This window comes from Quercus suber, unplaced genomic scaffold (assembly GCF_002906115.3).
Source record: "Quercus suber isolate HL8 unplaced genomic scaffold, Cork oak 2.0 scaffold_418, whole genome shotgun sequence".
Taxonomy (NCBI): Eukaryota; Viridiplantae; Streptophyta; class Magnoliopsida; order Fagales; family Fagaceae; genus Quercus; species Quercus suber.
In genome coordinates, this window is record NW_027069869.1 from 30,452 (window position 1) to 102,540 (window position 72,089).

A 72,089-nucleotide genomic window follows, 5' to 3' on the forward strand; every position below is an offset into this window, starting at 1 on the left:
TCATGAGAACAAAATATTCTGATACAAATGTGTGCCAGTGCACCGTTCTAGGGGTTATGCATCGGATATATATATATATATATTAGAGTAATTAATAAAGAAAATATTGTTATTACTTTTTACGATAATAGGTAAATTATATAGATTAATGAATATAATGTTTTAATTATATATAAAAAAAATAGTGTTTTAAAATATTCAAAATAAGTGGTCAGATTTTTTTTTTAAAATTTTTATTAAAGAACAAATTGGTTATTCAGCAAATAAAAATACTTTCCTTTCAAATCATTTTCCCCATTCACAAGCTCCCAGCTAGGTGGCCACCTCCACTCCTCAACTTTTCCATTGCATTTATTCTCTCATATATTTATTTATTACTGTACTTCTTTACATTTTAGTAAGTTTACAATGCTCCTTTCTTCTCAATCCTTTAGACTCTCAACTTCTTCTTCATCTTCTTTCTTCTCAATTCTTATTTCTTTAGAGGTTAAGGATGATATTTTTGGGATAACCGATTTTTTTTAGATCAAAGAATACCAATGTTTACAAGGATATTCCTGATTTTTTGTTCTTTGGTCACAAGGACGTTTCAAATTTTTTGGAGTTTCGTCTCAAACTATTTTTTTTTTCTACTGCCCTTCTTTTTCAAAATTTTGGGGCCCCCTTCCACTTGGGGGCCTTAGGCAATGGCCTAATTGGCCTAGTGGAAGGGTGGGCCCGAAAATGTATGAGCTTGAAATAAAAAGGAATTCTAGGACTGTTCTATGAAAGCAAGCATCATGAGCTGCATTATTAAAAAAGACCAACAAGGGGATGACCATTGGCTTCGAAATCCATCCATAGTCAGTCGCAGAACAACACAACTTGTATCACATATTTATCTGCAAATAAAGGCATCATGCTCACTAGACTAGAATCTAATCTTTCTAAGCCATGGTCCAAGTCCATGGATCTCAAGTGGTTTGGAAGGTAGGAGAGTGATTTTTGGTGAATGGTAGAACTTCAATGCAAACTATCATCCATTAAGGGCACTTTTGGTACACTGTAATGATTATTACATGAGAATAAGAATAAGTATTACAAGGAATACATCAAATTGGAATGTAATAAGTATTACTATTCATTAGTTTGGTGACCATTTAATAATAGAATCTGAATATGCATCCACAATTTAGTAAAGTATAAAAAGAAGGAGTAATTAAATCATTTTTAAGTCAAATTTCTTAAAATACATTTATTTTAAGGGTGTTCAAAATAGAGCTAATAATTAACAATAAGGAAAATTTATTTTCTTTCCTTTTGAAGATGTGGCAACTAATAGCTTTTTACAAAATTTCTTTAAAAAGTTATTATATAAGGTGAAGGAATAGATATTCAGTACTTTTGATAAGGAATAGTTATTCCTTATTTTGAAAAATAGTTATTCATAAGGAATTACTATTCATTGTAATAAAAATATAACCAAATAACCGAATAGTTATGCCATAGGAATATCTATTAAATTACAGTGTCTATTACAGTCTACCAAACGTGCCCTAAATTGATTCCCCCACTTATTTTTTAACTTTCCAGGAAATAATCTTCCTTTTATAGCCAAAGCCAAATGCTTCTTTGAAGTTATAATTGTCCAGCTAATCTAATTCTACTGTAACCCTCTATCTAGGGGTGGAGCTTGTTATAGGGTGGGGGGGCCATGGCCCCACACAAATTTTGATTTTTTTTTTAATATATATAATTATTTTAATGTTTTTGAAATTTAGTATACAAAAATTAAAGTTGGCCTTTCCAAATATTTGAATTCAATGATGCTCTTAAAAAAATGATTAGTCTAATAGTTATAGAGATATAACTTTATTTTTCACAATTCTTGTTTTTTATCGTAAAATATGCTTTTATATCTATTAAATATTTGATAAAGTTTAGTACCAAACATATTTGAATCTATCTTTTTCAACCCGTTATGTGGCAATTGACAAGTTACTGACTCATTAAAAAAAATCTTGTTACTAAAATTACAAATGAAATATCTCTTTAGTTGCCACATAATGGGTTAAAACAAGATAAATTCAAATTTGTTTAGAGCTTAACTTATCCCTTCAAGTTTTGAATCAATCATATTTTTGAAAATTTCTTTAGTTCAACTGAAAGATTTTTACACAATTTGATTATTTGTATTGAAAATAAAACTTTTTAATAATTTCACTATAAAAATAGTAAAAATGAATTTTATTTTATGAAAGATCGCCATTAAACATTATTTTGATTGAAAATACTTTTTTTTTTTGGTGGTGTGTGCATATATGTAACTTATCAAATAAAAAAGTATGTATATATATGTGTATATATAATAAAAAAGCGTGTGTGTATATATGTGTATGAAAGTTATCTTGATAAATATATTAGTGCTACAACGTGACCTTCTCAAACAAAAATTCCTGGCTCGGTCCTGCCAGTACCCAATGCAAGGCTTGCTGAACCCCTACAGATTCATGGCAGAAAGTCATGGTTTATCTAGTAAACCAAAGGCATCTATGTTCGCAGAACCATACCATGCCCATTATAAAAAGAGAATCAAAGCAGAAGGGCACTAAGAGAATATTACTCTATCTTGCCTCCTTCACATCTTCTAAAATATTACTCACATAGGATGAATAATTAAGGTTGAGGTGAGCGACAGTGGTGAATTGAAGAACTCGACACCATGTTCTGTGAAGAAGAAGACGATGCAAGTCACTTAAGTAACTCTGGACACGAAGAACTTTGGGCAATTTTCATGTAAGGGTTGTCCATGGATAATCACGATAAATTACACAATACTCAAAGAGTGGTGCACAAATCTTTCCTTCTATTTTATTCAAACATGTGCTTTCACGGTTCTTCTTTTGTTGCCGAAGAGCTATAAATTTAGTGGATATCCTATGTGAGTAATCAATTCTGGGTTTTAGTTTCATTTATTGGTGCTACTTACGCAGACTGGTGGTTTGTCAACTATCTTCATAATATTCTTTTGAGTTCAACACTTATTCAACATATGTTGGAAATAACATTTGAAAATTGCTCAAACTAATTAACAGATGCAAAGCAGGTTAGAGATATAAGATGAGAGTGTTGAGAGATATAAACTTATCAATTTGAGCCGAGGTACGGAACTTAATCCGTTGTCCTAAAGAAGCGATTTCGCTCCCACTGAAATTACTCTGCAGTGCAAATGGCTTAGACCATCACCCTCCAGGATACAACAGCCATTTTTGTTAATGTGCACTCACAAACAAAACTTCAAACTTGTCATTGGATACCCAATATAAAGATTTAAGAAAGATAGAGGAATTAGATGAACTCTAATTTTTTTTTTCTGCTACTCACCTGGGTTTGAAGAGGAATGGTCTTTTTGGTTATATAGAAGAACAAATGGAACACTTTCAGCAAAAGAGTTGACAAAACCCAGCACAAAATTTGGGAATCTGCCGTGATATAAGCACTCCATAATTATCCCTTTGATTTCCTTCAACATCTGCTGGTATTATAGGGATATTTGCTAGGGATTTAAATTGGTTCAGGCGAGATAGGTGAAAGTGAGAAAGGAAAGTACTGACATTGTGGAGGGGCTGCTTTTGTTTGTAAATAGAAAAGGAGAAGCCCGTGGCTTATGGAGTACAGCTGATGGTGAGGTTGGTGGGTTTAATTCTCACCAACCACATCCACTAATTTTGGTCAATATCTGTGGCACCCACCTTTTACTAAAATTAGTTTCCTTCTAAATTTTTAAAACATACCCAACACATGGGATCTCATTTTCTTGATGCATTGAGAAAGCTTTCTTATTCTCCTTCTCTTGTAAGTTGCATGAATTTCAGAGGGAAGACGACAAGGGATGCTACAAAATTCATAATCTATGGAATTAAATCAGACTAATTGTTCATTAATCGCAACCGCAACCTGTATTACCATTTTACTACCTTGTTAATGGTATCATCCTCCCAAATTTGGTATTATGAATGAAGCTTTTAGTGACCGAATCACATTAATTTCTTCAAGTATTCATTTTCATCAACTTTTTCTTTCCCATGATGTTTCATAATTGTGTCAAAGCAATGATGTTGAGTTTGAATTTTATCTCTATTTTACCTCCCATTTAAAAATTAAAAATTTCACAAATTAGATCTCACTTATTCGTGAGGAGAGTTTAGGTGAGGGCTATTAGAATAATAGTTAAGTGACTATTTTTCCTGAATAATAGTCAAGTGACTATTTTTCTCAAAAGCATTGGGCTCCTAATTTTTAGAGTAATTTGGAACTCAAATAAATTTGTGATTCACTCTAGTCGCTTACATATTTCTTTTATATTGACTTGGTAGCACAATTTATCAAATCTTTATTCAAGGAACCAACTTAGTTATAATTTTGTGCTCATATTGAGCACTTGTATCAATATTTTCAAATTGGTCCTGGATCAACAAGCATTGAGGTGACATCCTCTACCATCACTTTTCCAAGATGTGTGTATGCATCTCCGTCCTTGTAAAGTAGATCCATAACTCATGCAAGATTAACAACACGTGTAAGGAGATGCATTGACACTTCAATTGGTCTAATGCACTCTTTGTTTATATCCTTCCATGCGTTCATGATGTGCTTCTGAAATTCATCATGTACCTCTTGCTTTGAGACGCCATTTTAATTACTTCATATAACATTCAATGCCTGTGACAACGTGCTCTCTCTTTTGCTCAAAATGTAAAAATTAAATTCCGAAATATATAATGAGTCTCATTTATTATAAGCCCATAAATCATGGAAATGGATCAATGCCTTGTTAATCCATTGAAAATGAATTTCTTTCAAAATACATATTAAATATTACAAATTTAAATGTGTATCTAGTATTTTTTTTCATTTAAAATCAAATTCAAGAGATAAATCTAGTATCATATTCCTTGTAGTGTTGGACTAATCTTTCTTATACCTCATTAGAAACAATGTCATCTGATAGGCCAAGAATGTATTGACCCCTTTGGTAAATTAATTAATTAATTAGTCAAGTTAATTAATTAGATCAAATTACATGCAATAAGCGTGATAGCACAAATAAATCACCAACTAAGTTAAATGCAGCGAAAAATAAATTTGACACAGATGATTTGTTTATGAATGGGGAAAACCACCGAGGCAAAACCCCACTGGATGAATTTAAGATCACCACTCCTGAGAATCTACTATTATCAAAACAAGTGGTTACAAGTAAAAGGAATCCCAATACCTAATACCAACCTACAGTTGAACCCTTACCTCAATACCTAATTGGACTTGTAATATAGCGGCAATCTCTCCGTTCAATACACAAATCCCAGTACGTGACTAACCAATGATGCACAGATCTCAGTACGTGACTAACACACTAACTTGAGGAAGATGTTGGCTGCAAAGTTCTTTAGTTCATCTAAGAATGAAGATCAAGAAGCTCTTTGGTCATAAAACCCTTGGCGCAAGGACGCGGTAGCTTCTAGAGAGAATATGATGAACTAGGGCAAATTGTCTCCAATCATAATATGCATGTAACAACAAGTGCAATAACCTTTGCATCACTTTGCATCTCATGTGACGGCCCTTAAAATAATCCTTATATATGTCTAGGGTTGTGAGAAAAGAAACCCTACACAAATACACATGGATATGAGTGAAATCAAATCTAGAAGTTCTAACTTCGTAATTCCCGAAAAATACAGCTTCTATCGAGCTACTGTCGAGCTCTATCATTAAACCTTGATGGATATGAATCTGTCGAGCTTTAATAAACAACACTTCTTCACTTGTTTCTTGGACAGATTTGCATGGTTTCAATATTAAACTTGAACACTTGTTCCTTGAAATACTAAAACCATCCTAGATCTACCTAATTACAAGCAAAGTACATTTTGTCAAATGATTAGCCAATTTACATAACACATGTCTCTAACAAGTTCCACATATGTCCTAACAATCTCCCCATTTGGCAATCCGTAACAAAAGCACAACAAACAAATGAGTTATGAGAGAAGTCTTAAATCACTAAACTCATAACCACTTGTTAAATACAATAAAATCTAACCCTAACATAAACTCTTGAAAAACTTTGCAAGAAGAGAGATTATGGCATGATAGATTTTCAGAACTTGTCTTTCTAAAATACTTTAAACAAAACTCATCAAGGCATCTAAGTGTGAAACAAAAATAAAGATTGCATACATAAAGAAACATGTGTACAAAGAAAGAAAATAAACAACACATGGAGAGATAGGTGAAAAAAACAACATACATCATCATCATCATATATATATATATATATGAAAATAAATACAATGTATGTCATAAATAAATGGTCACAAGACCGGTGTACAAGAGGATAATGTAACTAAAGAGAAAGAAAAGAAAAGTACATAAAATCCTCACTACATCCCTCAAAATATAGACACTCCCCCTAACAAAAATGTCCTATGCTAACTCTCCCCCTAAATACAAGACTACTCTCATCAACCCAAAACTACTCCCCCCCCCCCCACCCCCCCCCCCCCTTTTGTCAGAATGACAAAGGGTAAGTGATTGAGAGGTCGTCATCTCATCATCGCTAGAAGAGCTAGCATCCTCATCCTCATCATCATCATCAGCACCAACATTGCCATCCTCATCTGCTGAAGCCTCTGAAGAAGGAGATGGAGAAGCGGCGAAACCACCAAGGGAAGCCTGTTGTCATGCAATACGACCAACACGAGTGTTCACCAACACAACTCAGCATTGAGAGTGTCAAGGCAAGCATCCATGTCCTAAAACTACGCCATGATGGTCTCGAGAGTCACACTACCACCGAAAGAAGAAGGGGCAGAGGTGGAAGGAATAGTAGGGGCTGGAGGATCAGTCGTCTCCATCCGTGGCCGCTTCGGTTGAAGCTGGGCATCACTTCGTCGAACAGACTCTGTGCTGATGGCACCCATAATAGTGTAGTAGGGAAATCAAGAATAAGGACAGAAAAACGGCGAAGGATCCACATGATAGCTGAAGGAAAAATGAGCTTATCACTGGTCGTCGTATCCCTATAGACATCCATGATGGAAGTAATGAAGTGAATGGGGAAGTCAATAGAAAGATCCTCTAAAAGGGATAACAAAAATCAAGCACAAAGCTCTGTGATGGAGTTATAGTGGGACAGTGGAGTAAGAACAAATGTCATCACTATATTAAGGAATCTTAGACCTTTTGCAAAGCCCGAGCATGGGGTGTTTTGACGCTCACCCCATATGGAAGGTGTCTCACAGAAGTGAGATAGAAGCTCGTCTTTGGAGACAGTCCTTAGACGCTAACAACCAGGGTAATTAGGATGCGATACCCTCGGGACATGTAGTATCTCGGATATAAGATCCTAAGTGGCTATGCTACATGTACCTTTAAGTATCGTAGCAAACTAAGGTACAGCGGTATCAATACCGTGCATATTGGAGTAAAAATCCTGTATGAATAGGATGGGACACCTCAAGGGTATCTTACAAAGAGATTCCCATCCCCAAGTGTGAATAACATCGGGTAGAGGAGTTCTGGAAAAGTTCAACAGAATCACATGAAGCTTCGAATGAATGCCACGTTTAGAAAATTTCTCAGAGAAGTCCTGATAGGCCTTCTTTTCACGGAACCAAACATGAAGAAGAGGAACAGGAAGATCAGAAGAAGATGAAGACCCAAAACGAAAAGGGTTTCGAGTCGTATTAGATTTACGCTTGGGTGCCAGGTTATACCCTATCTTCTTTCATATTACCAAAATTGTTTATAAATAAATACACATATTACTATTTCAAATATAATATATCTTAAACAATGATTAAAAATAATGACCTTTTTTTTAATTTAACAATAATAATAACTTAGTTTTGTTACTCAAACCACTATCAAAAGTCAAAACTAATATAAGTTAAAATAATATAACAATAGTGGAAGATTTATAGACCTATACGTGTCTATCAAAATTGTAGTATGTAGATAGTACTATTATCATTTATAAAAACTAAAACTAAAAATTAAATTAAATTAAATAATATTATAATATTTGCAAGTTGTAAACCACAACAAAACTAATAGAAGGTTGTGGAAGATTCAAAATCAAAAACATAAACTCATAGACTATTTTTTAGACTAACACACATATATCTCAAACATAAACATAGAGAAAAAGATAGCTCTATAGTTTGCAAAGTAAGGTTGGATCTTAGAAGCCTAAGTGGAGTATGGCTTCGGCTTAGGCAGTGATTGGGAGTGGAAAACTGGCAAGTTGTAGAGGCAAATGAACAATTCCAAGTTAGAGATAGTGGCAATGGCAAAGATGTGGGTTTTTTTTTTTTTTTTTTTAAGTAAATGGGTGATATTTGAATTTACAAAGGATTTTTCTTTCTAGGGGATAATATTTGCTGATTTGGAATTTGTTGAAATTTTTGTTGATGTTTGTATAATTTTGGACGGGGTTTGGACAATGAATGGGTTGGATATTTTTTGGTAAAGGGTTATGAATTAATTTAAAAATAATTAAAAATTGTAGCTCCTAACTCAATTTGCAATGAAATTTCCCAACGTTAACCTTAATTTAGATGTTTATAGATTTTAATCTTCCTTTCCAACTACATATTCACTGGAATCACTATTAATTGCAATGAATCACTTCAAATACTTTGAAATTTGTTTTGCAATCAGGTTATTTCATTCTAATTCACTGCTCAAAATCCAAAGTCAAAATTTCATTTTTCTTCTAAGCCTTCTCTAGAAACAAATAAATAAAAATTAAATTTTAAGAGAGGCAAAAGCTTATACCTATAAGTCAGAGAAATTCCTCAAACCAATCAGAATGAGCAATTGAAATTCCTCAAAGAAAACCCAAAAAAAAAAAAAGACTGAACTTCTCATCTACTGCTCCTCCAATCACAATCTTTACCTCCTTCTCATCTCACTTTTTTTTCTCTCTCTTAAAAAAACTTTATTTTGTTGTTGATAGTTTCTGGTTGTTTGCGTGAGAGAAACCAAATTCAAGCCAGTAAAGATAAGCTTCAAACTTGAGATACGGAATCATGGATGGAAATAAAGTAGAAACTAAAGGATATGGGAAAATAGTTCAACTTTCCTGCTCCCCAATTTTTTTCTCAAACAAAACTTCCCGCTACTAATATCCTGTCCCATGAAATAGAGTTTGTGCGAGAGAAGAAATAAAATAAAACACTAAATAATAGTAGTAATATTAATAATAATACAATAACAATAACTAATAAGTAGTACTTTTAAGTAGTACTTTTTATTTTTTTTGAAATGAAAACCATAATCATTCATTCATGAAATAACAATTGTCCAGATACAAAGCTTCCAGAATGGGTGGTGGATATTCTTCCAACCAAACAACCTCATCATCTACCTGCCTTGCATACTTTGCTAATGCATGCGCAACGGAATTGGCACTCTGCTTAACACAACTAAAAGAAAAAGTTTGTAGATTCAAAGCCATATAGCCTATGTCCTCATAAATATGTCCTAGCCTAGAATAATTGACCTTTGATGACATCATGGTCTTCATCACATTGGCATTGTCCCCTTCTATTATTAGCTCTCTAAACCCCCCATGCAGTATAGCATTTCATTGGTTCCATATAGCCCAACACTGAACCAGAAATAGTTCTATTTCCTCCCCTAGAATTCTATCCAGCAAATCATTGAGCAGTTGCACCATATCAACTTAACTTGTCGCCCGTTTCTGCACTCCGATGTTACTGCTTGCCCAAATGTCTTACACAACCCCACATTCCCATAATATATACAGTACTGATTTAGCCCCCTGTTTACGCAATCCGCATATATTATCATCAGTGATCTTTCGGCGAGCCAAATTTTCTCCTGTTGGCTATATGTCATGGCAAACCCTCCATGCAAATATTTTTATTTTGTTTGGCAATCGGCAATTCCACAGTTTGTTCCATATCCAATCCCTGTCATTCCTCACTGAGCTCCCCTCCAAACCACTTACCACCTGTGATAACAATCTAGCCATATGATATCCAGATTTCACCATGTACACTCTTTTCTTATTTGGAAGCCACATTATCAAATCTGGTGCTTGTCTTCTACTCAAGGGGACCTGAATAATAGCCTCCAAATCCTCCCTATGAAATTTTGCACCAAGCACTCCACGGTCCCAGTCAAGCATTGGACAATTATTTAAGCCATCTCCAACTCTCCGACAACACCCTTTTTTCATAATAGGCGGGGATGCCATAAAACTTTTCCACACATAGGAGCTATTTGGCACATCAGTGGCATCCAAAAAATTACTTCTTGGAAAATACCTCGCTTTGAAACACCTATATAGCAATGACTCAATGTCTTGTAGCAATCTCCATCCTTACTTTGCCAACATTGCTAAATTAAAACATCGTATATCTCGAAAGCCCATAGCTCCTTCCTTCTTTAGTTTGGATAGCACTCGCCAACTCTTCCAATGTATCTTCCTTTCATTACCAACTTGTCCCCACCAAAATCTAGCACACATAGCATTCAAGTCATTGCATAATTTTACCGGTAACTGAAATACTCCCATCGTATAAGTGGGAATAAATTGAGCCACCGCTTTTATAAGGACTTCCTTCCCAGCTCTAGACAGTAGTTGGCCTTTCCATCCCAGTATTTTTTTCCAAACTTTATCCTTTAGATATGAAAAAGTTTGGTATTTAGATCTGCCAACAAGGGTAGGTAACCCCAAATAAGTCTCAAACCTATCAACCTCCCTAACTCCTAGAGCTATTCTAATTCTTGCCCTCTAATCACCATCTGTATTGGTACTAAAGTAGACTGATGATTTCTCAAAATTGATGCATTGCCCCCAATGCAGCTGCATATGTCTGTAATACCTCAATAATGGCCTGTACCTCCTCCTGAGTTACCCAACAAAATAATAATCAGTCATATGTGAATAATAAGTGAGATAGATTAGGTGCTCTTCTGCATATGCTTACTCCATGAATCTGTCTATCTTGCTCTGCCTTGGCTAATAATGATAAGAAACCTTCTACACACAACAAGAACAAATAAGGTGATAAAGGTTCTCCTTGTCGGATCCCCCTAGAAGGTTTAATATTACCATAGGCTTTTCCATTAATGCGTACAGAAAATGTAGGAGATGCCACATAGGTCATAACTCTATCAATCCAAGCTTCAGGCAATCCCAATCCAGACATAATACCCTTTAAAAAAGGCCACTCCCACGGTCATATGCATTACTAATACCCAATTTCTGAGCCAAAGAACCCCGTCTACCCGATCTTCTACCATGCATGGTATGCAGAGTCATATGCTACTAAAACATTATCAATAATCAAACGACCATGGACAAAGACACTTTGAGCAGGAGAAATCAACAAAGGCAAAATGAGCTTCAATCTATTGGCTAACACTTTAGAAATAATTTTATATACGACATTACAGAGACTGATAGGTCTATAATCAGATATCCTCTCTGGTGACTTAATTTTCGGAATAAGCACAATATGAGTATAATTAATTTCAGGTAGCATATTACCAGAATTCAAGAAATCTAACACAGCATTAGTCACATCATCTCCTACTATATGCCAAAACTTTTGATAAAATAAAACATTCTTATTGTCAGGTCCTAGAGCCTTTGTTGGTCCTATCTGGAACAACGCTGCTTTGACTTCTTCTGCACTATATTCACTGGACAACATTTCTAGCATATCCGGGGTCACTTTATGCGAAACTATGTTAAGACACTCATCCATTCGATCACATCCACCAGAACTAAAAATAGAGTCAAAATAATTTGTCGCCACCCCAGCAATATCATCAATTCTCTCAACCCAATTCTTCTGTTGATCCCAGATACCTTGAATAAAATTCCTTCTTCTTCTTTGGGATGCCTTGGAATGGAAAAACCTAGTGTTTTTATCACCATGTTTTAGCCAAGAAACTCTAGACCATTGATGCCAATAGATCTCTTGCTTGGTAAGAAGTTCATCCAATCTCTTGCTTACCTCTGTAAACTCGACTTTACACCACCCAATAACTTGTTAATGAATTTATATTTTGAAAATTCCACCATTGGATTATATGTTCTATATGTTCTAAACATGCATGCCAATTTTCATACCAATCAGATGTTGTTTTACTATTCGATCCATAAACTCATATTTTATGCAATATTGTAAACTACAAAAACTTGAATTTATACAATTGATAGATAACATGGCTATTGATCTTTGATCACTTTGAAACTTTGCAAGTATGGAGAATATACAAAGATAATGTAATCCAACGGTTGATTTGTCAAAATTCGCATTTAATTAAAAAATATTGAATAGTGTAACATTACTTAGAGTTACACCTTATGTAACTTAAACCCAACCCATATATATATATATATATATATAATGTATTCCTATTATCTTAATTGATAAAATTATATGTAACTCTAAGCAATGTTACACTATCCAATAACTTGTTAATGAATTTATATTTTGAAAATCCCACCGTTGGATTATATTTTCTATATGTTCTAAACATGCATGCCAATTTTCATACCAATCGGATGTTTTTTACTATTCGATCCATAAACTCATATTTTATGCAATATTGTAAACTACAAAAACTCAAATTTATACAATTGATAGTAGATAACATGGCTATTGATCTTTGAAACTTTGTATGGAGATTATACAAAGATATAATTGGTGTAACATTACTAAGAGTTACACCAGGTGTAACTTGAACTCAACCCTATATATATCTCTATATAGAGATGAGTTCAAGTTACACCTAGTGTAACTCTTTAAGAGTTACACATTTTTTATACTGTAGATTTCCAATAGATCCAACGGTTGAAAAAGTAGCATTAAATGATTAAGAATTTCCACCTTATTTACTTAATTAATAAGAAATTTTCTCTATCTTTATTTATTATTTTCCATAGACTTCCTTAGGCGTTGTTTAACTATGTACCTTTCTTCCTTAAATAAAATAAAAAATAAAAAAAATAAAAATAAAAATAAAAACGTTGTACCTCCGAGTCACTCCAGCCTCTTTCTTCTTCTTCTTGCTTGGGATGGAATTAGGCCAAATCTATTTTAATTAGCAGAATATTGTAAACATTATACGTATTTCATTTATAATTAGAAGGCGTTGTAATGAAAATATCCCTTGCTTGTAACTCTTGTATCGAGGAGTATGTTGAGGTAAAAAAAAATCATGAAACTAGGGCTCAAAGAAATAACACAATGGGCCAACCCCATGACAAGTAATTATAAAAGGGATGAATTCACCACAAAGAAAAAGGATAGTAAGCCCAAAAGATTTGAAGCCCACGAAAGGAAAAGCTTAGCTTGCCAAGATCAAGGGATCGAAGGGAGTCCAGCAGAAAAGGCTAGGCCGAAATCCCCAGAAGCTGCCAAAGGCTCGGGATCCCTAGGATGCACAACACAGCTGAGGTAGGATTGAGACAGCTCAAGAGAAGTACCAAAAAAGCGTAAGGAACGAAGGACAGATATGTCCTTCTCAAGCACCCAATGACACAGTAAGGAACCAGAAGGCGTGAAGTAGCCATTCGTGAACAAAAGGGGTGGTACTTCAAGGAATCCAGAAGGAAGAACTATAAGAGAAAGTGGCTGGAGAAACCTTCAACCCAAAAGGAAAGGATTCCGACCACTTGGGAAAAATGACAAGAAAAGGGATAGCCAAAAGCTGAAAAAGTGAAGAGCCAAAATGTGTGAGGTCAGCTACCTAAAGGCACCTCGGAATGGAAAGTCAGCGAAGGACTTTTCAGGGTGACAATACCAAAAGGAGAAAATTATGAGGAATAAGGAACGGACCAGCCCTCTGAGTAACTGGGATAGCAAGAGCTTTAATACCTTGGCGAGCAAAAGAGAGAAATTAGTGGTACGCTAGAATCCTACCATGACACTATAAAAGGGGAAGGCAGCTAGCATTGAAGGGGAAATTCGACAGTAGTGAATCATAACAAAATCATTGAGAAAACTCTGCCAAAACTTAGAAAAAGTATTAAAAGGAAAGAGAATACTCCCTGGTATTCCAACACAGCCACTATAGAACACACTCAGATTCAAAGAGATTCAAACTTGGCAAGTCTTGGAGGCTTGAATAGCCATCTAAGTCTGTGATTTTTGAGCTTATTTGGACCTTGTAACACGTCTTAGTGAGCACATTGTAATCCATAATTAAGAAAATAATCAAATATTTCATATTGACTTGAGGATCCCTAACAGTCATTGTGTGCTTTTCCTTATTACATTATTTTCCTTTTGCTATTTTTCTTGCCGTTCAATACATATATTTTTGCTTTGCTTGTGTATACGTGTTGTAGAATCCTTGCTCTGTGCACAACTTGGTTTGTAAACAGCCTATTTAGCCGCGGTGAACCAAGCCCAGTCCACAAAACCATAAGTATTTGGCTTGGGATCCTTGGGCTTGCATGCTAAGAAAAAAGGCACCCACACTGAGTATATATATGGTTCAAATATTTCTTAACCACAAAAAAGAATTCAACACGGTGACAATAAAACAGGCCAAATTTATCATGTTAGATGTTAACCACCTGAATCAAGCAAGCTCATTCATTACCAGTCTGACTATAACATGCTTTTCATAACTGTATGAACATCAATCTGCCAACTTTTTCAAATAACCAAATAGATACTTCTTTGTAGATTCTGGTCATCATTTATTTTCAACATTATAATAAAACATACATACATATATATATATATATATATGTTCACTTCTTTATTTTATTTTGTGATCTCATATCTGCCCTATCTTCAATAGATTTGAGTTTTGTCATGTGTTTTTGCTATAATGTGTTGAAACTAGAAACCACAAGGCTCTTGCTCATTTTGTGAATTGTTTAGGGGTAGTTCTGACAGACTAAGTGTACTTATAAAATCACAAATTATAGTATATCTTTATATCTTTGAATTGTTTTAGTCTTTGTTTTTTGCCTAGATTCATATATATCCAAAAATTTTAGGAAGAAAGAGACAGTTAAACACCCAATGAGGTTTATGGAAAGTAATAAATGAGGATAGAGAAAAGTAATATTCATTTAATGCTATTTTTTCAACCGTTGGATTTATTAAAAATCTACGGTACAAAAAATGTGTAACTCTTAAGGAGTTACACCTTACACCTTTTTTAAACCTTTGAATTTAAATAAATCCAATAGTCAAAAAAAGACTCATTAATGCTAATATTCTAATTGATCTAATTTATTATCCCTTATTTAATACATTTCATACCTATTTCTAAATCCAAAAAAATCTATACGTCTGACTCTTTCACTCTCTCTCTCTCTCTTTCTCTTTGCACGTTTCTCTCTCTACATCCTCCACAACCCTTCCACCTCCATGGCCAGGTCGTTGGAAGCAACCAAAAAAAAAAAAAATAAAAGCCACAGCCGCCGGACTTTGTTGAATAACACAACAATTGCTTTTAATTGTTCTCTATCTCCATGTTTCTAGACTTTGTCGTAGGTATTGAAAGACTTTCAAAGTACTTTTACTTTCATTGACAGAAGCAACTTTCATTGCAGATACAGGTAAAGATCTAACATGGACACAATGTGAGCCATGAGAAAAATGCTACAAGTAAAACCTTCCACTCTTTGATCCTCAGCAAGCTTCAACATATGGTAACGTGCCCTGCAATTCAAGTCCTTGCAAGGCATTAGACACTGCCTCTTGTGGCACTAATAAAAACACCTGCCAGTATGGTTATTTATATGGAGACCAATCATTCACTAATGGTGATCTTGGTGTTGAAACCTTAACCATTGGCTCAACTACGAGCCATCAAGACATAATACCAAAGATTGTATTTGGGTGTGGGCACAATAATGATGGTACATTTGGTGAGGCAAGATCAGGCATAATTGGCTTAGGAGGTGGCCTTTTTTCTCTAGTCTCTCAACTAAACAAGTCTATTGGAGGAAAATTTTCTTATTATTTAGTTCCCACAAAAAATTCAAATGTTACAAGCAAGCTTAATTTTGAAAGCAATGGCTTGGTTTCTATTACAAGCTCAAAGAGAATGCTGTGACAAAGCAGCACATCACAATTCAAATTTTTAACTACTACTTTACATGGTTACTTTCAAGAGTTTTAGTCAAACTAATGAATTAAAGTCACTATAAAAGTTGACACCTGCTTCTTTAGCAATTGAAAGTCCAGCACAACTGCCTCCATGCCCAAGAACATTGAGAATATGCTCTTGTGCAAGATTAGGGACGAATTGATTAGGAGAGAGAATGAAAGTTTTTTTTTTTTTTTTTGAGGGGGGAGAATGAAAGTTAAAAAGAAAATAATATAATATTTTCTCAAATTAATTAGGTTAGCTAATATGGAAAGTAATTAATTTTAAAGATGACATTGATTATAGTTATTTTCTAACCATTAGATTTCTTAGAAATCTACGATTTAAAAAATGTGTAATTTTTTACATCAATGTAATTTGAACTCACCTCATATTATGTATATATATATATATATATTCAAGAAAATAAGATTTATTTGTTAGAAAATTAGATATTGATCGAGATGGTTAGAAAAATAATTCACTAATTTTTCTATTATCAATCGATAGTTGATTGCTGAATTTTATAACTTACTGAGAATGGGTTTAAAAAAAATAAATCCATAATTTGGAGGAAAAGTGAAAGGCTGGTTTGGGCTAGGTTTTGTAGGATAGCCCAAAAAGGTAATCGGGGTCTATGAGCCCAAACCCGCTCCAACGATGCAGCTAGTTCATGAGTTGACTCAGTTGAGTTGAGTTGAGTCACGTTAACCGGTCCGAGTCGTTGTTCTAAAACCCCTCAAACCTAAAACCTTTGAAAGTCCTCAGAAACCTGGCTTGTCTGTCATAGTGTCATTGTTCTGCTTCTAATTCCAAAACCAAAGCCCCAAAGCAAAACCATTTCTTCTTCTTCTTCTTCAACTATTATAGGGATATGTCTGTTTCCTTCTCTTCCCTTCAGCTCTTCCATCAAAAACCTCTCTTTTCTGTAAGTAGTCTCTCTTTCTCTCTGTATGTCTTTCTCTTTTATTATTTTGTGTTTGAAGTAATGGGTTATTGTTGCAGAGCCTTTATTGGAACCAAAGGGCAACTGGGTTGTGGAGAAGTGCAAATTTTGTGAGGAGTATTGCTGTTAAGGCAGGCCCAAAGAGGGTATCTTTGGGTAAAGAATGCAGGGAGGCCTTGCAAGATGGGATTGATAAGCTGGCTGATGCTGTTTCTCTCACCTTAGGACCTAGAGGTATTTGGGTATTCTTCAATTCTGTTTGTTTTGATAGCTTTTTTAGGTTGCTACCATTATATACTGTCTTACTCTCTTTATACTTTAGTTATTGAGAACAAGAGGGATTATTTCATTTTCTATCTATGCTTATATTGATGAAGGGATCAATGATAAGCCTACAGGTTAAAAAATATCTTGTTGGTGATTCTTGCTGTATCATTTGCAATGCATACAGTAGTTTCAATTGGATGATTGTTATTTGGTAATAGTTTGCAAAGTTTAATTTGTTTTGTTTATGTGATGGTAGTAGTAATGTGAAATGTGCTGGAGGCTACACATTAAATTAATTTCATCTATTTCAGTGAAGTGAGCCAGCTAGAGATTTGACTTTGTCTTATCAAGTGGTGAAATTTTTCAGTGCATGGTGTAGTTGAGCCACCCAACAAAATTAGGCTAATGGAAGATTGCAGTGCCATTTTGCAAGACTTCAATTTGCAAGTTCACTGCAAATTTTATTTATTTCGCATTTGCATGAGATTGTGGTTTAGCTTACACTTCTAATGTGTAAATTCAATTTAGTCCGAGAAGTTGTACTAAATTTTATTAAATTATCATTTTAATTTTTCTCTCCTCTTTTTTTTTTTCTCCTAGGCAGGATTTTTTTTGGGGGGGGGGGGTGGTTAAAGATGTGAGTTATTCCAAGACTATATGGAGCTTGAGAAAAATTCTATACCATTTGGGAAGAGTTCAGAATAGCAATGCTGCTTGAATTTATGTGTATTTGCTATTTTCTATCATAAAAATTTTCTTCACGAACTTTTGGAATCTAGGACGAAATTGTATAATGAGATTCATTCTCACTGAATGGCAGAGTTTATATTGGAGTAGGTGAAATTGAAATACTGAGAATTGTTGCATTTTTTTTTTTTTTGTGGTTTTTTTTTTGGGGGGGGGGGGGGGAGAGGATTGCCATCCCTGTGAAGGTTAGGAAGCAAAATGAAACAGGTTCATCCTAGTTTTTGCACATTGCAGCTGAATATTAATGAAATCAAGTTCATATACTTGAACTGTAGTTATTATGGGACTTGCAACTTGCAAACTGGTGTCTGTCAATGTCAAGACTTAAGGATATTATTTAAGGGCCTTGGTCCATTGATGCCTCAAATAGAGAAGATAATTTGTAAGTGTAATCCTGATTATATTCTTCTCAAGTGAGCTAGATGGTGGATTGAGATTATTTGCAAATGCTTCTAACACCATAATTATAAGGAAGAACCCCATAAAATGCCATAAATTGTGTAACTTGTGTTAATGCCATTGACGGGGACTGATTAAAGCCTAAAATAGTAAGATTGTAGGTATGAGGTCTTGGTTTTTCATGGCTTCAGTGGCATGTCTATTAAAAGTAATAATAATAGCAAAGTAAAAAAGGCTATTGAAGGGGAAGCTAGCTCTGTTCGTCATGAATATGGCATAAGATCAGTTGAAGCCTTGAAGGCTTGTAACTGAAGCCTTGCTTGAAAAGATATTAATTTATTTATGAAGAGATATTTATTTGCTTATTTTCTTAATAAGCTTCAGCCAGCTAGGGTGGCCTCACTTTGGCTATGTAAAATAGTTATACTTGAGAACTTCAATTTTTCAATTTATGGGGTTGGTTCTGTTACGGCATAAGCCTTTATGACTTTTCTGACATTTTAAAAAAGCTATAATATGCTAGATGTAACACATACTGAAATACTCTGAAGAGAATATAAGTATTTTTTAATCAAATTATTAAATTTCATGCTGCTAATTTGATAGAGGTATTGATTTTAAGAGAAAATATGCAGGCTGTAATGTTATTCTTTCTGAGTCTGGATCGCTTAAAGTAATTAATGATGGCGTTACAATTGCTTGATCCATAGAGCTTTCAGATGCAATTGAGAATGCAGGAGCAATGCTAATCCAAGAGGTCATTTATGGTTGCTAGATAATTCTCTCCCCTGTTGTTGTATTGATGTTTTTCGAGACAAAAGCAATCATAGATATGTAAATCTTCATATCCTGCTTGCAGGTTGCAACTAAAATGAATGATTTGGCTGGTGATGGTACAACTACTGCAATTGTTTTGGCTCAAGCAATGATCAAATCTGGGATGCTGGCAGTTGCTTTTGGGGCTAACCGGTTTCTTTGAAGAAAGGAATGGATAAGACTGTGAAAGAATTGGTCAAGGTCTTGAAGAAGAAAAGTGTGCCAATAAGAGGAAGAGATGATATAAAAGGTATTGCTTTCCTTTGCATTTTGCTAATAAAAATCAGAGTCAGAAATATCTAGAGCATGTCTTGTGAATTAGGTTTGTGCCCCTCTTTGCACTTTTTTTAATAAAAAATTATAATTACATGTCAAAAACAAAATCTTGAAAGTGTCTTTTGCCACATTGCAGCTGTGGCCACAATTTCTTCTGGAAATGATGAATTTGTTGTGAACTTAATTGCTGAAGCTATAGAAAAGATTGGTCCTGATGGAGTTATCACTATTGAGTCAACTTTTTTTTTGATAAGTATCTCTATTGAGTCAACTTCATCATTTGAGACCTCTGTAATAATAGAAGAAGGAATGAAGGTAGGTCATTAAGGATGATTTTTAATTGAAAAGATTCACGACCATCTCAAAGAAAGGAAAATTTAATTTGAAAGGAAAGAAAATGGGTCAGGATGTAATTTGAATTGAACCATAATTTTAGAATGAAAATAAACTTTATAAACTGGCTATGACCTAATTACCCCACTGTTTGTTTTTTTTTTTTTTTTTTTGGAAAATAAACGGACTAAAGAAAACCAACATCAAGGTTATAGTCTCAATCTATTGAAAGTTTATTTCTTAAGGCATAGATAGATAAAACTCATAAAAGGTTGTACCCAGTTCAGAAAGTCCCAATTCTATGGAGTCATGACACAAATAGATACAATTGAAAAATTGTAATATTCATTCCTCATCTCACAAGTAGATGCTACTACTTTTAATCATGTTAATTAGTATTTCTTTTCATTTCTACATTTTCTTAGCAACAGAATGTATCATGAACTGAACAAGGACTACGTGCATATAATTGACACCACCCTTTGGCCACCCTCAAAACCAAGAGATAACACAACCCCAAACTTCCACAACAAGCCCTAAACCACTACCTCTGGCTTAGATCTGACAACTACAGCTTTGGACTTGCCACCTCCACAACCCCAAACCACCACCCTTTGGCCACCACATTTTTTCTATTCCAAATCCCTTCTATTTTTTGTCAAATCTTTGCCCATGTGTGCCAGTTTTTGTAGTGGTAAATTGTGGTGGTTCTTGGTTGCCAGAGATGGTGGTGTGTTGGCAGGAATGAGAGAGGAAGAAGCAGATTAATATAAGAGAGAAAAGAAAAGGAAAATAGAATTAAAATGGTTTTTCTATAGTAAATTTTACTTTAATGCACGAAGCACTTGACAAGATTTCCTTCCATTGAGCCATCAGAAGTAAGACGGAAGGACCAATTTGGCAGTTTCCCAAACTTCTGTGGTTAAAACTTGATATTAGAACATCAGAGTTCTGTTTAATTTTGACCTAAAGTTGGAGGGGTCGTTTTGCATTTTTCCCTTTATCTCTGATTCCTAGTGTTATTTATTTATTTATTTAATTCTATTAGATCTTTCTGGACAGATTGACAAGGGTTACATGTCACCCCATTTCATTACAAACCACGACAAATCTATAGTGGAGTTTGACAATGCCAAAGTCCTAGTAACTGATCAGAAGATTTCAACTGTCAAAGAAATTGTTCCTTTGCTATAAAAGACTACTCAACTGAGTGTCCCACTGCTAATCATTGCAGAGGATATCTCCAGGCAAGTACTGGAAACACTAGTGGAGAACAAAATGCAAGGTTTACTAAATGTTGCTGTTGTCAAATGTCCAGGATTTTTAGAAGGAAAGAAAGCTCTTTTGCAAGATATTGCACTTATGACAGGTCAAATTATGTGCTGCATGCCAAACTTTATTTGCTTAATTATTTAATTTTTCCATGACATATGTCAATAATAAGATAATGTTTATTCTGAATCAGTGGTTGTTTTGATGTTAAGAATCTATCCTGACTATGACCTGCTTTTCATTCACTAAATTTATTAATTTGTTACTTTGTGACACAGCTCAACTCATTCCCACTTTTAGCCTTATATTAATATCTTTACATCTCAAAATGATGAGATAGTTCACTTTGCAGCCAGATGTTCACTCACATTTTTTATTTCCTAGTTTGCTGGCCCTCATAGTCATGTAAAGAACCTCAGTACGAGTTATGATAGTGTTTAATTCAAATTGAGCTCTCAAGTATCTAATAATTGATGTAGAAAATTAGTGAATTTCTGGTATTCATATATAAAAAAAAAAAAAAAAAATTGTAAAGTGATTGCTATTCTGATGTTTCTTTTTTTCAGGATCTCAATGTAGGCCCCTTATATGGATGTGTTTTTCCTGTTAAATACACAATTTGGTAGAACTCAAGCTATTTTGTGGCCCTAATTTGTGGGAACTTTTGTGCCAAAATGTTGTGCAAATGCATTTATTTAACCTATTTGTTATCACCTGTTAATCTCTGATTGCTTATTAAGAATGAGAGAATGGAGACAAAATCTTAGTACATTAAGATTTTCAAAACACTTTCCTTACCCTGTATTTTTTGGTGAAAAAGGGAATACAGAGATTTCAGAAAATGTGACTTTCTTTTCCAGCCCTGTTGAGTTCAATAACTTTTATAGGTTTGATCATTTGGTGCATCTTCTAAATAACATTCAAAAGGACAATACATCTGTACATATTACATGTAAACACTACACACGCCCTCTCTGTCACAACATCTTTTTCTTTATGTGACTGTAAGCTGTGGATAGAAACATATCTCAAACGTCACTATCTGCATTTTTCTGAACTTTGGAAATATAAACATCATCATCATTTATGTTTCCGGGGGCCTTATTGCATTTGTCGTATAATTGTATTTCTTTGTGATGAGATTGCTATTTCCGCTTCAGTTTCTCATTGAGATAATTTTAATGTCATTAGGCGCTGATTTTCTCTCTGGAGATTTGGGTCTGATGCTTGAATGTGCAACTTCAGATCAGCTTGGCATTGCACAAAAAGTTACCATAATCAGTAATTCAACAACCATTGTTGCTGACCCTACTACTAAAGCTGAAATACTGGCAAGAATTTTGCAAATCAAGAAGGATCTGGCTGAAACAGATAATGCATCCTTGTCAAGAAAGCTTTCTGAAAGAATTGCTAAACTCTCTGGCGGTGTGGCTGTGATTAAGGTCTGCAATTTAAAAAAGTGCTATTTCTTAGAGATTGTTAATAAAATCTTGTGTAACAGCTTTCTTCTTCATGGATGCTGGCTTCAATCAATATCTGTCTTGTCAAAAGTGAACAAGGCTTTTCCAGCCACAGAGAGAGAGAGAGAGAGAGAGAGAGAGAGAGAGAGAGAGAGAAGAAAAGAAAAAGTGAACGAGGCTTTATCTTTGTTTTTTATTTAAATTTTGAAACTTTAATTTTTTTTTTTTGTTGATAATGACTGATATTCAAAACCTTTGTTCATAATTGTTTTACCTTTCCTTTTATTTATCTTTCTATTATTTTAGGTAGGAGCACACACTGAGGTGGAGCTTGAAGACCGGAAACTCAGAATTGAAGATGCAAAAATTGCCACATTTGCTGCCATGGCTGAAGGAATAGTCCCTGGTGGTGGTGCTACATACATTCATCTCTCGGAACTGATTCCCATCATAAAAAATTCTATGGAAGATCTAGATGAGCAGAGTGGTGCATATATTGTGGCAAAGGTGTGGTATCCTCCCCCCTCCCTCTCTCTCTCTGTGTCAGATTTTTCTTTTGTTTTTAGTCAGAGTGAGATCAGTGTTAATCTAATAATGAGGTGTACTTGAGTGCAAAGGCCTCCTAAGCCTTGCACATTATAGAAGTAAAACGCATTCTGTAAAAATTAAAATAGTAAATTTTAAAAATTAAAAAATATGACAATAGCTCTGCTGTATGGTCCCCCCATGCACGGGTGTAGTAAAAGGATTCACCATGACTTGTGCTGTTTGCTTGAAACGTGCTGACATGAAACTTGCAACAACAGGCTTTACATTTTCAATGATCTTGATGATAACCAAGAACAAAATTCCATACAAAGCCACCATTCCTAGCAAGATAGCAAGATCAACCCACTTAGAGTAGCTCATTTCCACTTGCCATGTATCTCTCAAAATTTCTTCACCTCTTAGATTGATTGGCCCTCCGGCATTGTCTCTGGGAAATGTTAGCCCTTCAAACTCGTTCTTGAACAATTCTTGGTATGCATACTTGTGGAAAAAGCAATGTAGTAAAATGGGTATCTCCAAAATGGTTTGGGAAGATCATTCGGATATCGAAAAAATCCATCACCAAATAGCATGAGCCCTTGAATTCCAGCATGATAAGATTGTAATTAGGAGTGTTAGTTGCTGTGTTAGTTGCTGGTTAGTTACTGTGGGTGTCCTTGGCGGCTGTGCTGATGTCATGAGAGTTAGTTAGATGAGCTGGAGTTAGTTAAGAGATGAGCTGGAGTTAGTTAAGAAGGTGAGCTATATAAAAGAGAGGAAACAGAAGATTGGAGGTAGTTTTGGAATACATAATAAGAATTCTATTCCCATCTCTATGTTCTTCCCAATTCTCATCTATCTCTACTATCTCTCTATTTCCATTCTCTAATATTCTATTCCTTTTCTCTGTTAATGGTTCAATCCATCTTCTTCATTAGTTACTAAGATCTTATCAAATTGGTATCAGAGCTCTTCCTGCTACTATGGCAGAAACACGATCCTCTTCTTTCCTTAACGAGAAAGTCAATGCTTTGTCATCGGCGATCGAGCAACATGATCAAGAATTTCGTATAGTTCATCAGAAATTGGATGCAGTCACAAGTTTGTTGCAGACTCTATCAGAGACTGTGCAAGGAATGACAGAAGCTGGGAATGGTTGGCAACAAAGGCCTGTATCACCTTCGCCAAGAAACTCACCTCCAATGGTGGCCAATCAACAACAAGATTTTGCAATGATTCCTAAAGCTGTGAGACTGGAATTTCCGAGGTTTAAGGGAGAGAATCCATCAGGTTGGGTGTACAAGGCCAACCAATTTTTTCATTTGTATAATACCCCAATCAACCAAAAGATATTATTAGCATCATATCATATGGAGGATGAGGCCCTGATTTGGTTCCAAGATGCAGAGGAAGCGGGTCTATTCACTAGTTGGGAGGCTTTTGTTAGAGCATTATACATAAGGTTTGGGTCTTCTTCCTATGATGATCCTATGGAAACTCTAACCAAATTGAAACAAGTGGGATCTGTATCTGCGTACAAAGGATAGTTTGAAGCTTTGTCTAATCGAATTAAGGAACTATCTGAGAAGCACAGACTCAGCTGTTACTTGAGTGGATTGAGGGACGAAATTAGATTACCAATTAGGATGTTGAATCCTCAGAATTTAAATGCAGCATTTGGCCTTGCCAAAATACAAGAAGAATATCTTCTTACGTGTAAGAAGAATGTCAGGCCATGGGGTGAAGTGTCTAAGCCTTCAATTTTGGGACCCCCACCAATCAAGAATGATTTGAAGACTACTAAACTACCTGTGCAGAGGCTCACTGCTATGCAGGTTGAAGACCGGAAGAAGAAGGGATTATGTTTCTATTGTGAGGATAAATGGCATGTGGGACATCAATGCAAGACACCAAAGATTTTCCTTATGGAAGGGTTTCAACAGAACAACCTGGGAAGTGAGCAAGAGGTTCTGGAAGAAGAAAGAACAATGGTGTATGATGCTCCCATAGAATTGCAGCACCAGACAGTAGGGTGTGCAGAAATCACTCTTTATGCATTACTTGGAAGTCCTTCTCCAGGTACAATGAGAGTATGGGGGAGAGTTAACCATCAGGATGTGCTTATCTTGATTGACAGTGGTAGTACTCATAATTTCTTGGATGTGTCTTCTTGGTCATCCTTGAAGTTGCCATTGTCAACTCAAGAAAGTTTCACAGTAAAGGTAGCTAATGGGGAAGTACTTAGAACACAAGGTGCTTGCCAGGAGGTTAATTTCAGAATCCAAGGTCAGGAATTGCAAGTTGATTTGAATGTTTTATCCTTGAGTGACTGTGATGTGGTTCTTGGTACTCAATGGTTATGTACTCTTGGACCAATTAAATGGGATTTCAAGAAATTGATCATGGAGTTTAGTCTTGGGGGTAGGGAAATTTTGTTTACAGGGTTACAACCATCTGGTCTCACTCTTCAAGAAGCTGACCAATTCTTTAAACCAGTCATCAAGAAAGGACTACTGCTGCAAATCATATCCTGCCCTATTACTTCCACACCAGTGCAGCAACATGTGTCCATTACTCAGTTGCTACACGATTTCAGCAAGGTCTTTGAAGTACCCACTGCATTACCACCTCTCCGAGGACATGAGCATCAGATAGTCTTGAAGGAGGGCACTGACCTTGACTTTTTAAGCCCTTTGTAATTGAGTGTGATGCTTCAGGGCAAGGGCTGGGTGCTGTTTTAATGCAGGATAATAGACCTTTGGCTTATCATAGTGAAGTTCTAAAGGGTAGGAGTCTTCACTTGTCTACTTATGAAAAGGAGTTTTTAGCTCTAGTAAAGGCAGTTAGGAAGTGGAGGCCCTATTTGGTTGGGAAACCTTTCATCATCAAGACTGATCACCAAAGTCTTAAGTATTTACTTAAGCAGAGAATTGGCACCCCAACTCAACAAAAGTGGATTACTAAGTTGTTGGGGTATTCATTTTTGGTAGAATATAAGCAAGGAAGTGAAAATAGAGCTGCTGATGCACTTTCAAGGAGATTGGAGGACTCTAACAGATTGGAGGACTCTAATGCTGCCTCTCTCTTCATGATTTCTTTCCCTTGTTCTTCTTGGTTGGACATTCTTAAGGATAGCTATAATACTGATCTTGAGTACCAGCAATTGTTTAAGGCTTTGGCTGTTGAAGATTCTGCCCTGCTGGTTTTACTCTTCTTAATGGTCTTGTGTTTTATAAAGGTTGCATCTTCCTCAGCCATAGTTCTCCCTTGAAGCCTCTGGTGTTGCAGCATGTTCACAATTCTCCTTGTGGTGGTCACTCTGGTTTTTTGAAGACATTGCATAGGGTGAGGCAAGATTTCTTTTGGAAAGGTATGGTTAAAGATGTCAAGATCCATGTCCAATGTTGTGAGGTTTGCCAAAGAGTGAAGGTGAGCACTTCTAAACCAGCTGGTTTGTTACAGCCACTTCCGGTTCCTGACAGACCCTGGTTGGATATTAGTATGGATTTTATTGAGGGGTTACCTAAGTCTCATGGTTATGAAGTGATCTTTGTGGTAGTTGACAGATTGACTAAATTTGTCCATTTCCTACCTCTCTCTCATCCTTACACAGCTGCAAAGGTGGCTGCAGTCTTTATGAAAGATGTGTTTAAACTCCATGGAATGCCTAAGACTATTGTAAGTGACAGGGGTTCTATTTTCACAGCTCATTTTTGGCAAGAATTATTCAAATTGCAGGGTACTGAGTTGGCTATGTCTTCAGCTTACCATCCCCAATCGGATGGTCAAACTGAAGTGGTGAATAGGAGCCTAGAGCAATACTTAAGGGCCTTTGTTGGTGACAAACCCAGTGCTGGGCTGATTGGCTTCACTTGGCTGAATATTGGTTTAACACCAATTTCCACACTTCAACCAAGCTGACCCCATTTGAAGCTCTGTATGGCATCCCTCCTCCCAGTTTGTTGGATTATATTCCTAGTGCTACCCAAGTGGCTGCTGTGGATCAGTTACTGCAGAACAGACAGGAGCTTATATCGTTGCTTAAACAGAATCTATTCTCTGCTNTTGTTTGTGAGAGACCCTACAGGTACCCCTTCTATCAGAAAACTGAAATTGAAAAAATTGTTACTGATTTACTGGATGCTGGCTATATTAGAATCAGTCATAGTCCCTTTTCCTCACCTGTGTTGTTGGTAAGAAAGGCTGATGGGAGTTGGAGAATGTGTATTGATTATAGGTCTTTAAATAAGGCTACAGTTAAGGATAAGTTTCCTATTCCGGTTGTAGATGAGCTGCTGGATGAATTGAGTGGTGCTATGATCTTTTCTAAGCTAGACCTTAGGTCTGGTTACCATCAAATTAGAATGAAGGAGGGGGATATTCATAAGACTGCCTTTAGAACTCATGAAGGCCATTATGAATTCCTAGTTATGCCATTTGGCTTAACTAATGCACCATCCACCTTTCAATCATTGATGAATAAGGTGTTTAAGCCTTACCTGAGGAAGTTTGTATTAGTATTTTTTGATGATATATTGGTGTATAGTGGTTCTGTTGAGCAGCATGTTTCTCATTTGAAGTTGGTTTTGACTGTGTTGCTTGATAACCATTTGTTTGCTAAGCAAAGCAAGTGTGTGTTTGGTTGTGAAGAGGTGGAGTATTTGGGGCACTTAATATCAGGTCAAGGGGTTCGGACTGACCCTAAGAAGACTGATGCCATGCAAAATTGGCTCATTCCTACATCAGTAAAGGCTTTGAGGGGCTTCTTGGGTTTGACTGGGTATTATAGGAAATTCATTAAGAATTATGGCCTCATTGCAGCCCCTTAACTGCATTACTTAAGAAAGATGCCTTCCAATGGTCTTCTCAAGCTGATTTGGCCTTTACTACTCTTAAGGTGGCTGTAACTACTCCCCCGTTCTGGCATTACTTGACTTTTTAAGCCCTTTGTAATTGAGTGTGATGCTTCAGGGCAAGGGCTGGGTGCTGTTTTAATGCAGGATAATAGACCTTTGGCTTATCATAGTGAAGTTCTAAAGGGTAGGAGTCTTCACTTGTCTACTTATGAAAAGGAGTTTTTAGCTCTAGTAAAGGCAGTTAGGAAGTGGAGGCCCTATTTGGTTGGGAAACCTTTCATCATCAAGACTGATCACCAAAGTCTTAAGTATTTACTTAAGCAGAGAATTGTTGCTTAAACAGAATCTATTCTCTGCTCAAGCTAGGATGAAATCTCAGGCTGATTTGCATAGAACTGATACAAGTTTTAATGTGGGTGATTGGGTTTATTTGAAGCTCCAGCCGTATAGGCAGCACTCATTGAGGTTGAAAGGCTTTAATAAGCTTTCTCCTCGGTTCTATGGACCATTCCAGGTTCTGCAGAAAGTGGGGCAGGTGGCATATTGACTTGCATTGCCTACTGATTGTTCTATCCACCCAGTGTTTCATGTCTCATGCTTGAAACTTAAGTTGGGATCAAATGTGGTTCCAGTCCCAACACTCCCTCCTATTACTTCTGCTGGTGTGCTTGATCCTGAACCGCTTGTCATCCTTCAAAGCAGGACTAAACAGCTCAGGTCTAGAACTATAACTGAGGTCTTGGTTCAGTGGCATGGTCATTCTTCAGAGGATGCTACCTGGGAGTCCTTATACAACTTGCAGCTACAATTTCCTCACCTCGTGGGCAAGATTTTGTGCCCTTTGAGCATGGTGGACCTTGGGGGCAAGGTCTTTTTAAGGGGAAGGGATTGATAAGATTGTAATTAGGAGTGTTAGTTGCTGGTTAGTTACTGTGGGTGTCCTTGGCGGCTGTGCTGATGTCATGAGAGTTAGTTAGATGAGCTGGAGTTAGTTAAGAGATGAGCTGGAGTTAGTTAAGAAGGTGAGCTATATAAAAGAGAGGAAATAGAAGATTGGAGGTAGTTTTGGAATACATAATAAGAATTCTATTCCCATCTCTATGTTCTTCCCAATTCTCATCTATCTCTACTATCTCTCTATTTCCATTCTCTAATATTCTATTCCTTTTCTCTGTTAATGGTTCAATCCATCTTCTTCATTAGTTACTAAGATCTTATCACAGCACCAGTTGTTATACCCATCAAGAAATAAGGCAGCATGCTTGCAACAGCCATCATTAGGCTCTCAACTAACATCATGCAAGCAAATAACACAGCAGCAAAATATAGAAAGTGTTCAGCATCTCTCTGAAGTCCTGGAGGGTAATAAGCCATTGCACCTGGAATCAGTGAAATCACTAGTAAGAACGGAAGAGCCGAGAATGTGTTGCCTATAACAAATGCACCAGTGCCATAATGTCCATTTAACCTTTCTCGTTCAGATATCTGGATAAATGGGAGGGGGAGAAAAACACATGAAATAATTGAGTATGACATTAACAAAGCTTCAAATTTTGGATTAATTGCACTTTCCTCTGCATCTAAATCATGGAATTAGTTCTATTGTCATTCTAATCTATAAAATCGAACAATCAAACTTGATTTATTAGTAATAGGCAAGCTTTGCTCCGTCACTATAATTATACTTAAATGAGAAACAAAACAAACCTTCATGTCCTCCACAAAAGAAGGGAATCCACCGATGGACATGGAAGTTAAGAATGAAGATACAAACATGATCAGTGAACCTCTAGCCTGATATAAATAAATAAATAAATAAAATAAAATAAAATAAAATTGCAATGTTACTTTAGCTTTTGAATCTATCCTAATTTGCATTATAAATCAAATGTATAAGGAATTAATATTTAATATATCTCTCTTCAGAATTACCTGAATTGATTCATAACTATAGCCAACATCACAAAACACAATGGCTAGGCCTATAGCTAATGCAACATAAATAACTAGCCGCAACCAATAATAGCCTAGATCACGGAACATATTCACGAAAGATTTTTTCATAAGAACAAGACACTGAGTAACGAAGCTAGCATGGCTTCTCTTCATCTCTAATGTTCCACAATCCTGAAACCAACATAAATTTTTCACTCATTAATTTTATTTTTTGTTTTTCTGTAATTCATTTAGGAAAGATTATTTATATATGCTGTGTAAATTAAATTGTAAGATTAATTTCTTGCTTAATTAATTACCTGTTTACATATTTCTGCTACTTGTCTTTGAACTTGTTGGTATGTTTCATATGATTTATATGACTTTTTAAGAGACTCTATTGCTTCCTCTGTGGGTATTCCTCCATCTGAACCTTTCTCAAGATCCTACAAAAGATTTATAAAACAAATATTTATATATATATTAGATTTATAAGGAGGTGTTTCTAAGATGAGTAATTGAATAAGACTAAGTTGAAAGGAAAATCACAATTTCTGTAGCAAAATAATATTGTGTGGTGGGCATTCAATTTCTTTTTTGACATTGACATTTTTCTTGTTGGTTCTCAAATGCCTGATAAAGCTAAGCCTGTAATATAGTATATACAAAAACAGTAACATATAATTGCTTAAGCTGGGTCCCACCCCAGGCCCCCCCCCCCCCCCCCCCCCCCAATAAATAGGTTTCTTTTAAAAAGAATATTATAATTGAAGAAAGAAGGGGTTGGCAAGTGTGGTCACTACTCCGACCCACTTAAATTTGAAATTTAACATTGTATGAGACCACTTAAGTAATAGTAAAGCTTGCTACTAGTCGAATCCATAACCTCAAACTTTCAAAGTAATAGAATACAAGCACTAAACCACCTCCTTCGTTGATAAACAGTAGGGTGCACATATATAATGTTCAATATATATATTTCGTCTTCTTCCTTACAAAATTAGGAGACATGCATCTCAAATTGCTTGTAAGATGAACTTGCAGAGGCTTTCAACCACGTTTTGGTCTCCAAAAAAAAAATCAAGAGAAAATAGAACTAGTCTGGTTAAAACTTACAACACAAATAGGTCTTCTTTCTAGTGTAATTCGCGTCTTCTGCCTACTATAGTTTTGGATGCTTGCAGGAAGGATGCTACTTTTGTTTTGCTTTAATAATATTATTGGTTATTAGGAAGCATTAAAAAAAATTATATATAGATATATATATATATATATAAGACACATAAGTTTAAATAGCACTTTACACCTCTTAAGTTCAAGGTTGCTTTTAATTGGTTTATGAGTTTTCAAAACTTCCAATTTATGCTCTCAACTATTACAACGATGTCAACATGCTCCCTCCCATTATAGTTCATCACATTTTCATCATTAAACCATCTGAAAACCACATTCTATTTTTTATTTGTCCAAACAGCTAAATTTTTTACATAGTTGTAAATGAAAATTCTAATAGATATTAACGATATGAGTGCATAAATATTGTTTCAAAGCAAGAGATCGTGTAAATTTGTAAATTTTCCTAGTTAAAATGCGAAATTTAGAAGTAATGCTAAACTTAAAAGGTGTAAATAGTATTTTAGGCAAACAAAAAAAAGATGATATACCTATTAATTTATCAAGGAGGGTAGACTTGCCACAATCAGAAGGACCCATTATGGCCAAGAGCTCCCCTGGTCGTGCATAACCAGTCACACCCTCAAATATTGATTTGCTACCTTACTTTCCATTAACAGTCACCCACAAATCCTCCCATGTCAAGAAAACACCATCCTCATCCTCATCCCCCATACTTCTAACAACAACGTTTACACCTCTGTTGCTTTGCATTGGATTATTTACGATTTCCAATTCTAAAGCTGTGGAACTCAGAGTTTTGGAGTTTTGCTTAGGCTCATGATTTCTAGCATTTGGTTGAAGAAGCGAAGCCATGGCCAATTGTGTGTGCAAAGGAAGGGATAGAGAGGAGGACTGCTTTGAGAGCTTAGTACTTAAAGGCGTTGCCGAGAACTCAGCATTTATGATATGAATATGAGCATGTGGTTCACGAGTTCAACAATTCAAATGTGAAACCACATATTTTTTGGAATCAGTTTTTTTTTTTTTTTTTTGGATATCAGTTACCAATCATATTTTAACACCTATACATATATTTGCAAATGGTTGGTACGAGAGAAGACAGATCTTTTATGACCGTACTATTGCCATAGTTTTTTCCTATAGTTTGTTAAAGTGGTCCATTATAAGACTCATCAATTTTTTCTCCGTCCCTCACGTTAATCAACTCAAACTTATAGCAAAATTTGTGACAACGAAATTATTTTTCTAAACTTTTTCAAGATAAAATAGAGGTTCCTAAGAATAGTACTTACATATAGTAGTGTAATCTAATAAAGAAAATGAGAAATTACATTTTGTCCACCTATAATTTGTCCTAAAAACACTTTATTTACCTGTGATTTAAAAATTAACATTTTACCCACTTCAGGTTAGCACTGTTTGTCTCCTATTACCCACATTTGTTAAAAACAAAAGTAAATTTGTATTTTTATTATCATTTTATATCTTTCTCCTCTCAAAACATTAAAAACTAAAAAATCAAGAGAAAAGAATTTTTAAAACGTGTAACGTTTAAAATTGCGCCACTTGTACACTATCTAATCTATAAAATATATGCAATCTTATCATCTATATTTGAGATTGATTCATTTTATCTTTGTATTAAATATTATAAACCTAAATTTGTATCCGGTGCCAAGTTATTTAAAATTGTACCACTTTACACTATTTAATCTAAACAATAAAATCTATCACCGCGTACCTTTGGTGTGGTGGTCACTCCACAAGTATAAATGCTTATGGGGTGTAAGAGGTAAAAGTCGGGGTTCAAGTCTCTAAAAGAGAGTTTCACACATATATACACTTAGATTAGGTTAGAGTAGAAATTCTATCTTGTATATAAAAAATAAAAATAAAAAAATCTAAACAATAAAATCTTAATTGTAAAATGAACTCTCTTCATTTTAGGTAAAATAAAGAGTTTAAGAGCTTGCCAAAAATCATATTTTTTTTTTTCATAAAATCTTGCCAAAAGTCTTATAATTTAATTGATATCTCCTCATGTACAAAGTGTTTGGAGATTTAAGAGAAAGAATTTTGCGGGGTTAATAGCATGTTGTAAGTATCTTAAAATAAATAAAAATGTGAGGGGAAAGTAAGTATCTTAAAATTAAAAAATATGAAAAATTTTATAGTTCAATTGGCATCTCTTACGTTTTCAACAATGATTTTCAAAGTTCAAAATCCTCATTCCTCACCGTATCTACCGAATTATATAATTAAAATAAAAAAAAGTAAAATAAGGGAAATCCTAGAATTTCTCACAATCAAATATCAGTTAATGCACCATCATTTTTTTTTCCAGTAGTCTATATATATATATAATAATAATAGATGAAACAGAGAGAAAATCCAATTAGATTTCAATTGAATTCTCAATTTTGCGTCACTTGTCCTAACCAAAACTAAAAAATAAAAAAAAAATAAAAAAAAATCTAATTAGATTATAAATTTGACTCCAATTTTGTGTCATGTATCTTATCTAAATTTTCTAATTTTTGTACCCAAATAAATGATGCATTAACATTTAACATGGAAGCCAAGAAAACCACAATGATAATGCTCATTAGCCTAAGTAAGAACATCTTCCCTGCACACTTTTATGGAGATTATAAATTTGACTCCAATTTTGTGTCATGTATCTTATCTAAATTTTTTAATTTTTGTGCCCAAATAAATGATGCATTAACGTTTAACACGGAAGCCAAGAAAACCACAATGATAATACTCATTGGCCTAAGCAAGAACATCTCACCTGCACACTTTTATGGGTGATCTTAATAGAGTCTGGAACTCTTCTAATCCCACAACCAGAACCAAGGAGTCCAATGAGAAAGACTATAAAAGTAAAACATCATCTCCTCCTAATTCCATATCGTCATCCCATGTCTCCTTCTCTCTCAACCTCTACCAACTAGATCCACACACTACCCTCTCCTTCTCCTTACGAATTTCTCAGAGTAAGGCCGGATTCAAATACAATATTTAATCTCACTCTTCCTTACTTCACACTCTCATACATTAGCACTTCATTAGTGCCTTCAAGAAAATTTCAAGCTCAATGATCAATTCTTATTTTTTAATAGTTTTTAGTGTGTCTGGATTAAAATTTTGTTAATTTGTTAAAAGTTGACAAAAATATAATCATATATATTATATTAAGTTGAAGTTCAATTTTAGAATTCAAATCAAATCAAATTAATTCCTAATTGTAGTTTAATTTTGTGCAATGTGTCCAATTTTATTTTTAAATGTTGGTATTAAGTTACCTCCATTCATAATGCTCAATGTGGAAACTGAATCTACCAAGATAAACATCTTATCATCACAATTTTGCAAGATTATTGTTTTACTCATTTTCAGGTGTGGATTTTGAGATTAAGTTGCTCACAATTGGTGGGAGAAGATTGAAGCTTACAATTTGGGATAGAGGCAACTGCTGGAATTATTTTGCTTTATAGTTTCATTTTAATCATTGATTAATGATGCTTTTGGAAGTGATAGTTTATGCTAATATGTAATCTTTCTCTTCTTTCAAGTTAGTCATTGCTTTTGGCGCATAAATAGATTGTAGAGCTATTAACAATTGATGAAAGATATGTATATATGATTTTTAGTTAGGTGAACTTTTGAATTTTAGTAGAAACATTTAACGTTCAGATGTTGAAAAAACAAGAAGGTAAAATGTTCTATAAATTTTAATTTTGTGAAATTGATCAATGGCAATTTGAAGGGTTAAAAGAGACAACAATATTGACTTCGGCTTGAAACGTACTCAAAATAAATTCAATGACAGCGTATTAGACATATCTATAGGGGAAAAGTGCTATCTGATGGCATCTCCACTAAAAACTGTGAATTGCAACACACTTCTAATTTCAATACACTATTCATGTCCAATTTTATTAGAAATTTTTGAAGAAAGTTCTATTAATGTCCCTTTATATATATTTTAAATAATAAAATGCAATATATATTTTTTATTGTTTGATTTAATTCTATCATTTGTGTGATAAACCCAAAAAAACAAAAATAAAAACAAAAAAATTGGCCAATAGCATCATTACAATTAACCAATCCCGTGCGGTAGCACGGGGTTACATACTAGTAATAATTAATACACCAACATACTTGGAGCCTTGGACCCTGATAATTCAGTTCATAATATACAAGTGCTTGCAAAGAAATTTAAAAACAAAACAAAAAGCAAAAATTAGTAGAAGATAGTCCATTTCCTTAAATTAATAATCAAAGAAAACAGACTTATTCGTTAGTTTAATAACATTATTTTCTAATATTACCAATAACATCTAGCTCTGCTGTATAGTCCCCCCATGCATGGGTGTAGTAAAAGGATTCACCATGACTTGTGCTGTTTGCTTGGAACATGCTGACATGAAACTTGCAACAACAGGCTTTACGTTTTCAATGGTCTTGATGATAACCAAGAACAAAATTCGATACAAAGCCACCATTCCTAGCAAGATAGCAAGATCAACCCACTTAGAGTAGCTCATTTCCACTTGCCATGTATCTCTCAAAATTTCTTCACCTCTTAGATTGATTGGCTCTCCGGCATTATCTCTGGGAAATGTTAGCCCTTCAAACTCGTTCTTGAACAATCCTTGATATGCATACTTGTGGAAAGCAATGTAGTACAATGGGTATCTCCAAAATGGTTTGGGAAGATCATTCGGATATCGAAAAAAATCCTCCACCTAATACCATGAGCCCTTGAATTCCAGCACCAGTTATTATACCCATCAAGAAATTAGGCACCATGCTTGCAACAGCCATCATTAGGCTCTCAACTAACATCATGCAAGCAAATAACACAGCAGCAAAATATAGAAAGTGTTCAGCATCTCTCTGAAGTCCTGGAGGGTAATAAGCTATTGCCCCTGGAACCAGTGAAATCACTAGCAAGAATGGAAGAGACGAGAATGTGTTGCCTATAACGAATGCACCAGTGCCATAATGTCCATTTAACCTTTCTCGTTCAAATATCTGGATAAATGGGAGGTGAAAAAAACACATGAAATAATTGAGTATGACATTAACAAAGCTTCAAATTTTGGATTAATTGCACCTTCCTCTGCATCTAAATCATGGAATTAGTTCTAATGTCATTCTAATCAATAAAATCAAACAATCAAACTTGATTTATTAGTAACAGGCAAGCTCTGCTCGTCACTATAATTTTTTGTTGATTTAAAGAAGGAAGTAGATCTATGTGCATAAAATTGATTAATATATGCTTAAATGAGAAACAAAACAAACCTTCATGTCCTCCACAAAAGAAGGGAATCCACCGATGGCCATGAAAGTTAAGAATGAAGATACAAACATGACCAGTGAACCTCTAGCCTAAAAAAAATATATATTACAATGTTAATTTAGCTTTTGAATTGATCCTAATTTGCATTATAAATCATATGTATAAGGAATTAATATTTAATATATCTCTCTTAAGAATTACCTGAATTGATCCATAACTATAGCCAACATCATAAAACACAGTGGCTAGGCCTATAGCTAATGCAACATAAATAGCTAGCCGCAACCAGTAATAGCCTAGATCACGGAACATATTCACAAAAGACCTTTTCGTAAGAACAAGACACTGAGTAACGAAGCCAGCATGGCTTCTCTTCATCTCTAATGTTCCACAATCCTGAAACCAACATAAATTTTTCACTCATTAATTTTATTTTTTGTTTTTCAATTCATTTAGGAAAGATTATTTATATATGCTGTGTAAATTAAATTGTAAGATTAATTTCTTAATTAATTACCTGTTTACATATTTCTGCTACTTGTCTTTGAACTTGTTGGTAAGTTTCACATGATTTATATGACTTTTTAAGAGACTCTATTGCTTCCTCTATGGGTATTCCTCCATCTGAACCTTTCTCAAGATCCTACAAAAGAATTTAATTAAAGATACTATTGCATTCCTCTATTGGAATACGAACTTTCTCAAGATCCTACAAAAGATTTATATAAAAAATATTTATATATTATTATATATATTAGATTTATAAGGAGGTGTTCTAAGATGAGTAATTGAATAAGACTAAGTTGAAAGGAAAATCACCTCTATTTAAAATTGATTTATTTTATGGTTCAAATTAGTTATTACTAATGTGTCGTGTAGTATGTATCAAGTACCATGATTTTCTATATACAGGATATTAATTATTTTAACCCAAATGAACTCACTCTATTCCAAACAAAATGGAGAGGATATGTATCTATAAAAAGACATTAACCAAGTCACCTACTAAACTGCCATTGATAATAGGTTAAATTACATATTTGGTATTCAACTTTTGACCTTTATTTTATATTTATTCTTATGTGTAGCAACCTGTGACATAGCCTGAATTTAGTTTATCATGTCAATATTTTCATCCAATTATAAGGAATTTTTTTAAACAATTTTGAATATATAATGACCAAAATGAAGTATTTAAAATATAAGGTCAATTTTGAGATAAAGGTTAAAGGTTAAGGACACAAACAAAATTTAATATCAACAAACTACCGAACAAAAGAGCCAAGGGTCACTTACCTTTTCAAAATCCTTGTTTATGGTTTTAAGGAAGTGATCAGATGGATTTTGGAGAGTCGGGCAAGGAAAGCCATTTGAAGCAAAAAACTACATGAAATTGAAAGTGTGAAACTTTAGTTATATATTAATTGCAACAAGAAGCGAATATATATAATTATATATATAATTATATACACGCACTTCATAAACATTAGAGAACTTACCTCAGTTGCTTCTGAAGCAGGACCAAAGTACACAGTTCTCCCTGACGACAAAAGGCAAAGATTGTGAAAGAGTTGGTAGACCTCACTGCTGGGCTGATGAATGGATGCAACTACAGTCCTTCTAATTCCATCCCATTGATCTAACTTTGCAATTCTGCTCATCACATAATATGATGCTGCACTGTCAAGTCCACTTGTTGGTTCATCAAGGAAGAGAAGCTTTGGGCGAGTCAGGATCTCTATGCAAATGCTCACTCTTCTCTTTTTCCCACCACTGATACCTTTGGCTCCCCACCCACCAATTCTTGTGTTCCTAGAATCTTGTAACCCCATTTCTTTTATTGTCATCTCTGCTCTCTCCTTCTTCTCTGACATTGACATGGAGTCTGGGAGTTGGAGCTGAGCCGAGTAATACACAGCTTCTCTCACCGTTAAAGTTGTCATCAAAGTATCATCTTGCGTTACATATGCCTATATTTAGGTTAAGGTAAAAATTAAACTAATTAGTATGTTTAATTGGCTAAGAATAATTAAACTAATTTCTTGGAAAAACTTCTATCGCTCAATGCACTAGACAAGACATGGTGTAGACATGTAAACAGTTTTAGACATGCGTGTTTCCAAATCTTGTCCGTCCAATTCACTAGAGTGAACCCAAGTCAAACCCAATTGCTTTAAAGAAAATATTCTCTTTGATTTGATAAGGAGATTTTTTTTTTTTTTTTTTTTTTTCTCTTACCGATGTTCCAAAAGCCAATTTCTGTTTATGGCCATTGATTAGAATTTCCCCCAATTGCCTTGTGTTTGAACCTAATCTCCCTGCCATAAACACTAGTTAGACATTTGTCAATAAGTGATAATAATTACACACTATATGTATGGGACAAATAGTGGAAATCATGTTTTTAGTTATAACTTATAATTGTGAAATTGTGTTTTCAAAATACTATTTCACCATTTCATATTAATAAATAAAATATTGTTTTTAAAACAAAATTTCAACTAGAGTATAACTCAGCTTGTATAGCAATGCTCCTTTGAATTGTCAAATCATATTTGCTTTTATTTTTTGAATTGTGTTTTTTTTTTAATTATTATAATAATAATAAATAATATTAAAAAAAAAACACAATTTCTGTAGCAAAATAATATTGTGTGGTGGGCATTCAATTTCTTTTTTGACATTGATATTTTCCTTGTTGGTTCTCAAATGCCTGATGGAGCTAAAGCTGTAATATAGTATATACAAAAATAGTAACATATAATTGCTTAAGCAGGGTTTTTTCCCCCTAAAAATAGGTTTCTTTTAAAAAGAAGATTATAATTGAAGAAAGAAGGGGTTGGCAAGTGTGATCATTACTCCGACCCACTTAAATCTGAATTTAATATTGTGTGGAATTACTCAAGTAATAGTAAAGCTTACTACTAGTCGAACCCACAACCTTAAACTTGCAAAGTAATAGAATACAAGCACTAAACCACCTCCTTCATTGATAAACAGTAGGGTGCACATACATAATGTTCAATATATATATATATTTCTTCTTCTTCCTTACAAAATTAGGAGACATGCATCTCAAATTGCTGGTAAGAGGAACTTGCAGAGGCCTTCAACTATGTTTTGGTCTCCAAAAAGAAATCAACAAAAAATAGAACTAGTCTGGTTAAAACTTACAACACAAATAGGTCTTCTTTTTAGTGTAATTCGCATCTTCTTTCCTGCTATAGTTTTGGATGCTTGCAGGAAGGATTCTACTTTGTTTTGCTTTAATAATATTCTTGGTTATTAGGAAGCATTAAAATATATATATATATATATATAAGATACAAAAGCTTAAATAGCATTTTACACCCCTTATGCCCTTCCACATCCGGATCTCATATCCCATCTTATTTTACCATCCTAAAAAGCTACTTTATCACTTATACCATACTATTTTTCAATACACTCAACATCCCATATTTCATTTTTTTTCATTCTACTTATTAAAATAATATAAATTACACAATAAAATAATATAAAAAATCTCTCTCTCTTCTTTCTTCATCTCTGTTCTCTGTCTCTCTATTTTTCCCTCTCTCATCCACCCACCACCAACCCAAACCCAGAACAACCACCCACCAATACACGCCTGCAACTTGAAAAAATCCTTGATTTTTTTTCTTCTCTTCACTGACAATTCAGCCATATTCACAAAGAAAGAAAGAGCAGAGATAAAATTCAACCACCATCCATATCAAACCCATACCCAATTCAGCCATACCCACCTCTTCCTTAAGCCATCGGTCACAACAGAGAGAAAAAAAAAAAAAAAAAAAAACACACACACACACACACACACACAGAGAACCCAAATTGCAACCCAAAAGAACCGGATCACAACCCACTTCGACAACGCTTTTTGACACCAGATTCTCCACTTCAGCGCCTACAAACTCGCGTTCATCGCTTTCCTCCACGCTATCACCACCACGCCACCACTACCCTCTGCCCAAACAAACCCAGCAAACACCGAAACCCACAATCAAACCCATCGGAACAAATCCCCCAACCCATTGGAAAATATCACAACCACCGGACCTAAATCCAACCACCCAACGCCAACCCAAACATCACCCAAACGCCACCCAAATCCGACCCAAACGCCGGAAACCGGAAACAAAAGCCCAAAATAAAGCCCACCACGCCCATCGCAGCCGCGCCACCAGCCTCGCCACCACGCCGATCAAGAAATCCGATCTGGCTTGGTGATTCGGCATGAGCTCCGAGAGAGAAGCTTGACAATGGCGAGAGAGAGATGAGATGAGAAACAGAGAAGGAAGAGAGAGAAAAGAAAGAGAAAAAATGAGAGAGGAGAGAGAAATTACTGGGTAAAAAGAGCATTAAAAAATTATTTTTTTATACAATTCAGCTACAGTACCATCTTACATTTGAGATGATACTATAGCTGAATCTCAAAAAAATTTAGCCTTTTACGATATGGCCTTCCCGTTGTTGGTGAATTTTGGCCTTTAAATGCTATATCATCACAAGATTTAGGATATGCAATGTGGGCTGCGGATGCTCAGTTCAGGGTTGCTTTTAATTAGTTTACGAGTTTTCAAAACTTCCAATTTATGTCCTCAACTCTCAACTATTACAACCATGTCAACATGCTCCTTTCGATTATAGTTCATCACGTTTTCGTCATTAACCCATCTGAAAACCGCATTCTATTTTTTTTTTTTTTGTCCAAACAACTACATTTTTTATATAGTTGTACAGGAAAATTCTAATAGATATTAACGAAATGAGTGCACAAATATAGTTTCAATGCAAGAGATCGTGTAAATTTGTAAATTTTCTTAGTTAAAAAACCAAATTTTGAAGTAATGTTAAACTTAAAAGGTGTAAATAGCATTTTAGGCAAACAAAAAAAAAATGATATACCTGCTAATCCATCAAGGAGGGTAGACTTGCCACAACCAGAAGGACCCATTATGGCCAAGAGCTCCCCTGGTCGTGCATAACCAGTCACACCCTCAAGTATTGATTTGCTACCTTTCTTTCCATTAACAGTCACCCACAAATCCTCCCATGTCAAGAAAACACCATCCTCATCCTCATCCCCCATACTTTTAACAACAACGTTTCCACTTCTGTTGTTTTGCATTGGATTATTTATGATTTCCACTTCTAAAGCTGTGGAACTCAGAGTTTTGGAGTTTTGGTTAAGCTCATGATTTCTAGCATTTGGTTGAAGAAGCGAAGCCATGGCCAATTGTGTGTGCAAAGGAAGGGATAGAGAGGAGGACTGCTTTGAGAGCTTAGTACTTAAAGGCGTTGCTGAGAACTCAGCATTTATGATGACTGAGCATGTGGTTTACGAGTTCAACAATTCAAATGTGAAACCGCATATTTTTTTGGAATTGGTTACCAATCATATTTTGACACCTATACATATATTTGCAATTGGTTGGTACGAGAGAAGACAGATCTTTTATGACCGCCCTTATTTGCCACAGTTTTTTCCTGAAATTTGTCAAAGTGGTCTATTTATAAGACATCAATTTTTTCTCCATCACCCATAATAATCAACTTAAACTTATAGCCAAACTTATGACATAGAAATTGTTTTTCTAAATTTTTTCAAGATAAAATAGAAATTCCTAAGAGTAGTACTTACATTACATATAGTAGTGTAATCTAATAAAGAAAATGAAGGTTTGAAGTCCATCATCCTTATTATCAAATTATTTTAAAAAAAAAAAAAGAGAGATACATATATATATTAGAAGCTTACAATGGTGTCTATAAATAGTCCCCAAGAGTGGGAGAAATTATAAGATCCGTATAATAGACAAGTGATGTAGTCCACTATTTCACTAAAAAACTTCCACCTGTTTAAAATTGTTAGTTAGAAAATCTTTTTAAACAGAAATTAATTACTGACTCAACAATTTTAAACAAGTAAAAGTTTTTTAATAGAATGATGGACAAATGACATGATCCATCAGAGAACTCTATAATTTCACCAAAAGTGGACTTCACGATATTCCATCATTGTCCTCTCAGATTTTTAGGAGGGAACAAAAAACCTTTGCATGTTATTTTCATTCTCATGAGACTTCCATTCCATCTTCTATAGGAATGACTAATACAAATTCTTCTTAAAATGAACCACTCTTTTTTAAAATAAAAATAAAAATTTTATAAGATCCCCTCCTTTAATCCTTTCACTTTTAAATGAATGTAGTTAATATTTTGTCAAAAATTTTATGGTTCTCCATTGGCATAATATGAATTTAAATCTTCTCACCACTACTTTTATTATAAGAAAAAAAATTACATATAATCTTTCTAATAATTAATGATTTTTTAGTTATAATAAATTTAAATCTATCATTTAAAATAAATTATTATTTATATTAGATAATTAAGTTTTAAATAACATGACATCATATAAAAGCCTTAAATTTATATATATAAAAAATGGGTTGGGTTCAAGTTATACCAGGTGTAACTCTATGTAATATTACACTACTCAATATTTTTTTTAATTGGATGCGAATTTTGACAAATTAACCGTTGGATTATATTATCTTTATATATTCTCCGTATTTACAAAATTTCAACATGACAAAGATCAATAGCCATGTCATTAATCAATTTTTTAAATCAAGTTTTTGTAGTTTAAAATATTGCATAAAATATGAATTTATGGATTGAATAGTAAATAACATTTGATTGGTATAAAATTGGCATGCATATCAAAAACATATAAAACATGTAATTCAACGGTGAAATTTTCATATGAATTCAATAACAAGTTATTGGATAGTGTAACATTGCTTAAAGTTATCCCAAATGTAACTTAAACCTAACCATATATATATATACACACACACAAATAATGCATTATATTTTTTCTATTTGAAGCCAAATGAAAAGAGTCCAAATTTTGTATGACAAACGATTTTTTTTTTTTTTTTTTTTTGGTTGTAGAAAGAAACCTTATATCAATAATTCTAGAATAACATCCTTTCGCACATCTTTTTCAACAGCTCTCTTATGTAGCTAATTGTGAATTAAAAAAGAAAAAAGAAAAAAAGTGGTGTGTTTATGTGAAAATGACATATAGTGATGTGGTAAAGATTGTGATCCTAGAATAACTTAGACAAAGTAATGTTACAGGCACAATGATTAATTTTGACAACAAAATTCACACCTACTGAATGATTTGTTATTATTGATTATTATATAGACCCACTAATAACGCTAATTTATTATCTAACATTAACAACTTCCTATCTTATACGAGTGTGAATTTGTTGTAAATTTTGGTATGTCTCAACACTTATTGATGCAAAAGTTCATAATCTTTGAATTCTACTAACATTTAATTCACTTTGACAATTGTGTACCAAAAGTTGTGTCTTTAACATAATTCTATTTTCATTAGTAGTCCCAATCCATTCACTTGTGTTGTATGGCTCACAATGAGACTTTTGGATCACCCCTAAATTTTTTTATTTAAAAAAATATATATTAAAATCCAAATTTAAAAGTGTGAATTTAAAAATGTTTACTTAGGTCTGTTTGAATACCGCTTATTGCTAAAAACTGAAAACTAAAAATTGAAAACATTGTAACAAAATAATTTTTAAATGTGTTAATAGTGCCGTGAGACCCAGTTTTAAAGTTGTTTTTGGTGAAAAAGTACTTGCGAGTCCCATGAACAATGCACGGGACCCACTGTTTTAATCACAAACGCAGACGCCGACCTAATGTATCCAAACTCTTACTTAGTGACCGTTTGGAAAACGTTTCCCTCAGCACGTCTGCGTTTGGTGTTTAAAAGGTAGGTCCCACAGTAACTGTGCACTTGTCAGCCAACTCCACTTTAAACGCAGATTATTATATTTTACTGGGTCTCACACAACACTATTCATATTTAAAAATTATTTTGCTACAATATTTTTAGCAATAAATTTTCAGTTTTCAATAAATAAGCGATATCCAAACATATCTTTAATCTTCAAAATCGAAAACCGACATCCTAAGTTAGGTGTTGGTTCAAAAAGGACAGTGTAGTTAATGCCTTAAAGGCGATCCTGAGAGCTCAACATTCGTTTCACGAGTTCAACAATTCAAATACGAAACGGCAAATTTAATGGGCTCAGTTTACAAGTCATAGTTTGATAACTAGACATTTATGAAAGTAGTTGCTGCGAGAGAAGATTTTTTTTATGACCAAATTATTTGTCACAACTTTTTTTTGTTATTTGATTAAATGATCTATATGATGGATGACAGTGATAAAAAAAATTACTTTTTTTTTTTTTTTTGGAGTTTTAGTTTATGGTATTTGTTCTTAATGATAACTCTTTATCATCAGATCAAAAAAATAATCAATTGAACCATAGATCTTTTATTCAACTTTTAGAGATTTTACCAGTTGAACTAACTAGAACCCACTACTTTCATAAGAATTCATCAATTTTTCTCCAATATTAACAATTGGCCGATGTGGGTTACAATTAGCTTAACTGGTAAAATCTCTAATGGTTATATAAGAGATCTAGAGTCCAATCACCGTCTATACCAAAAACTGATTGGTGTCTTGATCTGATAATAAAGAGCTTTTATCAGAAGCAGACGTCATAGATTAAAACTCTCTCAAAAAAAAAATTGGCCGATTGAGAGTTGTAGCATGAATTATGGTTCAAAAGTTATAATCCTAAATTTTCTTGAGATAAAATGGAAGCCCCTTAATGGTACTTATGCAAGTATAACCTCTTCTTTAATAAGCGAATCACGATTCTTATCCTCATTTTCCTGTTATTATAACCATCAAACTATTTTTTTTTTTTTTTAATAAAATAAAAGTATAGAAATATGTCTATGAATAGACCCTGAGAGTCCAAGACAACTTCATATATTCCATCGTTGTCCTCCCACAATTATAGGAAGAATTATTTTCATGTGATTTCCATTTGCATCTTCTCTAGCGATGACAAACACAAAGCTTTCTTTTAAAAGAAAAATCAAATTCTTCTTTTTTTAGTTATAAAACGTGTCTATACATAAAAAAAATTTATACTAATTCAATTGCGTTATTCAATTCTCTCAATTAGGAGAATATGAATTTATATCTTCCCGCACTACCTATATTGGAAGGAAAAAAAAAGTTAAATATAATCTTTCTCATAGTAAATAATAAATTTAAATATATATCATTTGAAATTAAATTATCATTTTTATTAAATAATTAAGTTTTTAAAAAAGTGACATCACATAAAAGCATTAAAAATTGATCAAAACTTTCTCCTTTTTTGAGAAACAAAATTGATCAAAACTAAATCTGAATAATGTATTAGATTAGATTCTTTCTAATTATCCACACACACACACACAAAAAGATTAGATTTTTTCCATTTGGAGACAAACGAAAAGAGTCCCAGTTCATTGTAAGACAACCATTATTTTTGTGATAGAAAGAGACATCGGAGGACCCGACGGAAGAAAAAGACTAATGCATATCAGTCATCAGTATTACACATAATTCTGATGATGAATTATTGGAGTTCATATTGCTTGAATTCTGCTAACATTGAATGCATTAATTTTTGACATTTGTATGTCTCACAACGACTAGTACCAATCAACAACTATTTTCATTTGTCCCAACCCAGTCACTTGTGTGGTTCACAAAGACTGACAAATCATGACACAATGGGATCACCGCTAAATTTTTTTTATTTAAAAAAATATATAATAATCTTAGCTTGAAAAAAAAAAATGACTTCTTAGTTGTAACTTTGTGCTGATATGACTCTTTTTTTATTTACCCAAAGTTAAAATTTTGGCTCTTTATTATTCTCATATTGCTTAACTAACTTCACCTAAAATCGTTTAGTTTAGGTTTTATTTTTATTTTTATTTTTATGTCATTGGCAAGATGACTTTACAATAAAGTATGCATTCTCAAAACATGGATATTGTTAAATTGGATTTCACAATAAAATTTTAGATGATTTTCTAATACTCTTTGGTTTTGTATATTAACAAAGAAATTGCAGCGTAATTGACTGAAAATCAATTTCTTAGATAATTTTTAGGGTTTAAAGAATTTTGAGTTCTTTGTTAATAAATTAGAGAGAATTGAATTGGGTTGAAACGATTTATAATACAATTATTTTGCCTTTTTCTACGGTTTATATTTTGCTATAATTGAATATAGACTTTTTTTTTCTTGTATTTATCTAGTTTTGAATTTATTTTATGTTTATATACATACATATATATATATATATATTTGTATTTGTATTTATACATTTTGTGGCTCAAGTTTTGGTCTTAAAAAAAGTCTTAGTTACGTATCGCCTTCAATGCGGCTTTTTTGTGTGGCCAAGATAAGCTCCACACTTTGTGCAATGTGTTTAGGATGTGATTATTTGAAGGTGAAATAAGACAGATGGAAAATTTTAGAGAGAAAATGAGAAGGGAAACATTTTTGAAATGTGTTTGGTTGAGTAGAAAGGAAGGAAAATAAATTGTAAGACTCAAGTATTTTCCCTCTAGACTCACAAAAAAGTTTTCTTCCCAAAGTAAGGATAAAACTTGGGGGAAAAATATGATGATTGAATGACAAAAATGGCCGGTTGCACATGGGCTTAACGTTGCCTTTTTTTTTTTTTTTTTTGGGTAATTATTTGGCTTCTTGTTGCTGCTTCCTTACTTCGCTGGGCGTTTGCCCTTGTTTTTTTTTTTTTTTTTTTTTTTTTTTTAAATTTTTTTTTTTTGGGTTGCTTGTCACTTTTTTTGTTTTAATTGTGCACCATTTTTTAACAAAAGTATATGAGTAAATTTATACAAACTCGTTTTTTTTATCCCTCCACTTTTTCACTATCAACCAAACAAAAAGAAAGGAAATTAAAATTTTTTCTATCTTTCCACTTTTCCACCTCTCCAACCAAATGAACCTTTAGAGTAAAAGTGTACAACTCCATCTACTATCCACAAGCCTATGCTCAAAAGCTTACATCAATCAGTTATTAGGTACTTAATGTTTATTTATAGCTTTACATTGTACTATTAATGTAAACTTATATCATAAACATGTAAAATGTGTAGAATGTTATATACATTTATAAAAAGCGTTATATTGTAAATTATGAATTTTTCTCATGTATTTTTTTAATGAATAACTCCATCAACCATCTACAAGCCTCATTCTCAAAAAAAAAAAAAAAAAAAGAAAAAAAGAAAAAAAAAACCATCTACAAGCCTATGCTCAAAAATCACTATGCTTATGTGGTTTTCACCCCTCACCGTAGGCTGGGATTCAAAAGCTTATATGTTATTGTTATTCTTGCATCACAAATACATTAAATTTCTTTTTAACCATGGTAGATTGAAGAATAAATTAATAATAAAACACAAAATTGCTAAAGACTAACGGGGAATACAATTTTATAAACAAAAGGGGGAAAAAAAACAGTGAAGACAAATATTGATGGGGAAAACAAGGCCATCAAGGAACCAGTTAGCAGGTAATTAATTAACAAATTTCCAAATAAGAAAATGTTAAGGAAATAGAAAAATTCACAACTTTTATTACAGCTAGACACATAATAAGTTGTGAATGATGGAAGTAAAATTATGAGTCCACAATATTGTGAACATTAAACTTTTTTGTGTTCCTAGCATTTCCGTTCTGAATAACTCGAGTTGAGCGGTTGACAGAACACCAGGAAGTAGATGGAGATTTTTCTAGAGGCATTGAGGGACTCTCTTGATGGGCAATTATTATTAACTAATCAAGTCACGGACTCCACCTACCTAATCACCAAGAAAGCTACACTACCTAGAGTGTAGTCATTTTGTTTACAAGTTACAACAACGTTTCTAGACTCGTTTAGGCCCTTAAGTTATTTTTTTTTTCTTTTTTTTACCCAATAAAAAAAAGGGTCTTTAGTGTGAACTAATGGACTCCACGCTACGTAACGATAATGAATAACACCACATGTACTACTAGAATTTTGATAGGGCTATTATTGTGGGCCATTGTTGCCATACCATGGGCCAATAAAACTTTTGTCTTTGATTCAAGTTGCCTAATCACCACTAGCGAGCGCGTTGGTATTCATCTCCATTTATATTACCTTTAATGCATAGAGTTTTCTACCCTCCCCTCCTACGCTTTTTTTTTTTTTTTTTTGACAAAAAGGAAATTGATTTTACTAAAGGATTTTTGAAAGTCAAATTTTCCAAAGAAACTTCATCATTGTTTTATGAAATAATATTTAGGGGTAATTACACTCTACTCTCTTAAAGTTTGGGGAAATATTACTTCACCTCAAACTTGAGAGGAAAAAACATTCACCTCCTTTAAGATTTGTAGAAATTAACGTCTTCCCCCCCCCCCCCCCCCCCCCCCCCCATCCCCTCCCTTTTTGTTTATATTTAGTAATTAAATATTCTAAATTCTTATAAGAATTTCTTTACAAAATTTTAACCATGATTAGTAAAAATATAATTGATAAATTAGAATAAAAATGCAAAATTTATCAACTACCAAAACACTTGCAACGGCAAATCTCTCCTTAACCTGATGAAATGAGAAAAAAAAAATTCACACTTAATATTTTAAAATATAATTTATTTAAAAATTTAAAACAATGAATTTTAATTATGAAATAAGATAATTTTGAAAAACCATCCTTAAGCAAATGGAAGGTTAGTACACAACATTTTTAATATTAATTTAAAGTTTGGATAATTGAATATCTAGGAAGAGAAAGTGTTTTTTTCTTTCAAGTTTGGAGTAGAGTGTTATTTTCTCGAGCAAGACTTAGGCACAGTACTTAGGCGTTGTTCCTTAGGTTCTCCTTTTAAGATTTTGCCATATGGATTTTTTCTCATGGAATGGAAATGTATTTTTAAGTTAAGTAGCTACATAGTTGAATTTTAAGAAGGGAACCTAAAGAACAGTACCCAAGGTACTGTATTTAAGTTTTGTCCTATTTTCTCAATTCTTAAGGGAGGGAAGTGAAATTACTCCTAATATTTTTTTCCCCAGATGAGAACCATTTTTACTCCCTATGATGATTGATAAATTAAGTCAACATTTGTGAAAACCACCAATACACTACTAATAGATGCAAATTTCTGATAGAAAGAAGGGGGTGGAGTGTGGGGTTTAAATGCTTATATGCCACGCAATGTGTTTAACTTTTGTCTATTTGATGAATCGTAATGTGTTTATCTTATAACCTTTTTCTATATTATTACTATTTATTTATTAAAAGCTTTTCTACTCCATGATTAATTGTAGAGAAAGAAAATTGTTTGATCTATAGAAAGAAGAAATTCATCATTGAGGCAAATTTATGTTCTAGATTTAATTAATTACTTCTAGTGATTCTACTGATGCAATGATGCTGATTGACTTGCTTCATAGACAATGAATTAAAACAGAATCCTAAAGGTAGATAGAGAAAGGAGAACAATGTATCAACATATATGGAAAAACTATTTAAGAGTGAAGAAAAAAAAAAGAGCCATCACAACAAACAAGAAAACATTAAAGAACATAAAAGACTTAACAGTACCACAAATGCAATAAACTCAATTAAGGGAGTTGAAAGTTTTTATCATATTATCATCTTCTACAACACATAATTTAATGTCCTGCTAAACTAGACAAAACCAACCACTTTACACTTCCACCTCCATTTATGTTATTTAATTAGAGTTAAAAGTGTTTGCTTTTAGACCCCTTAAAACACAATTGGATTAACTTAGTTAACAAGCCAAGTTATTACTTAGTCCAAATTCCAGATCTAGGTTAACACAATCATATAATCATATCAATGTAAAGTGTGGAATATAAAGAATACAAAGATATGATGACCAAGGAAAACCAAACCGGTAAAAAACCTGGGGAGGATTTAACTTAGCTGTCCTCAAGGTAAAACTGAATCCACTATGAAAGAATTGAAGTTTTACAATAGCGACTTAGACCATTAACATCCTATTGCTACCTCAAGTAGAAAACTTATTGACATGACCACGTGCAAGCTCCGAGACCACGGACTCCTTCTTTCTTGGATTCTCCAGCAAGTATAAGCACTTCCGCTTGTATATCTTTAAGCTCTTTAGTGCAGCAACTGAATAATCATCAAGCTTTCAATGAAATCTCCTTCTTGATAATCCTAAGCATGGGTGAAGGCAACCACATCTCAGATCTCAAAAGAGATTCACACACACAACAAAAGAGCAACCTTTAAAACGTGGCTAGGGTTTCCCTTTTATACCTAGGGCAAAACATAAAACCCTACACGTCATATGGGCTTAGGGCTGAGTTGAAAATTCTGCAGAAAAAATATTCTGCCTGACTTTCGATCGGTCGAGTCTAATTCTCGATCGATCAAGCTAGACCAAATTGCACAATGAATTCTACAGCAGCTTGATTCCAACTTTTACATAAAACACATACTTTGAGCAAGTCTAAAACAAGATTAAAAACTTGTTTTGATCATGGTTTGCCAACAATACAAATTAGAATTCTAATACATTAGTTCCTAAGTACTTAGAACCTAACAAACTCCCCCTTTGACAATCCGTGACAAAACACAAACACAATGCTCAAAGTTACAAGTAAAAGCCCTTTACAAAAAATAATGCCCATTACAAAATAATCCAACTTAAGTATTATCCATCAGTTACAAGTATAGACAGCAGCACAACTGAATCAACCTGTATATTTCTTGAAATACTTAACAAACACATAAACGCATGTGTGGAAAATACAAGTAAAACAAAAATAAATTCTTGACTTCACAAAACATAAAACAAAGACATATATCATGAATAACTTATAAATATAAATTAATGAGCAGTGAAACAAGAATCATAGATAACAATGTATCTCCCTCTAACATTAATAGCCCAAAAACAATACAACAAGAGCCAAAAAGGATACATACATAGTGAAGCACCTAGATACAATCTAAACTCCACAAGCTCCGACAAACACAAAACTCTCCCCCTAACTACAAAAAACCTCTACAACTGTCCCCAAATGGGCAATCAGAATCCATCATCAAAAGGAGGTGGCGAAGGCGAACATCTAAGATGTGCCAAAATCTGACCATAAGCCGCTTGAATAGTCATGACAGTCTCCAAAGTACGACAAATGTCAAAGTCATCCGAAGTAGATGGTGGAGGAACAGTAACCGTAGCGGCACCAACAAGATCAGTAGACACCTCACTAGAAGTAGTACCTATAGAAGAAGGAGGGGGTGTGGTACCAGAAGGCTTAACACGAAGGCGTTTAGAGCTTTCTTGCATCTAAGTAGCCCTCTGTCTAAGAAAAGTGGCACCTATGGGAGCAATAATGTTTACAGGCTTAGAAGCGGAGAAGTCATCTAATCCTAAAAATAACAAAATCCTATGAATGAAAACAGGATGAAAAAGAGCATGAGCAGTAGAAGAATTCCTATAAACTTTGTTCAAAGAATGAAGAAACAGATGAGGAAAACTAATAGGAGCATTCGTAACAAGAGCATACAAAAATGCACATTGCTCTAAAGGAATGATGTGCAGATAAGAGATAGGCCACAAGGAATGACACGCTATCCTAAAGAAAATATAGGTAGTCTCAGTGAGCTCAACAGAAGTGATCCGAGGATCAGAACCCCACTGGATAGAAGACCCAGTAATGTAAGACATGATGTCGTCCAAGGGAGAAGACTCATTATAAGGATAGAAAGGATGCTAGACCACAGGTACCCCAAGAGCATCATCCACTACTCTAGGAGTAATGGTGTACTCTACACCTCGTATCTAACTCTTTACTAAAGTCTTGGAATCATAGACGTGGATAGAGAGGTTTGAGTAAAACTCTCTAATCAGGGTAGCTAGAGGAGGATAATCAATATCCAAAAGTGGCAACCAGCCCCGACGCTCAAAGTTTGCCCTAATGGCAAGATCAAGCTCATCTAGCAAAACCTTACACTCAGCTCAAATATTTCTCTTAAGGTTTAAAGTCTCCTAAAGCTCTTGAAATTTCTCACTCCGAAACAAATTGCCCACAGAGGAAGGACCAGAAGAAGAGGAGGATGTCCTATAGGCTCTAGTCTTCCTAGACATGGTGCTAGGGTAAGGACAAGGACATAAGAGAAAGAGCTAAAAGAACGAAAAGAAAAACCAAGGGCAGACTACAAGTTAGCACAAAAAAATATAGAAATAACAATCTATATGATGCATGAACAGATAAATGTCATAATGCATGCTCTAATGCAGTAATAACAAGTTCAATTTAAGTTTAGAATCACAAAATTGGCTTGAGCATAGAGTTTATTTCAAAAACCCTAAAATTTTGAAAAACCACTTGTTCAATTTATACTAAATTGACCAATTGATCATCACACAAATTAGAAAATAGTTTATAATGATCAAAATAATCAATCAACAAGCCAATTTCATCAATTAAACTCAATTTGAGCAAAAACCCCAATTCGGGTAGTTTCAAGCCCTAGAATTTTCAATTTCTCACAATACATCAAATTGATCAAATTAAACACCATAGATCATGTTTATAACATCCCCCAACAAAAACCCATTGATCAATTGCAAGAAAACATGCTTGAATCATCAAAAACCCCAAAAATCCATTGGTTCGAATTTATCCCCAAAATGCATGATTTAATGCATGAAACTTGAAAATAAAAGCAAAAGGAGGGGCAAAAAGGTCTTATCGGCCTTGAGAGAGAAAAACCTTGCAAAAAGAATGGAGGAAAACGACAAAAAATTTGATTGGAGCCTTGACCGACTCGTTTAGAGAGAGAGAAAATTGAAAAACTTTTGAAAAGTGAGTTTGAACACATGAAAATCTGTTTTTATTTTTTATTTTTTATTTTTTTTATTTTTTTATTTTTTTATTTTTTTATTTTTTTTATTTTTAAATTTTCTGCACGATTTTCGATCGATCGAAGAATAGATTCGATCGGTCGAAAATGCTTCCATTGATCCAACACCAATCGAGCATCGATCGAAACAGACAGAGGCAAACCAAAATTTTTAATCGCAATTTCGATCGATTGAAAAACAAGTTCGATCAGTCAAAATTCTGGAAAAAACAGATTTTTGAAAAACACAGCATTTTTTATGCAAAAACTCCTCAAAGCATTGATTTTTATAAATAAAATGCATGAGTATGAGATGAAATGCTTGTTTTCAATTTCTTTTTTGACATTGACATGTTTCTTGTTGGTTCTTAAATGCCTGATGGAGCTAAAGCTGTAATATAGTATACACAAAAATAGTAACATATAATTGCTTAAGCAGGGGTTTCCCCCCCCCCTAAAAAATAGGTTTCTTTTACAAAGAAGATTATAATTGAAGAAAGAAGGGGTTGGCTGATAGGCCAAGAATGTATTGACCCCTTGTGATATATTAATTGATTAATTAGCCAAATTTATTAATTAATCAAATTCACATGCAATGTACATGGTAGCACAAACAAATCACCAACTAAAATAAAGTGCAGCGGAAAATAAAGTTAACATGGTGATTTGTTTATGAATGGGGAAAACCTACATAGCAAAAACTCCACTGGGTGATTTTAAAAGCACCACTCCCGAGAATCCACTATTATCAAAACAAGCGGTTACAAGTAAAGGAATCCTAGTATCCTATACCAACCTATAGTTGAACCCTTACCTTAACACCCAATTGGACTTGTTCTGTAGTGACAATCTCTCTTTTTCAATGCACAACTTCCAATACGTGACTAACCAATAGATGCGCGGATCCTAGTACGCGACTTAATCAGCAACTTGAGAAATATGTTGGTTGTAAAGTTCTTCAGTTCATCCAGACGATGAAGATCAAGAAGCTCCTTGGTCACAAAACCCTACGGTGTACAAACACAGCAGCTTCTTCAAGAGAAAGATAAACTAAGACATATGTCTTTGGTTCACAATATGCTTGTGAAAAACTTTTGCATTGAGTTGCATCAGTTGTGACGGCCCTTAAAACAATCTTTATATATGTTTAGGGTTGTGAGAAAAGAAAGCCTAAACACATACTTACGAATTGGATGAAAATCAGTTCTGAAAAACTGAGTTTCATAAACCTTGATAGATAGCCATCTATCAAGCTAGTTGTCAAACCACAAGTTTTAGTAGCTTTTAAATCTCGATAGATGCTAGCAGTCGAGTTTTAAAATCCAACACTTTCTCACTTGATTCTTGGATAGACTTGCATGGCTTTAACACTTGAACTTGAAACCTTGTTCCTTGAAGTATTAAACACATCGTAGATCTACCCATTTATAAGTAAAGTGCGTTTTGTGAAAGAATTAGTCAATTACATAAAATATTGATATATGTTCCTCACATTGAATCACATATGTCCTAACAATCTCCCCCTTTGGCAATCTGTGACAAAACCAGAACAAACAAATGAACATATGAGAGAAGTCATAAATCACTCAACTCATACTCACTTATTAAATACAATAAAATCTACCCTAGCTATTGAGAAATTTAGATCCCAGTTGATAGAATTAACAAGTTTTAAACACAAGTTGTTAATTAGATTTATTATGAATAAAACTTGTTAAAACAAACAAACATCAATATTATGTCAAAATCATGTAGTGAAATAAAATAAATAAGACAAGATATGATGACTCAGAAAAACCAATGAAACAAACTAGTTTTACAGTAAAAAACCCTGAGGGAGACCTTCCCAAAAAACAATCCACTATAGTAAAGCAAAGTTTTAGATCTAGTATAAAACTTTTGTCCCTAGACTCTACAATCTAAGTAGATGAACTTACAACAGAAACCTTCTACCACTTCAGAATCTCTGAACTCTTCAATATATGAATGCTACCCTTTTGCACGGATCTAGTATGTGACTAACCAATGATGCACGGCTCCCAGTACGAGACTAACACACCAACTTAAAGAAGATATTGCCTGTAAAATTCTTCACTTCATCAACAATGAAGATCAAGAAGCACTTAGTTATAAAACCTAAGGTGTAAAGACGCAGTTGCTTCTTTATGAGAGAATAAGGCACTCGGTCACCTTTTGCATGTGTTCTCCTTGTATTCTCTTATACGACGGCGTTTAAAATAAGCCTTATATATGTTTAGGGTTGTGAGAAAAGAAACCCCACACATACATGTCAGCATGGGCCGAAAATCAGATTTGAAAATTCTGATTTCGTAATTCTAGATAGATAGCTATCTATCAACATCTGTTGAGACCTCGATAGATAGCTATCTGTCGACAGCTGTCGAGACTTGTTAACCCTCGATAGGTAACTATCTGTCGGCTGCTGTCGAGCTATCTATCTAGGTTTAATGAAGAAATTCTCTTCACTTATTTCTTGGTCCAATCTTCATGACTTTAATACTAGACTTGAACAACATGTTTCTTAAAGTTCTAAACCCATCCTAGATCTACCCAATTACAAGTAAAGTACGTTTTGTCGAAAGATTAGCCAATTACATAAAATATGTCCTTAAGAATCTCTCCCTTTGGCAATTCGTGACAAAACCACAACAAACAAATGAACATATGAGAGAAGTCATAAATCACTCAACTCATACTCACTTGTTGAATACAATAAAATCTATCCTAACACAAACTCTTGAAAAACTTTGCAAGAAGAGAGTTCATGGCAAGGAAGACTTTGACAACTTGTATTTCTGAAATACTTTAAACAAAACTCATCAAGGTATATTGTGTGAGACAGAAATAAAAGATTGCATACAAATAAAGAAACATATGTATAAAGAGAGAAAATAAATAACACATGTAGAGGTAGGTGAAGAAAACATACATCATCACACACACATATATATATATATATATATATCAAAGATAAGCACAATGTATGTAAACATGGTCACAAGACCAGTGTACAAGAAAACAAAGCTAAAAGAAGCTCCTACAACAACAAAGAGGTAAACACTCCCTCTAACAAGATGAAACATAACTCCCCATTACAAGGGCATGTATTTCTCCCCCTAACATGTAAAAGCTTAAAAAGAAATCATATATACTCCACAATTTCTCCCCCCTTTTGTCATGATTGACAAAGGGTACAAGAAGTTAGAAAGCTTCACTTGAGAGACATAAAGATGATCAAGGGGGCACAAGGAATCATAGAAGTGCATGAATGTAATGAAATAAGATGTTATGGATGACAAGATAAAAGAAAGATGCAAAACATGTGAAAAACAATGCATGCAAGAGGATCTCGATGGAACGAAAGGTGTCGAGATGCTATCGAGCAGAAGCCAACCTCGATGGATCGACCAACTATAGAGCATCTATCGAGCAGACAGAAAGTTTCTCGATGGATTGAGAAGCTATCGAGAAGCAATCGAGATTGCGATAAAAGAAGCTGAAGAGCTTGATAGATAGCCTAGGTATCGAGAGGTGTAGAGAAGTTGTCGAGATTGCTTAAAAACAATTTTTCAAAGAAGAGAAAAACACATATATGAATGCAATAAAACATGCACCTCAACCAATGATCCAAACAACATTTTAATCTCTTAAAAACATCTCTCAATCAAGAAAAATGTAATCATATAGATCCCAAAAACTCACACACACACACACTAAACAAGTCTAACCAATTTTATATTCCAAAAATAAGTTAAGACAGTTTAGTGAGTATATATTAACACAAGTATTCATTGTGATGGCCAAATCACATTGTACCTACACATGTATCAAAAGTAGCAAAAATATTGCGTGTTGTGTGTGAAAAATATCGCAAGATTGTATAAGTGTCTTCATGTTATGAAGATTTGAGATATGAGAAAATCACTTTAACTCACACTCAATCATAACTGTTTAATGGGGACTATCACCTTCGATGTACATCCTATAACTCCCATATCTCCTAGAAAGACACGCTTGCAATCATATATAAAGCATTTTCTTCTTTTTGCTTTTTAATTTTTTTTGCATATTTTTCTTTTATGCAAATCATGCATGGGCATATATGAGAGAGAAAAGAAATACCCAATTATGTTAAGCTTTTTGACATTGCATTTTTGCTATGCCAAAGTATATAAATGTCATTTCATGATTGGCCGATAACAGTAGTGAGATGGTTATTTATGTCTTTCTCTTAGGATTTTCTAGTCCTTCCCATAAAAAAGAGTGATATGAGTGTTAAGTACAAGAGATCACTTAACCTTACTCATCATAAACACGAGCCACAAAGCTCACTTGCTTAGTTGTGCATAGTGTTGCTCATCTAAGCTGCAAAAGTTACAAAGTTTAGAAAACTTTGTTTTAAAGTACCAATGTACACAAACACACACTGTTTTTGTATTTTTTTTTTTTTTTTAATTTTGAAAACAAAACAAAATAAAAACTAGACAATCAAACAAAACAGACGAACGACATGAAAGCATGAAAAAAAGATGCATATGCATAAACGCATGATAGAATGGTGCAAATGCATAAAAGCATGATTCCAAAAGCAGATAAGAAATCAGGCAAAGAGAGTCCTACTTTAGATAGAAAGAATTAAAGCAGAAGACAACAGAAAAGACAATTAAGTCTTAGGCTCCTTTCTCACCCACACAGCACGAGTCTTTGGCCGTGAAAATGAAAATGCACGTGTCCTAGTATGTCTACTACAGGACATAGAAGAATTAAGATTCTCCTAAAATTGAGTTAAAAAGCTTAATGCTTTTAATAACTCTCCAAACAAAGGTATAAGTCCTTGAGAGAAAATCTATAACCGTTTGGACACTTGCTTTTAAGGATACAATTTAAAGTAATTAGGACGAATGTGTCCATAAACACCACAATGATGACAAACATTAGGTCTAACAAATGATTTAGAATTAACCAAATCAGTTTTGAATTTTATACCTTTATCACCTTTCTCAGATTCGGGCACAAAGATAGTCCTTGATCCAGAAGCCGTGGAAAAGGAGGGGCTGGAGGAAACATCATATCCTAAGCTAGTCTTATTAGAGCTAGGCTTTTGAGCACTTAATACCTCGTCAAGCTTTCCACTAGACATCCTCTCTATTTGAGTTCTAGCTTGACTAAGCTCAGCCTCGAGATTCTTGACCTTCTCTTCTAATGAGGTATTCTCCACAACATAAGTCTCAACTAACCTTATAGTCTCATCTGTTTGACTAATAGATTAGAATTTTCAGTTTTTACCTCATTAAGCTCTTTTCTACAAATATGGGAAGTCTTTGAATTCAGTGCATAACTTATCGTAGGCTTCCTAAAGGGTCATCTTCTTGGGTACTTCATCATCAGAAGAATCCTCACTGTCACTAGCACTCTCCACAATCACCTTATCAGTTGTAGCAACAAATGCCATAACATGACCACATTCATCCATATACTCATCAGAAGAGTCATTCTGAGTACCACTCCAAGGTAGTTTGGGCACTCTATTCTCATATGACCAAAACCTTTGTAGTCATGACACTGGATGATTTCTCACTCTTACCCTTCCTAGAGGATTTAGATTTCCTAGGAGGTTTGCCCTTATCCTTTTTCCTAAATTGAAGAAGCTTGATAATCTCATTAGTTATGAAGGTTAGATCCTCATCCTCATCCTCATCTTCATCTTCACTTTCATCTTCATTTTCAGAGTCCTCAATCTCTTTCTCTATTTTCTACTTTTTCCATCTTTTCCCATTAAACCTAATCCTATCTCATATGTTTGAAAGTTCCCTATAAGCTCAGTCAAAGAAATTTGATCAATGTCCTTTACTTCTTCAATGACAGTGATCTTGGCATAGAATCTTTTAGGTAAGGACTTAAGGATTTTCCTAATAATTTTGGATTTTGCGATAGATTCTCCAAGGTTAAAGGCAGAATTCACAATATCCTTGAGTTTAGCATAGAACTCATCAAAGGTCTCATCCTCCTCCATCTTTATTTCTTCAAAACTATTAGTGAGTCTTTGAAGTTTCACAGTCTTTACTGCCTTGGTACCTTCACAGGTGGTCTCAAGAATGGTCCATGCTTCCTTGGCAACTTTCTTGGATGATATTCTCTTGAATTCCTCATTGGTCACCTCATAAAACAAAGCATTCAAGGCTTTACTATTGAAATTTGTTGCTTTGATTGTTGCTTCATCCCAATCCACCGGTGCTTACTTTGGCTTAATCCAGCCAACTTTAATAGCTTGCCATACCTGTTCACCTAGAGCCTACCAAAAAACTTTCGTACGAACTTTCCAGTACACATAATTAGTTCCATCAAATAAAGGAGGAATCAAAAGAGATTGTCCACGATTCATGACAATAAGGTTCAAGGATCACACTCAAGAAATTAATCCAATTAGAGTGTACCTACTCTGATACCACTTGTTAGGAAATTTAGACTTCAGTTGATAGAATTAACAAGTTTTAAACCTAAGTTGTTAATTAGAATTATTATGAATAAAACTTGTTAAAACAAACAAGCGTTAATATCATGTCAAAATCAAGCAGCAGAATAAAATAAATAGGACAAGATATGATGACCCAAGAAAACCAATAAAACAAACTAGTTTCACATTAAAAAATCTAGGGGGAAACCTTACCAAAAAGCAATCCACTATGGTAAAGAGAAGTTTTAGATCTAGTACAAAACTTTTGTCTCTAGACTTTACAATCCCTGTAGATGAACTTACAGCAAAAACCTTCTACCGCTTCAGAACCTCTGAATTCTTTAATATATGAACGCCACCCTTTTTGCACGGATCCTAGTATGTGACTAACCAATGATGCATGGCTCCTAGTACGTGACTAACACACCAACTTTAAGAAGACGTTGGCTTCAACATTCTTCACTTCATTAACAATGAAGATCAAGAAGCACTTGGTTATAAAACCTTAAGGTGCAAAGATGTAGTAGCTTCTTTTTGAGAGAATAAGGCACTCGGTCACCTTTTGCATGTGTTCTCCTTGTATTCTCTTATGTGACGGCCTTTAAAATAAGCCCTATATATGTCTAGGGTTGTGAGAAAAGAAACCCTACACATACATGTCAGCATGGGCTGAAAATCAGATTTGGAAATTCTGATTTCATAATTCTCGATAGATAACTATCTGTCAATAGCTGTCGAGACCTCGATAGATAGCTATCTATCAGTAGCGGTCGAGACTTATTAAACCTCGATAGATAGCTATCCGTTGGCAGCTGTCAAGCTATCTGTCCAGCTTTAATGAACAACTTCTCTTCACTTGTTTCTTAGTCCAATCTTCATAGCTTTAATACTAAACTTGAACAACATGTTTCTTGAAGTACTAAACCCATCCTAGATCTACCAAATTACAAGTAAAGTACGTTTTGTTAAAGGATTAGTCAATTACATGAAATATGTCCTTAATACTAACACAAACTTTTGAAAAACTTTGCAAGAAGAGAGTTCATGGCAAGAAAGACTTTGACAACCTATATTTTTGAAACAATTTAAACAAAACTCATCACAGCATCTTAGTGTAAAATAGAAATAATAGATTACATACAATAAATAAGAAACATGTCTATAAAGAGAGAAAAAAAAAAAAACAACACATGGAGAAAGGTGAAATAACATACATCAAAATATATATAAACCAAATATAAGTACAATATATGTCAAATGTTCACAAGACCAATGTACAAGAGATAATGTATCTAAAATAGAAAGAAAAGAAAAGATACAAAAATCCTCACTACATCCCTAAAAAAAAAAACACCCCCTATCTCCTATACTAACCCTCCCCCTATGAGTATGACTACTCTCATCTCAAAACTGCTTCCCCTTTTTGTCACGAGTGACAAATGACAAGTAACTCAAGTAGACATCTCATCATCACTAGGCAAACCATCATTATCATCCTCATCAGCATTATCATTGTCGGAGCCATCGTCACTCTCATCCTTAGATGCCTCGGGAGAAGGAGAGGAAGCCACAGTGAAACCACCCATGATAGTTTGTCGTCGTGCGATACGACCAACACGGGTGTTCACCTGACATAACTCATCGCTGAGAGTGTCAAGGCGAGCATCCATGTGCACAAGCTGTGCCATGATGGCCTCAAGTGTCACTCCACATGCTGAAGACGAAGGAGCGAAGGTGGATGGAGCGGTAGAAGCTAGAGGAGCTGTCATTTCAGTTTAAGTCTGCCTCAAGCGAAGTTGTGCAACACTCTTCTTCACGGTAGCGACATCAATGGCACACATGAAAGTGAATTGGGGAGACTCAGGATAGGAGACAGAAAAATGGCGAAGGAGCTGCGTGATAGCCGAAGGAAAAATGAGCTTATCATTGCCGTATCCTTATAGACATCTATAAGGGAGAGTATAAAGTGAGAAGGGAAGTTAATAGAGAGATCCTCAATGAGGGATAACAAAAAGCGAGCACGAGGCTCTATGATAGTGTTATAGTGAGACAATGGATGGAGAACGAATGTCATCACCATGTTTAGGAATCTTGGACCTTTAGCAAAGGCCTAGGAAGGGGTTTTTTGACGGCCACCCCAAGAAGAAGCTGTCTCATAAAATAGAGAAGAGAGTTTGTCTTTGGACACAGTCCTCAGATGCTCATAGCCAGGGTAGTCAGGATGCACTACCCTAGGAACGTGTAGTACCTCAGATACAATATCCAGAGTAACTACCATACGTATACCCCGAACGCGAGTGACAAATTGAGGTATAAAATAATCAAATCCGTGCATATTAGAGTAGAACTCCTATATGATCATGGAAGGGCATGTGACTAGCGCGCCACACAGTGACTCCCAACCCCGACTGTAGATGACAGTGGGTAGGTCAGTATTAGAAAAGTCTAATAGAATGACTTGGCATTCCGAATGAATGCCTCGTTGTGAAAAGTTCTCTAAGAAGTCTGATTTGGCCTTTTCATCACAGAACCGTATGTGAGATGGAGTGGGGTCAGAAGGAGAAGAAGAAGATGATGCCCCGGAACGAAGAGGGTTCCTGGATGGAATGGATTTACATTTAAGTGCCATGATGCAACTAACGCAAGAAAGAGAGAGAGAGAGAGAGAGAGAGAGAGAGAGAGAGAATTAGAAAAGCACCAAACATATTTATTATCAAAAGATAAATATAGTAAGGTATGTACGCATGAAAATGCATGAACATGTGACATGCAAATTTAAATGCATCATGGGCTCAGCCTAATTCAAACCTACTAGCACACAACATAGCAACAAAGTAAACACACATTTAAAATGCATGAAATATTGTTATAATGCACATGTGATGCAATGCATGAAGTTTTAAACTAATTGAAACAACACCCAACCCAAAATTTTTTACAAAATCTCATCAATTTTGAAAAATCCCCAAAAAATTCTTCAGGAACCAAAACTTAGGTCAGAAAGGAATGAAATGCATGATTAATGGGTTAGAAAGTATCATACAAAATGAAGAACACCTGATTTAGGCCGTAGATCAAGTGAGGGGTTTGAGTTTGAGGAGTTTGAGAGTGAGAGAAGAGAGAAACTATCGCAAGAGATCGAAGGAAATGAGTGAGAAAATGCGAGGCGCCTTTATATAGAAAGATGATAAAGCTCGATCAATTGAGGGCTATCGAGAGCTATCAAGATTTAAAAGGCATGTTTTAGCTATCGAGAAGCTATCTAGAGGTTTCCTCAGCAATGAAGCTCGATGGATTGAGCTAGCTATCGAGAACTTATCGAGGAGACAGAAAGTTTCTCGATGGATTGAACTAGCTATCGAGAGCTATCGGGAATGTGATAAAAAAAACTGAAGGGCCTCGAAAGATAGCCTAGCTGTCGAGAGCTATTGAGAAGCTATCGAGATTACTTAAAAACAGTTTTTCAAGGAAGTGAAAAATACAGATATAAATGCAATCAAGCATGCTACTCAACTAAAGATCCAAAAAACATTTTAGCCTCTTAAAAACATCTCTCAACAAGAAAAATGTTAAGCACACAGATCCAAAATACACACACACACAACAAGTCTAACCAATTTTATATTTCAAAAATAAGTTAAGACAATTTAGTGAGCATACATTTACACAAGTATTCCTTTTGATGGCTAAATCACATTGTATCTGCACATGTATCAAAAGTAGTAAAGAATATTGCATGTTGTGTGTGAAAAACATTACAAGATTGCATAAGTTTCTACATGTTATAATGATTTGAGGTATGAGAAAATCACTTTAACTCACACACAATCATAACTGTTTGATGGGGACTATCACCTTCGAGGTACATCCTATAACTCCCACATCTCTTAGAATACACGCTTGCAATCATATATAAAGCATTTTGATCTTTTTGCTTTTTATATTTTTTTTTGCATATTTTCTTTTAAGCAAACCATGCATGGGCATATATGATAGAGAAAAGAAATACCAATGATGTTAAGCATTTGACATTCCACTTTTGCTATACCGAAGCATACAAATGTCATTTCATGATTGGCGGGCAACAGTGGCGAGATAGTTATTTATGCATTTCTCTTAGGATTTTTTAGTCCTTCCCATCAAAAAGAGTTATACGAATGTTAAGTACAAGAGATTACTTAATCTTACTCATCACAAACACGAGTCACAAAGCTCACTTGCTTAATTGTGCATGAAGATGCTTATCTAAGCTACAAAAGATACAAAGTTTAGAAAAGTTTGTTTCAATGGCCATACAAGGTACACAATTACCAATGTACACATACATACACTATTTTTGTATTTTTTTTTCAAAATTTTTTAATATATTTTTATATGAAAAACAAAATAAAGCAAAACTGAAAAATAACCAAAAAAAAAAACTTGTTAAACAAAGCAATGCATAAAACTAGACTGACTTAAAACATGAAAGCAAAACACACAAGTAATGCAAAAACAAAAACAAGAAGGGGAGAGAGAAAAAGTGACAGAATCACTTGGAGTTATTTTCCTTTTACACCTTGGAAGAACATTTTCATTTAGCAAACCCTTGATCCAGCGGTGAGGGGGAAGAATTGAAACTGTTCAAGTTCGAAAGGAACATGAGAGCTTTGAGAAGATCTCCAAGAGGAGCAAAGGAGGATGGAAGCGATTCTAGTTTCTCGACGTGATCATGTTGTTACTCTGTTGAGTGGCTAACCACTTATAGCAATTAGGTCAAGTATGCCCAGCTATGCCGCAGTGATGACAGAAATACTGCTTTTTCTATTTGAGCTTTTGAGTATTTCCCTTCTTAACCCTAGAGCTCTTAATTTCTTTCTTATCAAGCTTAGAGGGTGCTCTTAAGATAGATTTACTGCTGTCTACGTTCTCACTAGCTAATTCATTCTTAACATCATTGTTCTCAGTTTCAACATTGTTAGCAAGAGGAGCAAAAACAGTAGTACTAGTAGAAGCAATACTAGGAGAAAAGAAATCATACTCTAAACTGGTTCGATCGGAAGCAGCTTTTTAAAGACTGAGCATCTTATTGAACTTAGTGCTTGAAGTCCTTTCCAACTGAGCTCTGACTTGGAATTGTTCTGCCTCAAGCTTCTTGGTCTTCTCAGCCAAGAAATTATTCTTAAATCTCAGTGCTCTAATAGTCTGATTGGCTTCCTCAAACTTTGTAGAGATTTTTTCTCACTCCAACTCTACATCACTAAGCTTTTTAGTGGCCAACCTATACAACTTCTCATGCTTTTTCGAGACCTTGTATAACTTTGCATAGGCTGTATGGATGTTATCTTGTTCATCCATCTTTTCAAATTTAGACTCCACCAAGTCCTCTTCTTCATCCCATCTTCAACAATCACTTCAGTAGGATTTACGGTTGTAGTGAAGGCATTTGAGATTCTATCATCCTCATTATTAGAGTCATCCTCAAGCACGGTGTCGCTTAAGGTAGCAGCAAATGCCTTACTTTTCCAATGGTCTTGAGATAAGTAGGGCACTCTTGTTTCATGTGACCAAAGCCTTGACACCTAAAGCACTTTGGTCCTGAGGGAACAATGTACTGACCGCCATCCCTAGCATCCTTCTTCCCTTTATCTTGGCTCTTGAACTGTGAGGAAGTGGATTGCTTGCAGTCCTTGTTGAAGCCCTTCCCATTGGCATTATTCATGAACTTCTTGAATTGCCTTATAATGTAGGACTTCAATTTAGAATCTTCATCGTCTAAAGACTCATCAGTATCACTGCTCTTGGCCTTCAATGCCACGCTCTTGCTCTTGCTCGATTTCTGAACCCTTGTAAAGCCCAATTTATAGGTTGCAGATTTCCAACCAACTCTGTCAAAGGAATTTTTTCAATATCCTTTAATTCCTCAATCACGGTGATCTTGGCATAAAATCTCTCAGATAAAGATCTGAGTACATTTCTCACAATCTTGGGTTCATGAATGGTTTCCCCAAGATTAAAAGTTGAGTTCACTATATCCTTAAGCTTAGCATAGAACTCATCGAACGACTTATCCTCCTCCATCTTAATCTCTTCAAAGCTTGTAGTGAGCCTTTGAAGCTTTGAATCCTTGACAGCCTTGGTTCCGAATAGTCTATGCTTCCTTAGCAGTTTAGTAGATGATATCTTCTTGAACTCCTCATTCGTGATTGCACTGAATAGAGCATTTAATGCCCTGTTGTTGAAGTTTTCCGCCTTGATCTAGCATCATCCCATTCAGCTGGTGCTTCCATAGGCTTGGTCCAACCTATCTCCACAGCTTGCCACACTTTCTCATCTAAAGACTACAAGAAAGCTCTCATGCGTACTTTCTAGTATGCATAGTTAGTGTCATTAAATAAAAGAGGTATAATAAGAAATTGTCCTCTATCCATGACAAACAAGGGTCAATGGATCACACAGCAAAAATTAACCCTAATCAGAATGTGCCTGCTCTGATACCACTTCATAGGCCAAGAATGTATTGACCCATTATGATATATTAATTGATTAATTAGCCAAATTTATTAATTAATCAAATTAACATGCAATATACATGACATCACAATGGCCATAAAAATTAAAAAAAAAAAATATATTCCAAAAAATTAGTCTTTCGAACAAGATTTTGTTCATTCCATGGAAAACTTGCTATTGTCTTTACGTCAACGTTGTGGTATTAAAATACACACACACACACACACACACACACACACATATATATATATATATAAAGTTTTACAACTTTCTTTTGAGAGCATTTATATTTTGAAATCATTACAATATAGTTCATTATCAGTTGTTATTATACTTAACCCAAACTCACCCATTACTCATTATCTGTTGTCATTAGAAAGCATGCAAGTTCTCTTTCCTTTTTCTTTTTTTGTGAAAAAAATCACAAGTCATACATGAAGTCATGAATAACAAATTTGTTGGACTCTGTTAAGTTTATGACACATGTACCTGACTGTATCAAATCTAAACACATTCTATATAGGTGTCACATCTTATTATTACATGTCCATATTTTTTGGATTTTTCTTCTTGATTTTGTTAGATATTGCACGCTCATTCGTGAGAAACATGGTTGAATCGATATTCACGTGGTTTGAGTCCCACAAATTTGTCTGGATTGAGAAATTTGTAAAAATTGGAACTTGTAGTAAATGCTAGTAATAGTATCACACCCACCTTACCTATGGCTATGATAATTTGTTTGAATTGAGAAATAAAAAAGATATCAGTTTTTTTTTTTTTTTTTTTTTTAATTTATTTATTTATTTTTTTTATTTTATTTTGGTAGTAAGTATATTCTAGGGAGCCTAGTATCATTCACCTTACCTATGATTTGTTTGATTTGAGAAAGTAAAGCAAGAGATCAAAGAAAATCAGCTTTTTTTTCTTTTGTCCTTGTTCGGATGTGGTATTAGTATATATGCTAGTAACTTTCACCCTACTTATGATTTCTTTTCGCTTTTGTTTTTTTGTTTTTTTTTTGGATGTGAACCTATGATTTGTTTGAATTGTGAAAGAAAAAGAGGACATCAACGAAAATATATATATATATATATTTTTTTTTTTGTCCTTATTTTGAGAGAGAGAATTCTTCTTATTTTGGAGGTGTTTACTGTATAGATATTTTTGGGTGCATTTATGGCCGGCTGCTTTACTGGTGAGATTGAGACTACAATATAGTACCGTGGAGAATTTGTCAATCTCTCTGACCATTTATTGTTCACGTTCTCATGCCCTATCTATCAAGCTTATTGGATGACAGCCATTATTATTTGAGTTGCGATGTCCCCATGCGAAACACGTTTTAACGGGTAATAATACTGTGTTATAACCTTAAAACAGCTGTTTCTCAACCAAAAAGTAAAACCCTTAAAATTGCTAAATTAAGTTATAATTGGAACTCCTCATTATTGCTTATATAATCGAATTCAGGGTTTGTTTTGTTAGGTGTTTTGGAAACTAAAACGAGTATTTTTAAAACTCAAAACTCTGTTTTGTAATAACAAATTCTTCATAACTTTTTTACAAATGTTCATTTTCAACTCAAAACACCGTTTCCTAATAATTTATACAAACGCACCATTAATCTAACAAATACCCCATTTAAAACTTAGTACGCTAATCTAGGTCTTTTTTTTTTTTTTTTTTAATAAAAGGGGGTATTATTTAATATATAAAGAGTTTATACAACAATAGGTTCAACGACCTCTGAGGGAACAATCTACTAGTCCTGAGGTTCTGCATATCCCAAACAAAAGCTACATATACAAAAGATGGGCAAGCATCATAGACTTCCAAAATGTGCTGTTGTTGACATCCCTTTTTTGCTACAGCATCTGTGCAGCCATTGGCCTCATGGTATATGTGAAGTAGCTAGACTGTCCATTGTTGCTCCATAAGGTTTCTGCAATAAGAGATTAATGGAACAATATCCAGAGATAGATTACCATTAGTAGTTAACCAAAAAATAACTGTAGTAGAATCAACCTCTAGTTGAATGAATTTTAAAGCCCAAATCCCATCTTAACAGAAGACCCTGACGAATAGCCCACAGTGCTGCTATAATAATAGAAGCTAAGCCCAGCAAGTAAGTCAATACTATATCGAAGGTTGTATATGTTTGGCTATCGGTACAATATATTTCGGGTACTGGTCAATACCGGCGTACCGTTTTGGGTTTACTGCTATTTGATATATTTAATATATATATATATATATACACACACACAATCAAACATAGATTCTAATTGCAACATGGAAAGAGAAATTTTAAACACTCGGGCAGCAAACTTATATTTTGATTAAAACAAAGGTAGCAAACAATTCATACAAGAAGATATAAAGAGTGAGAAGATATAGACAACCACATCAACAAACAATTCATACAAGAAGACACTTCCAGTTAACCCATTTTTTGATTATGTACGACTTCCAGTTAATTTATGTTCTAGTCGATGAGTCATCCAAAAGAATTTTTCATACTAGTCGAAAAAATTTACGGATTCTTACTATCAATAATATTCTAAAACAAGTTAATTTTTTTTTTTTTTTTAATGAAAAAGACATTCAACCACATCATATAACAATGAAAAAAAAAATCATTTTCTACCATAAATCATATCATTCTGGGTTTCGCCTTAGGAGCAAAATTTTCACTTGCAAAGAATGGTGAAAAGAAACTTTCTGTAACCAGTGGGATTTTTTGTTGCAGAATAGAGGGAAAAATTTTCCAAATGCCTTTTTCGGGCAAAAATAGTAGCTCTTTGCCCCATTTCCCAAACTAATTAGGGAAATGCTCATCTTTTGAAACTCGATTTATAATAAATCAAGTTAGGCCCTATAGCGGCGTTTTTAAGGAGCTTATAGTGACGTTTTCAGGACTTATAGTGGCGTTTTGTAACTCGACCTCTATAAAATTGAGTTATAGGTAAAAAAAAAAAAAAAAGCCTATAACTCGATTTCATGGAGGTCGAGTTACAAAACGCCATTATAGATCCTTAAAATGTCACTATAGGTCCTTAAAAACGCCGCTATAGGGCTCCAGAATTTTTTTTTTTTTTTTTTTAACTCAATTTATCACAAATCGAGTTACAAAAGAGGGGCATTTCTCTAATTAGTTTGAAAAATAGGGCAAAGAGCTGCTATTTTTTCCCGAAAAGGGCATTTGGCAATTTTGTTCTAGAATAGAGAGAGTGAGAATGAGTGTGTGAGGGAGAAGAGAGAGTAAGGGATGCGGCTTGGGTAGTGTTTAGGGTTAGAATTAGGATTATAAATTACCATCCTGCCCTTAAAAAACTGCCATAATTACCCCAAAAAAAACGCAGTATTTCTTGTTTCGGCCTGATATCTATTTACCGGCCGAAATAGTCGGAATTCGCCAGTGTAGCTGGTATTTTTTCTGGTACAAAATAGGGGTTGTACTTGTACCGATGCACTAGCCGGTATGGTACAGTATCACCCACATTGAAGCCCAAGAAAAACGAGAAACCCAATTACTTGAGCAATCATGCAAAATACCGCCAACACCAGCTAACCCAGGATTACCTAAAGAGCTACCATCAGTGTTTAATTTTATAAAAGGTTCAGATGGAACAATCCATTTAATAATCCTCAAAATCTCTATGGTAATATTTTTTGCAGGACATGCAAGATAATAAAATTTGATAGCTAACTGAATTATTTTGTGGACCAGACGGGTTTGAGAGATAGATTGATTATTGAAAATGTAAAGTTGTAATTTACAACTATTTTATGTTGGCTTTAATTCCGTGTCAAATTTGATTGTAATTATGTTCAATCTTTTGTACTTTGTAGTTCATGTGGGATTTCTTGTAAGGGTTGTGTGAGAGAGAGAGTATGTGAAGACTCAAGGCAAAGTGAAGAGTAAGAAGTTTTCGCGAGTGGCTCACGAGAAGGCTTCCTGCGAAGTGAAGCATGTGCCTAGCACATGATTGGAATACAAAGAGTCAAGACAGGTTTGTAACAGTTGATTTTTGCGAGTGCCTCACAAGTAAAGCTTTCCCACGAGATACCCACGAAACATTCTGTTTTGCCAATTTGTCGTATCTAATACACATTATCTCTACCCACACTATATATACCCACATTATCCACAAATGTTAAGGAGTATTTTTGAAAGTTAGAGATTGTTATACCCACAATTCTCTACACAATCCATTGTGGTTTTTCCTCAACTCCTACCTCTCCATTTCTATATCCTTGAGAGGTTGATAGCCCAAACACTTACCATACCCATACTGAGTGTCAAGTGAGGATTTGGTGCTGCTGGGAAGCATTGGAAGAAGCCAAGCTTTGGCGGATGCAATCGGGCATATTGCGGGATCTGGAAAGATAGACAAGACATGGTTCCAAAAAGCCTTGTTGGAGTAGGAGCTTGGAGGGCTTAGGTGCATTGGGTAGATTAGGCTTGGAGGGTCTCTTACTATTCATGTATCTCAACTGATTGTCTAGTGGATCGATTTACCACTTGGAGGGCGGCGAAGAGGTTTTACGTCGAGTACTTCGGTTTCCTCTTTGATAACACATCGGCGTGTTATCTTTTGTTTGTATTCTTCTTCCCTACTCTTTTAGCTTTCATTTTACTGTTGTGTTTTAATGAATATGGCTTAGAGTAGTTATATTATTTATCAGCTTGCATTTAATCTATTCCGCACTTAGTATAAGTTAGAGTAAAATCTATCGAGCCATAATTTTTAATTTAGGGGTCTAAATAGCTCTTGTGTTTTAACACATTTTCAAGCTTTCAATTGGTATCAGAGCGGGTGCACTTGTTGTGGTTTTATTACCTAAGTGTGATCCTAGACCCCTTTGTGATGGACCAACCACAATCACTCAATGCTCCACCAGTCTTTGATGGGAGCAACTACACATTTGGAAAGTCCATATGAGGGCATTTCTGTGTGCTATAGATGAGTCAGTATGGGATTCTATCGAAAATGAGTATGTCAAACCCATGACACCCAAGTCCGAATGGGACAAGGCAGCTCTTACTTTGGCAAATGCAAATAGTAAAGATATTAACGCTATATTCTGTGGTGTGTCTACTGATGAATTTCATAGGATATCGCATGTGGAGACTACCAAGGAAGCTTGGACAATTTTGAGACTACTTATAAGGGTATCAAGAAAGTTAAGGATAGAAGACTCTAGATGCTTACCACCAGATTTGAAGAGCTCAAGATGGGTGATGATGAATCATTTAATTCATTCTATGTCAAGCTCAATGAAATTGTAATTGCTAAGCTCAATCTTGGAGAGAAGATTAAGGATGCCAAGGTGGTAAGAAAGATTTTGAGGTCCTTACCAAAGAGCTTTCGTGCGAAGTCATAGCTATAAAAGAAAGTAAAGATTTGGATGAGATCAACATCCAAGAACTCATTGGATCTCTCCAAAAATATGAGCTTGGACTGCCTTCCCACAAGTTGAGCAAATCACTTGCTCTCAAAACCATCATCGAGAGAATGGATGACTCCTCCAAAGAAGATGATGTGGAGAATGAGGTAGCATTCCTTGCAAAGAACTTCCGCAAATTTCTGAAGATGAAAAACAGTGGGAAGTCATTCAGCAAAGGAAAGTTTTCATCCCCCAAAGGTGACAGGAAGGAGTTCAAGAAGAGAGATGGGAAGGATTATCAATCCCCTCAAGGAATCATGTGCTACAAATACAATGGTCATGGACATCTCAAGAAGGAGTGTCCTAACTATTTGAGAGGGAAGGGTAAAGTGTTTGCC

General features: G+C 34.5%; 2 protein-coding genes and 1 pseudogene across 2 annotated transcripts; 2 read left to right on the forward strand and 1 right to left on the reverse strand.

The window, feature by feature from the left end:
• Positions 1-16,912: 16,912 nt before the first annotated feature.
• LOC112032473 (uncharacterized) lies at positions 16,913-25,889 on the forward strand. Its single transcript, XM_065761545.1, has 8 exons — positions 16,913-17,074; positions 17,152-17,326; positions 19,141-19,262; positions 19,365-19,571; positions 20,979-21,299; positions 22,394-22,644; positions 22,969-23,169; positions 24,158-25,889. Exon 8 carries the CDS (start codon positions 24,837-24,839, stop codon positions 25,887-25,889), a length of 1,053 nt encoding a protein of 350 aa, XP_065617617.1. The 5' UTR covers positions 16,913-17,074; positions 17,152-17,326; positions 19,141-19,262; positions 19,365-19,571; positions 20,979-21,299; positions 22,394-22,644; positions 22,969-23,169; positions 24,158-24,836.
• Positions 19,493-24,737, forward strand: LOC111996384 (chaperonin 60 subunit alpha 2, chloroplastic-like). Its single transcript, XM_065761544.1, has 6 exons — positions 19,493-19,571; positions 19,734-19,912; positions 20,993-21,073; positions 22,363-22,644; positions 22,969-23,169; positions 24,129-24,737. The coding sequence occupies exons 1-6, from the start codon at positions 19,493-19,495 to the stop codon at positions 24,735-24,737; spliced, it is 1,431 nt and encodes a 476-aa protein (XP_065617616.1).
• A 9,331-nt stretch (positions 25,890-35,220) lies between the features above and the next one.
• Positions 35,221-41,703, reverse strand: LOC112032480 (ABC transporter G family member 1-like; annotated as a pseudogene).
• Between the last annotated feature and the right edge of the window lie 30,386 nt (positions 41,704-72,089).

Bases quoted from the DNA above. Each gene is read 5' to 3' on its own strand.
- LOC111996384 (XM_065761544.1), top strand. From the start codon at position 19,493: ATGGATAAGACTGTGAAAGAATTGGTCAAGGTCTTGAAGAAGAAAAGT. The intron at 19,913-20,992 runs GTAGGTCATTAA...CTTTCTGGACAG, and splicing joins TAATAGAAGAAGGAATGAAG to ATTGACAAGGGTTACATGTC. The intron at 22,645-22,968 runs GTCTGCAATTTA...CTATTATTTTAG, and splicing joins GCGGTGTGGCTGTGATTAAG to GTAGGAGCACACACTGAGGT.
- LOC112032473 (XM_065761545.1), top strand. From the start codon at position 24,837: ATGTTGAATCCTCAGAATTTAAATGCAGCATTTGGCCTTGCCAAAATA.